Consider the following 72,089-nt stretch of genomic DNA (forward strand, 5'->3'; position numbering starts at 1 on the left):
CCAAAAAGAAAACTAGAGATTTCGGTATGGGTGTTTTTATATTGCCAGTTGCCACAAGAAAATTTTGCTTGGGAGCTTTTGATACTTTGATTGCACAAGAAAATTCGGCGTTAGAAATGCCACTATAGTGCATATATTTGTGATAATCTTAAGCGCCTAGGAAACTTTAACACCCTAAAGAACTTTGAAGGGAAAATATTTCTCCTCAGAATATTCAATATTGACTTAGGGCGGGACTCATGGAAAACTTCAAATGTTGATGATATTCTTCAAAATTTCCCAATGCATGCTTCATTTTTCCTGAAAAATTGCACTGAAAACTGGGATTTTATACTAACCATGTGCAATCAAGCGCAAGGAGCTTGGAAATTAAAGAAAACTGGAATATTTCTTAAAAATTGTTGAAAAAAAAGAAAAAAGGAAAAAATCGCAACAAATGACATTTTGTACTATGCATTTATGCCTTCGATAGTATTCAGGATGACGGTTTATGGCCTTCTGGGGAGATTGCTAAATGATAAATTTCCAATCAAAGAAAAATGAGTTCTCTCAGTGTCCAAAATCCAAATTCTTTGGACACAAAAACGTCGAGATGATTTGCATCATACCAACGGCATGGAATCAAGTTCTGAACTATGTCCCATGCTTTGCATAATTTTTACCATGCCAGATGCATCTTGCATTTTTGGGCCAACAATTCACATAAAATCTTGTTTCCGGCGAGGATAAAGTTGTGTTCACTTCTTATTTGTGTGCAATGATCAGTCGGTAATTCTCAAAGAAAAATACACGTGGGATTCTCCTAGATCCAGCCAATCTTAGCGTAAAACAAAGACATCAACATTCAGATAAAAACAATAAAACCAACTCTTCATTATTAAGACAAAACAAAGCTTCAACAGCGCAATCAATCATCTTCTTCTAATGATTGGTGATAGATGCTAGAGATATAACTTAGAAAGCATTAGCTTTTCTTTTATTAACGTCGTCCTGTAATTTGATAAATTAGATACACTAAAAATAAGAAGCTACTGCTGAAATTAAACAAAAAGGCCCATCTAAATTACAGAACTGGTAAGCTAATATAACAGTAATAACAATAAAATAACTAACTATTCATATTTAAGAACAGGAATAATCATCATCATAACAATATCTATACAGAAATCTGTAAAAAGAATTTACAGAATCATCACCTTGAAGAAACAGGATTCAAAGATCTAGCAAATCCATTCATGGCACCATAACCTTTTGAACTGAATCCTAAACATCCAAGAAGTCCTTGTCTGTAAGGCAAGTAAGTCTTCTTCTTCATTTCCTCTGCTTGTGCTCTCTTTGCAGTGTAATGAAGCTCATGAGGCGATGGTGGTATTCTTCGCTTCGAAACTCCATTAGCAGGCTTCCCTGCCACAGATTTCTTAGGGGCAGGAATCGTTTGCGTCTTCTTCGAAGAAGACGTGGGTGTTGGTGATTTATCTTTATCTTTCTTTTCTTTAATTGGTGAAAAAGATAACGAGTACCAGAATTTTTCCTTAACATTTCCACCTCTTCCTTCACTTTTACTTCTTAAAAAATCTTTCAAGAACTCCCACCTCTTGGAACTTCTTCCAGAAGAAGAAGATCTTGAAGAAGCAGCGGAAACGGACGGGGTAGTTCCCGTAGACACCGTTTCTGGTTTCTTTCCTTCTTCTCGATCTTCTTCTTCTTCCTCTCCATCACACCATTGAAATGGAAATGATGGAGAGTCTCTTAAGGGGGATAGAGATCTAGCTCTACGATGCAAAGATCTGCTACGTAGTCTCAGATCTCTACCTCTAACCATAGATTCTTCTCGTCTAACAAATTTATTCTCATCATCATCTTCATCTTCAATCTCAAGATCTAATAATGGAGCTAAAACTTGTGGTCTTTGTAAATGAGAAGATAGTTTCATGGGTCGGATCTGACCGTTTAAAAATAACTCATCAGCTGAAATCATAGACCCGTCACTTAAAACTGAATTATTATTACAACTATTACTGGAAGAAGAAAACCTTGCCGAGAAATCAAACTCAAAAGATCCAGTTCCTTCAGCTGAAGTTGAAGTTGAAGAAGAAGTTGACGAAGTGAGAATGAAGTGCATTGGACTAGCAGGTGCACTAAAAAAGTAACCATTATTATTGTGAGTGCTGTTATTACGCCCAGGGCTAGAAGGTGCACTAACGTAAGGAGTAGAGCAAGAACTATCAATATCTTCGGATAAACGGTGAGTATCGTTGAGAGTAAACAAGTTGACATTGTTGGGGTTTTGAAGCTCCATTATTATTTTTTTGCTGTTATGGGATGAGTGAAATGATGGGAAGATTTTAAGACTGGGTATAATGTGTTGGCTGCTTGTTCGAGACGTAAATTAAAATGTAACGTATGATGACGAAGGCGTTCTTTGTTATGTCTCTTAAAACAGATGAGCCGAAATGGAATTTTACAAGTCAGTTTGTTTTTTTTGGATAAATGACTCGGTCTATTTCACCGCCCACTGTAACGTTTTATAAAACGCAAGTGATTGTCAAATGTGCTGGGCTGGGCTGGACCGCTATGAGAGTCTGATTTACTGATTTTTCGATGGACCACATTTACTTTTTATTAGCAATGTGAAACTGTGACGAAATTATGTGCACTGCAATTTCTTGCTTTGAAATAAGAGGAGCAAATACATTTCATTGATCCCATAAAGCAGCGAATGTACGTATGGAGTTATGGACTATGGACCAAAGTTCAGAGAACATATGGAGATGAATAGAGCATGGAGATAGTGGAACTGGAAAGGAGTCGGCACTGTTTGCGGTGTTGTGTTGTGCATTCGTGACCGTGTGTGAGAGATACTGAGATGATAGCGGATTAATGGTGAAGGCATGGAGGTAGTGTGGTATCACGTGCAATGGTTCGATTCCCCGTACACTAACTGCTATCTTCTTTTGCGAATTACAACACCCACTTTACTAGTTTAAACGACATAAGATTCTGACTTTTTATCAGTTTTATTTTATGATTCTGACTTTATCATTATCTTGTACTTTCTCCCATGGTAATCTTAATTAATCATAGTAAATCTAGTGTTTCTGATTTCGAACGAAACTTTAGAATTCCGTTTAATATTTCAGTTTTTTAAAAATCCAGAATCCAGAATTCCGAATATAGAATTGAAATATCTAAAATTCTGAAAACATCTGAAATTCCAAAAATTCCGAACTATGAGTAAACCAAAGAGATTGCACATTGAAATTACATAGTTTATTATCCCAAAAGCCTGAATTACGACATGATGTCGTGTTCTGAAGTCTATGACTCTAATTCATCCATTGTACGGCATATCTGGATAGAACCATGGCCCAAAATATCACCTAAATATCCGATATCTTGCCGATATATCTCGGTAAATTGGTACACTGATATCGATATTTTCGATATATATCTACCGAATATTAAATCTTTTTTTTTTCGAGATATATTGAAATTTCTAATATAAAACTTTATATTGCTAATATAATCGATATTTCCGATATTTCCGATATATATCGATTGACTTTTTGACTATTTTTAAATATAAATCCAATATTTCTAATATATTTCCAATATTATATTTCTAATATATTTGATATTTCTAATATTTTAAATAATTTGGACTGGTCACCAAAAAAACCGAGATATATATATCTGATATATCTTAATTTTTGAGTACACCGATATATTAACCGATATCAATATTTTGGGCCTTAGATAAAACTAAAACGCCCAGCACAAAAAATACGTCCCAAATCGACTGTAATTGGTTGGTAGAAATAAAACAACAAGTCAAATTCTCTCTCTATCTCCTCTCTCCTGTTTTCTCTCTCTACACCAACCCAATCACAACTGATTTCGGATGGTTTTTTTTTGTGATGGACCATGTGGTGTAGTTGCCATCTTTTTTATTCTTTTTAGGAGGGATTACGGATCAAAGATCTAAAAACCAAGCACTAGGGGAATAGTGAAGTGACCATCTCGAGGAGTGAACGGTTAACAAGTTTGTTGATGGTTTGGGCCATATATTCATTAGCAATGCCAGCAAACAACTCACTAAAAATATTTTACCCAATAAAACCTTACTAATGTCTCTCGTATTGAGTTGGCTGGTATGCAACTCTCAAAGTGGGTTGTAAACTGCGAAAACTAGATAAACACAGTTTGCAAGTTTTGCCAAAATTTCACCAACAGTAGAACTGGCATCTACATGTTCAATCACATTGCTTGCCTATTTCTTTCGCAAGAGGCAGGACGCAAACATAGGCTTTCAATCAATTCAATGTGCTCGTGCAGTGTTTTTGACCAAACCCTGAACCAAACTTACCAGATGGTGTTTCTTCTTTGAATTGGTAGTTATCGAATTGGAAATTTGGAATTCAACCTATAGCTCACATGTTTCATGCATACAAAGTTACAAACTAATCGGTCATCTACATTCTAGAGCGACCTACTTGCGTTATAATTCCAAAAGTTTTGGACAGAATTGAGTTGTAATTTTTGAAGTATGAACAGCTTATAAGTCTCAATCTTCTCACATCAACCATCACGTGCATTGTCAATAGTGACGGTGGAAACTCGACTAAATTACATTAACAAAACATACATCATCACCCCATGTCCTGGACACTATTCTTCCTATCTTCTCCACCAAATAAGTGTCGGTGTATTATTTCCTATTGAAACATTACGTACACTGATGAAATGACAATGAAGGTAAAGTCCACTTGTTCGTGACTGAAAAGGTGGCAGGCGCTGTACCAAACAACCATCACCAACGAAGCAAATCAGCTCCACCATTTACTTGGGAAAGAAAAGGTTGATGGTTTGGGCCTATATGGTAAGAGATCTGCTTTTAGGTCCTTCTATCTTGATTCTGAATTCTGACATTGTTGTCTACTATACCGTGTTAATGAAGGAATGAACATTACTGTGTTTCGATCTCAAGTAAATAGTGTTGGAGCCTTGGAGGAGAACTATATTTACTTTCTTTCCTTCACTTTATTTAAAACTAACAGTCAAGTATTAATGTCCCATTGTCCCACAAAGTCTCAGGCATAGTGCTGAAGTCATTTTTCGTCCACAATATTTAGTTAATGATATAGTTACCAGTTACCACACATCTATTTGAATTCCATCGGAGAGTTTATATATGTACACCAAGCTAATGAAGCTAGCTACCATTGCTAGGCCATGCCAAAACAAATTCTGTTGGTACAGAAATTTTGATCAAGCAAAAGATAAAACTATATATTGACTGATTTTCTTGTTTTGCTCAGTAACAATATATGCCCTTATGTCTAGGTGAGCTCCGTACTGCCTTCAACAGTGTTAAGCAGAAATGGGGGTGAATACTGATCAGGGCTGGAGTTAAGATCTTATAGAAGCGCCTCTAAATGCATGCCAATTGTGAGTTTAACTCCACTCTGCCCTGAGTTTGTACGATCCCTAAGTTGACCCTCAATGTCCACACCCTACTGTTCTGGACCTCAAGTCAGCCTGACAATCCATGATGGATGAGCAGATTTTGGACTATGCTCCAGCCCTCAATTATTAAGATGCTGAACACTGAACCGACTCTAAAAACGTCTAAGACCCAAATCCAAGAGAAAAAATGAGAGTTATTTGGCCAATGAGATAATGTAAAATTGCATCCACTTCATCAATCAAATGAACTTAACATCCTCCAACTCCAACCAATCTCCTCTCCCCAATTGGATATCTTCAAATTCAAAGTCAAGCAATTTCCCATGCTTGGTTCTCGTGTACTTGTCGACAAGGCTATCCTGCAGCCAATCTCATCTACTAAATTACTACTGAGACGAGACATTTTAACGAATTTCATCAGCTAACCGTCCTTCCCGTTGCACCATTCCTGTTGACCATTTCCTGCAGCTGTCACCAACATAAGGTCCAAATGACTAAATCTAAAAAGTCAAATCTAACATTCACCTACATGATCGAACAAGATTGTTCTTGGAGTCGTTTGTTCTCCTCTGAATCAGCACTGCCCATTTAACAACTGATAAAAGAGGTAGAGTTACAGCATTTTACGGCGTCCTAGCCAATGCCAAATCCTTGAACATCACTCTGCGCTGGTTTCCTCTTCTGACATCTACAACGCTGAACCTTATGCCATAGTCCCTAGTCCCTACTGAAATTCCGAGAAGATCGAAGTGGAAGAAGCTGATTCAGAAAACTGACAGTCCAACAACTTGGATCGAACACTTGCTTGGAATAAACTAACAAACCTTGCATAATGTCTGTGAACAACGTAAATAAAAAAATTCGGTTTCCTAATAAGAACTTAATTATGATGCAAGGACCAAAGAGTCAAAGACCGTAATAAGCTTTCGTTTTACCATTGATATTGTTACTGTCTGCACTATCGGAAGAGTTGCACCTTTAGACCGGGCTGGGATGTTGAGAGTTGAATACCTTCCTGGCTTTGCTTTCCAGCCTCTACTTCCTGACAATTACTAATTGTAATAGGATAACCAACCATCATAATATCAGATCTCAAGTGTCAGTTTGTATTTATTTCTAAGGACCATAGTGAATATTTTCAAATTTGAAATTCTAGACAATCCAGCAATGGCGTTTGGTTAAAGTTGCATTCGCAATTTATCACGAGTTGATCCCAACATACAAGAAATTAAAAACAAATGTGATCACTACTTACAATAAAAAAATACTTTATACAAAAATGAATGAGAATTGCAAGAGCTTAAACATGCTGCCACACCCAAAAACAAAGAAGAAAAGCTACAAACAGCTAATAACATTCACAATATTTGCCAATATTGAAAAAGAGAAAGAACTATCAATTGATTATAAACCCCTACATTTTTCAAGTCAATCTAAATGCAAAGCTAGATTTTCAATTGAAGTTGCGCCGCCACCATGCAAGTGAAATGCAAGGTTTAAGTGCAGGAATGATTCATAAGACATTAAGACATACATGCAGTTGAACAGGAAGAATACCCCCGCGCGCTTTTTTCTCTTTTGATTATTACAACATATTCCCCCAAAGTCGTAAATCCCCCTTTCCCCTCTGAAGGTGGGGTTTGATTCCAAGGCTTGACCAGGAGGCCACTAAACACCTTCATCTCAGACAAGATTGAACAAGAGGAACAACTCACAGGTGTTTGGGGATTTAACATTAGCATTTTCAAGTCAATATCAATGGTTCTCACAATACAAGCACATTCCAATTGAAGTTCACCTTCTACACTTACTAAAACTGTACCTATACAAGCCTGGATGGTTTTGTACTCGGTAAATCCTATTCATATTGAAATGATAAAAAATTAAGTCGTTGCCACAGATTTTGGAGATTATACTGGCCTGGGGGTAAGGTCACTCAATATGAAAACAAAACCGGGAAAAATAATATAAAGTAAATATAGCTAGTATATGAACTAAAGTTTGCCACTAATTGAGTCGATTGACTGAGGCAAACTTTCTAGGCACTGTCTTTGCTTCGACTATCCAAAAGGTGTAAAACCTGGTAATGCCTCCACGGTTCCACATAATGTGTACATCAGCGGCACTTTAACTTGGGAAAAAATTCCGATCGCATGCCATTTCCATCATCAAACATGCTGGTACTGAAATTACAATAGGCATGGCATCATCATACAAGAGTAGAGGAAAATTCCCTATTAGTTTTTAACGAGGGGCAAATACGTCATCAACTAATTTCATTTAAAAAAAAATAAAGATCTTGTTGTTTTTTCCCTCAGGTTGAACTCGAGAATGACGGGAGAAGAGAAATGTTGTGTTGTAACTGGAGGAAGAGGTTTTGCTGCCCGACATCTAGTAGAGATGTTAATTCCTTGTAAAAAATGGTTAGTTAAAATTGCTGACTTGGGTCCATCTATTCAACTCGAACCATATGAGGAACAATCCATTCTTGCTCAAGCCCTTCGCTCCGGTGCTGCCAAATATGTTTCAGCTGATCTTCGTCACAAATCTCAACTAATTAAAGGTACTCTTTATTTCCTTACACTATTAATATAATAATAATGTTTGCTTTGGTTACATTTTTTTTTTTTTTTTTTTTTGCCAGCATTTGAAGGGGCAGATGTTGTATTTCATATGGCTGCACCTGATTCATCTATTAATAATCAACAACTACATTATTCAGTTAATGTTCAAGGTTAACCATTTTATTACAAATTATTTTATGTTATGTTATTTAATTTCATGTGATTGGTAAAATTGGTTCTGCTTGCCTTGATTTTATACAGGGACTAAGAATGTTATTGATGCTTGTGTTGAGTGCAAAGTGAAAAGACTTATTTATACTAGTTCTCCTAGTGTGGTCTTTGATGGGGTTCATGGAATATTTAATGGTGATGAATCACTGGCATATCCATCAAAGGTTAGTCTACATTGGTTCAGTCTTACCTAAGAAAATTAATTAATGATAACAAATAGGTTCGATCAACAGTGGATCAACTTCCTCACGAATCATTTTCCCCCCTACTTACATCCGACATCCAAGCTTGGACATTATGCACTAAATAACTTATATGTCGATTTGTAGATTGGAGCATATAAATGAATCTCTGCTCTAATCTTGTGGTTCTCTCTTAAGCTAAAGTTTATATGACCTGATGTATACCAACATCTGAGGAACATCTTATGCACCCCAGCGATATACCTGTTACAACCAAAAGTTATGGAGTCCTATCATCTAAAACAGTGAAACGGCACAAGGTATCGAGCCCTAAGTTGTGCTTTCAGTCCTATTGGTTGATGTGCAAAACAATGTGTACTTTTAATCATTTGTTTCCTTTTCCACTCCCCATTGGTAGAGATTCTTTTACACTAAAAGTAAAAGAATTGAGAAAGTAAATTTACACTAAAAGTAATTTACACATCCTCATTGGTGATGCTCTAAGTTTCAAGCTATTTCCAGGCTGTGTCTTCCATTCTTCCTTCTATGTTTAGACTCGGACAAGAAAAAATGTACAAGTAAATGATTTGATATGAATTGAGAAAGATATTGCTCTTCTTTCCCTATCCTTATATATTTATCATTTTGTTAATGGAAAAATTGTTTAAAACTTGAACTTTTCTCCCTCTGCATATGTTTGTATGTCTATGGCATCAACTCTCATTTTCTCTTCTTGTTTCCCGTTCTCTTTTCAACTGGTTTTCAGCATAATGATTCTTATTCTGCAACAAAAGCTGAAGGAGAGGCATTGGTGATAAAATCAAATGGTAGAAATGGACTTCTAACGTGCTGCATACGCCCTAGTAGTATTTTTGGTCCTGGCGATCGGCTGTTGGTTCCATCTCTAGTCACTGCTGCAAGGGCTGGAAAATCTAAGGTGAGCATACATTTTGACTGTTCAAATTTGTTTTGATAAACAACAAAAAAGTGCCCAGTATTTCTCTTAAAAGTAATATTTTTTTGAAACAAATGGTTGACATTGAACTCCCAAAAATTGACTTATAAATAGGAGGACCTTGTATCTTTGAGACTAACGCACCCAACTAGGTTGGCACTGCTTACACCTCTTACTATGTGGGCGACATCACTCACTCAATTAGATGAAAGAATTTTAAAGTGCAGCCCTATCTGCTCCTGAGATAAACACACTCAACAGGGTAATGCATAATGTAGCTTTAGCCTATCTGCAGATTTTATCAAATGCAGTAATTCATCCTTGAAGATAAAATTGATACGTGAGCCCCACAATTCAAATACAAGTTTCATAGGACACTTTGGGTCATAAGCAAGCACCAAGATAGTAAGAGTATGTTTAGGCTAAGCAGAAAAATATTCATGGGGAGAATGAAGAGACTAGGGCTGAGGATTGTTCAAACCCAAAGGGTTAAGCAACTGAGTCCTTATACTTTCTCAAATGTCAAATGAGATGAGAAGATGCAGTACATGCTCCTCTTTATTGGATAAATAAACACTAATCTTTTTAATCCTTACCCTAGTTATCCTCGGTTGTCAAGCTCTCAAAGACAGTCACCAAAGGAATTGGAATGTGTTGAAATAAACCAATTCCTTTGGCCAGAAAGAACGTGCTCAACACCCATTCAATCAACCCTTCACGTAAGGAGCTGAAAAAAACCTACTTGAACGCAATAATTTATTAATTGGAGTCTTCCCAAACAAGCTCTATATGAAGAAGAAAATAACTTCTTGAGCATGGGTGCTTGTTTATTCTTCGGGCTATTTGGAAAGAAAGTAATGATAGGACTCTTTAAAAAAAAAAAAAAAATCACTCAAGTTATTAATTATGTGAACTTTATCAAAATTTCCCCTAGAGGCTGCCTATTGTTCTTTATCTTCTTGTACTATGCACTTCATGATATTGGTGATACTCACTTATTTATTGGTTTGCTTCTGTCAGTTCATTATCGGTGATGGCAACAACTTGTATGATTTCACATACGTTGAAAATGTGGCTCATGCCCATGTATGTGCTGAACACGCTCTATCCTCAGAAGGCGAAGTTGCTCAGAGAGCTGCTGGGCAGGTACTTATTTTATGTCTTCCAGGTCTTCCACTACCAAGTTTTTTGTTGACTAGTTTTGGTTCGGGTTTAATAAGTAGCTATTGTTTAGGAGTTGTATGATTATGATGGCATGTATACATAATTATATAGAAGGTTTCATCCGTACCTTACACTCCTTTAATTTGCTCTGGGGCGTCTCCAATACAGCACATATGTCCTACTCGTAACTGAGTGTATACTTGAATCTAAATAGTAAGATGATTTGCATAATAGTTACTTTTAGATGTTAAGAGTGCATGTAACATGTGAGTTTGACCTGTCACCTGGACTCTAGATTGACAGAAAATGGTTCATTTCATTTCTATATTATAAAAATGTACTGAATGCTTATTGAACTGTACATAGTAATGGAGGAGTCACTGTTGCCATTATATGTGTTAAGTTTAATTGTATTTCATTCAATCACTTGCAACACTGCAAGAGTACGCAATCTCGGATCATCGTTATGCACCTCCTCTCTCTATTTCTCTAAAGCGATGGTTGCACTCTTGTGATCGTGTGACTGGATTTTGGTTTGCAGGGTGCTTGTACTTCTGAGTGATGTAATTTTTTTAGTACTAAATAGAATTATTTAATTACTCTATTTTCTAATCTTTGAACTTTTCGTTTATGAAATCCCTGCAACATAGTCTTACCGCAATCATGTCATTGACAATGACTTAATGGCATCAAACAAAGACAGAATGGGACTCCAAACTGACCAAGCAAATTCACACTGTGAAAATGTGGTTCATCGACCACCTGTTCTATGCATAAAATAAACAATGTAGGATTGTCGTCTATGGTGATTGAGGCAATCATATTTGGAAGGATCCAGCAGTTCACAAAGGAGAAATCCACTCATCTCTCTATCTCTTAAGATTCGAAAATTCGTTAGGAACCGCGACTTGTAGACTAAACTTTTGATCATCACTCTTAGCCTTGTCAGTCTACACCTAGGAAGCACGGATACGGACACGCGACACGAATACGACACGACACGGATACGCGGACACGGCATTTTTCAAAAATATAGGACACAGATACATCATGGATACGTTTGAGCATTTTTCACCAAATTCAAATTAAAATGGCAATTCTACTTCATATAATTGAACATTTATCCGTGGAGGTTTTAAAAAGAAGTTCCTTTTTTTTGCAGATTAAAATTAGTTAGTCAGGTATCACTTAATCACTACATCTTTCTTCTCTTGCATCTCTTCTTATCTTGGATTTTATTTCACTTGTTTTTTTTGTTGAAGTTCCAAAAAAAATTTGTGAGATTAATATTCTGGCGTGTCCCCCGCGTGTCGGAAATTAAAAAATTAATTAAAAAGTCGGATACTCCAAATCGCGTATCCGACACGTATCAGACACGGATACTTCACCCTTACAGGCGTATCCGTGCTTCATAGGTCTACACTACCCAGTCTCTTTGGCGTACACAACAAGTTATACATAATACATTATTTCATTACCCAGTCTCTATCTATATTAACTTTTTCTTTCAATCTTTTCCATCTAACAGACTTTGTTCATTTCTACTTAAACATTGACGTGAAAGTATTTTGAAGGCCTAGAAAGTATTCTGTTATTCTTTGTAACATTTATAATGTTAAAAGTAGTCCTGTAGGTGTATCTATCCAATTAGAAAGTTAGTTAGGAACTAAAGTTTAAACATGTAAATGCTAGTAAAATTGCAAATCAGAAGGGGCAGTCTTAAAGCACGACTTTCTAGGCATTGAACCTTAGTTTCTGCTGACTCTAGCTCATAACCAGTCTTAACCTCTTCTGTCCCCTGCGGATAAAGAAAAGAAAAAGAAAATATAGAGGTAACTGTGGATCTCCAATTGTTTGAAGAATAAATATTAGTCTGTAATTGTTTGTGATAATGGATAGTCCCAGAAGTTTCGGTGTCCAGTCCTGATGTCACGTTGGTAATTGAGGACACTAGGTACGTCCGACATAGATTTTGGATTCTCTTCTCCAAGCTAAATTAAGTTTTAAATGTATGTTTAGTCAAATTCATATTAAGACTTTTCTCGCTTATATTCTGAACACCATATTGCAGACCAATTATTTATATCGTAAGTGTAAACATGACGTTTTTGCAGGCCTACTTTATCACGAATATGGAACCAATTAAGTTCTGGGAGTTTGTATCTCGAATTCTCGAAGGGCTTGGCTATGAAAGGTATATACTTCACTTCGGGGTCCTTGTAAAATTCTTATTTTGGTTTATCTCTAGTTTTTTATTTTTCATTTTGGCTTTCTCTTATTAAATTATAGGGTTAGTTAGTGTTACCACCCCCACTAGATGAGCCAATTAGGATTTCCCCCCCACTAGATGGGCAATTAGGGTCTCCCCCCCAAATACATACAAAAAAAACACGGTCAATCCAAGTTGATTTTTTTTTTTTTGTGTACTTGGGGCGGGGGGGGAGGAGACCCTAATTTCCCCATCTAGTGGGGGGGAAATCCTAATTGGCTCTTCTAGTGGGGGGGGTACTAGTTAACCCTAAATTATATGTTCAAGGGAAAAAATCTGGTTTCAAATATCTCTACTAGTCAATCATCTCTGTTTCTAAATCTGATGAGTTTGCAGACCAAGTATCAAGATCCCAGTCCCTGTGATGATGCCAATCGCGCATGTGGTGGAGTGGACATATAAAGTGTTGGCACCTTATGGGATGCGTGTTCCGCAGCTGACACCATCAAGAATCAGACTCCTGTCACGCAGCAGAACTTTTAGTTGTTCCAAAGCAAGGGATCGTCTTGGCTATGAGCCTATTGTTTCACTTCAGGTAAGCTTCTATAAGGATTCTAGACTTGCTAGGATTAAGTGCTGTCACCAAACATTATGAAATGTGCATTTAGAGTTTGCTCAAAGAGGAAATATCACAAGGTCCCAGGGGACGTTTCATCGGTGGTACTTGCTAGAACCCTGTATTAGACCATTATGCATGCATGACTATTGATATGGATATATCTGGTCCAGTTTTAGAAGATTCCAAGCTGTCTAGTCGCACCTTAAGTGTTTAATTTTGGTAAGATCCCTAAATCAGTCCTACAACCCATGAAAATGATGAGCATACATGAATAAAGTTCTGAGAGTTGATCACTCCAACTTCATATGGAGCCTTAGAAGATCTTTGGAAGGCCTTGGTTGATGAATGCATCCCCCTTATTGGTGTGGTCATGATTTTTGGTTAATAGCATGTACTTTTCTTTCGTGATGCGGCCAGAATATAGGCGGAACATATCTAGGTGGGGGAGGAATAATATTCTTTACGCTTGCTCCAGCAGAAACATGCTGGAATTAACACCGGTGAGCACATTTTCTGCAGTCAACTACATTTAGAGTGGACCTACTATATCACAGTACTCCCTCTTGAGAAAATGCTGGGGTGACTTGTACCCTTGATCTCATGTGTGATGAAGCTCTGATGTTTATGTATATCAAGTGGTGGCCTGGGGATAGGATATACACAAGGCATACCTAGAAGCAAGGAGAAATATTATCAACAGACGATAATCATTATTTCACCATAGTTTGATTTCATTTTGTTGCACTTTAAAATGCAGGATGGACTAAAGAGGACAATTGAGTCGTACTCACACTTGCGAGCTGAACAGAAACAGAGGAGAGTAGGACCTTCTAAAGCTTCTATATATCTTGGGCGGGGAAAGAGTATGACACTATGACTCATTACATCAAATTGTCGTTATACAATTGCAAACCCATATTGCTGTCCTGTTTCTGGAACCAAATCCTGTTCACTAGAGTACCCATGAACTGCTCACCCGGTCCATTACTTAATATATGCCTATCCGTCACATAGTTAGTGTGGTCGGGTATAGTATTTCCATACCAGATTACCAAGTGGCTGTCATCTCACAATCAGTAACGTGGTGGGATATCTAGCAAGGCCCAAAATATCGCCAATATATCTAATATATTGCCGATATATATCGTTTTTTTGGTACACCGACATGGATATATTCGATATATCTCAACCGAATATTGAATCCTTTTTTTCTTGATATATATCGCAATTTCCGATATAACGATATATACGATATATATGATATAAATTGTTGATTTTGACCGATATTGTTGACCTTGACCAAATATTGTTGATTTTGACCAATATATTGATGATATTTCTGATATAATTGACGATATTTCAGATATAATCATCGATATTTCCAATATATCGACATACAAAACAAAATTTTGACTGGTCACCAAAAAAATAGATATCTCTGATATTTTCGATATATCCGATATATATCGGTTTTTGGGTACATCGAAATATTCACCGAATTCGATATTTTGGGCCTTGATATCTAGAGTGGAAGGATCACATATAATTGAAATTTATAACAGTTAGTAAATAAAGCCCGTCTCAACATAGGCTCACTTATCTATGTATATAAATATCAGTGCAGAACCAGTATATTATTTTTACTTTTTATATTTTTTTTGCAGTTGCCAACACACTTCTCTGGAAAGATAAAAAGCAAACACTCACTGCAGTTGTAGTCTTGATTGCTTTTTATTCTTACTTCATTGCATCTGGCTATACCATCATCACTGCTGTTTCACAGATTCTCTTGATGGCAACACTCTTCTTGTTCGTCCATGGCATTCTACCCGCAAAAGTGTAATCACTCTCTGCCATCACATCTTTATCACCATATTGTTACTATTTAGTCCGAGTAATCATTCAAGAGCAAGCTATCTCATTAATCTAGCTCATCCTTTCATTATTAAAGCATGCCCACTGGCAGATCTGATTTGACTTCATTCTTTTCTAGAGTCGATATAAATGTTTCGTGAAACCAAAAAATTCTGCTATCTAGCAATGATAGGCATTGCCAATAAATACGATAATTGAATGCCGACATGCTGTAATATAACTTTTTGAATGAGTGTCCATGGATGGTACTTGAACACTGAGGAACAATTAATTTCTGCATCTTGTGAGGTATAAACATAGTAACTGGTATATCAACTGGACTTTCTCAATCAATAAGATGGCTCTGGTTGCATGAAGCGAAGAGAGAGCTTCTTTTTCAAATATTAAAAATAAGTTTGACCTCTTCTTTGCTGAAAAAGGGAACCTTCTTTCCATGTAGGCTGGGTTACACAATTGAGAAAATCCCTGCATCAAATTTTCACTTTCCAGAGAAGACAAGTCACCAGGTTGCTTTGTCTGCGGGATCCACATGGAATTATGCTGTAAATGTTTTAAAATCTCTGTGCAAGGGGGAGGATTTTGTTCTATTCGTAAAGGTACGTACTGCTAAGCTTAGATGTTTCTAACATGTGATGTACTTTGCTCTTGGACTGCAACCTTCTAGTTGGGGTCCAATTTTTACTTTAAATCTAAGTTACATTGACACGTGTGTCCTATCCGGACACGGATACAAAGTGTTGGACACGGCGAATTATAAAAAACTGAGGGATATCACATACAATATGTGTCCGACATGGACATGTGGATACATATCCGACACGGATTATATATAAAATATAGCATGTCCATGTAACATAGCTTTAAATCTTGATTGGATGGTTCCATGGTTTCTCCTTCCCCAAACTTTGACATGCTATACTCGAAGTTACAAAAGAATGACAAATGACCCTATATTCCCAACCATGTGAAGAAACTTAATATTATTATGTCCTGCGCCATTCCTGACTTTCAATTGAGTACAAATGTATTATGTAGGGTGCCCACAGTTTTTCACTTCCTACTTTTAGGAAACAATATCTCTTAGCCTCTGTTATACCATATATTTATTTCTCGTTGAAGCTTTTGCAAAAGAAAATAAATATATAAAACAAAAATAAGAATGAAAATTATGTGATTGGAGCCATTTTGGGCAATAGAGATTCTCTTGAATTTCATCAGTAAATATTTCCACTTCTCTCGCTTTGCAAGTGCCCCATGAGGCTATTTTGTTGTAAATTGTGTCTGTCCATTTTGTCTAGGACAATGTCTTAAAGTTCTTCCATATCTATACATCTCAAAGATCTCTATATTATGAGTCTGAATCAAGTTAATATAAGATACTACAAAAATACAGGTCAAACCATAAAAAATAACTGGAAAGTAATGGTTTTTCTAATTGCAGGATTAGATTACTGAAATGATAGGTCTTGCATTCTAGTTATTATTCTAAATATCCTTGAGACTCTAAGAGTGTGTTTACGGTTGGATGGATGTAGCATCTGTGGGTGACATTGATTAACTTCTTTATTTTTTCTTTTCTTTTTTTATTGAAGTATATGAGGTTTTTAGGACTTTTCTCTCATGTATGGATCCCATCATTTTGTTTTTGTGAGGTATTGCATGCCGTGCTGAAGTACATGTTTATGCTTCTGATCTTACCATCAGAAACTTTCAAGTTAAAGCGTACTTTCCCAATGATATATATGTATTAAAGAAAACTGTTGTCTAACTTAGTATATCACCATATTATTTGATATTTACCTACTTTTTATTGGTCTATCTGTTAAACAGGTTGTCATCTCCCTATTAATTTGTAGCTTCCTTGGTGCTACATCAATTCGAAGCATATTTATGATAGGTTTGAATCTTATCTTCTATGTTTATTTATTTTTCCTTTGAACTGACTACTGAACTTAATGGCTGAGAAGCGTTTGCATTGGGAAGGGAATAGAGAAGAATACATATATACTTTCACTCAATGGCACCCAAAATAGGTTCTGCTTAAATGTCTACAAATATTTTTTTTATCGCTTGTTAAAGTGTTAAAAATTGTTTTGGGCCATGAACATGTTGGCCAGACCTAATTTCATCTGTTCTGCATTTAAAGCGAAGGAAGAAAGAGGGTACCTCTTCCCACCCCGACTTGATGCAAGTATTCCTTGGGACGTAACCCTATTTACGCTTGTAGTTTATAGGTTCTTCACATTAACAGGAACTATGCTTTAATTATGCAGGAATGCCCTTTGCCTTTGTAGCCTTCTTTTTGTATGAGAAAAAGGAGGAAGAAATCGACGGTCTAGTCCACCAAGCTCTTTTACTTGGATGTAAAGTGAAGTCTGATATCTCGAAGAAATTCTTATCATCCAAATGATCCATCATAGTGTAATGGTTCAACTAGTTGGGAGTAGCTTTTGTGTTTCAGGTATCAGCTAACTCAGTCATTGAAGTTGGGGGGGTTGTCAGACAGATCGGTTTGAAACCAGCCCCAAAGTTTCACAGTTACCTACAGATAGGCTGTTTCAGCACTTGTTTCGACTTAGGGTAGTTTGATGAAGTCTTTGATTGTATAAAATACTGGAGTTGGTGACTATCAATCCTATTCGAGATATGAGCAGATTGGCTGTTTCCGACACTTCAATCACCCATTCGACACCATTATTGAGTTAATTTTCTGTCAGTAGATGATCTGTTTGTACCTCCTTTCCATTGTACTGTGGACACCATTCTGCCATTTTTGGTTTTTTCAGTTTGTATTGCCAGTAGTGTAAACAGAGAGCCATTACTTTTTTTATCTGGTTGCAGTTGATGTACCTCATTCAAAATCCTAATGAGACTTGCTTGGATTAATTTACAACGCATTTGTTTGGAAGGAACGACTGCCTCAAGTTTCACTGGAAAGATGCCACATCCCTTATACTGGGGAGCAGCTGTGAGCATAAGTGTGAGTACCATTTGATGGAAGATGTGCCTCGACGGTGGAGGAGTATCTTATCCTAATTCAGCTCAGTAGATTGGCAAAAAAGTAGGCCAGTTGCAAAATACTGTCTTACAACTACAGGACTTTGAGCTTTATAGTTCCTGAAGATCTCTAGTTTCTACTGAATAACACGTTTGAATATTTTCTGTAAATTGAGATGTTTTTGGTTAGTACTGCGTATGCTGAACATCAACATTCATGCTGATATGAAGTCTATGCTTTACGCCGCATCCAGTTCAATATGTTCTTACAGTATCTTTAGCCTGGCCATAACTGCATAAAAATACTTTAAAGCTGAAAGTGTGTAAACAGACGAGCAAAATTTACAAATTCATTTACACAGGTGAAAGATGAATCTGAACGATATTAGTTTGGAATTTCACTTTTAAGCTGAAAGTGTGTAAACAGATGAGCAAAATTTACAAATTCATTTACACAGGTGAAAGATGAATCTGGACGATATTAGTTTGGCATTTCACTTTGTTTCAGAATGGAACTCCACTTGTTTTAGACGTCCCATTATGTTCTGGGTTCATTGTTTCAGAAAGTTAATATCAAACCTCATGGTAGGATCAAATCTTATTATCATTGGTTCCTGATTCTTATGTTTTGCAAATGGAATTCCAATTGTTTTGCCAAAACCCATTGGGACGCCCGACAGCAAAACAAGTAGAATCCAAAACTTTTAGGTAGAACAGAGTTCAGACAAGCTGATCGACTTTTCAATGACGCGCTGGGGGATGATGGGTGTCCAGACTCCAGAGTAAACATTCTTGGTCATTGATGCAAATAATTTAATGAAACAAAATTTCATCTTGTATTAATGATCATGCGCTGTTAAGCATGATACTTTCGGAGAAATATACGGAAAAGATAAGGGGTCAACGGGCAGGATGCAGGAGTATGGATGATTGAAGAGATATCCAAATGCATGTTGACCCAATGTCCATATTCCTACAGTTCTGGACCTCAAGTCTGCCCTGACACCTCATAATGAATGGGTAGGCAGGTTATAGATTGCTCCAACCCCTCAATAATAAAGATGATGGTGCACAATGAGACGAAGGTCACCCTCACTCACCTTCGAGAGAAAAAAATGAAAGTTACTTGGACAGACAATTACACATGGTAAAATTACAATACAAATGAATCAAGGGTGACAAAATCCTTGAAGTCTAAACCAACAGGATATCAGCTACAACTTCATCAACCAAAGAGCTTAGTATTCCCCTACTAATCTCCCCTCCCACTTCCAATTCTTCAAGTTCAAAGTCAAGCCATTTCCCATGCTTGGTGCTCATGTCCTTGTCCACAAGACTGTCCAACATCCAATCTCCCATGCTTCTGAAACTAGAAATCTCCTTGTAAATTTCTTCTGCTAGCCTTCCTTCTTGTTGCACCACTGCAACTCCTTTCGCCCATTTCCTGCAGCTTCCACCAACATATGGTTTACATCTCAAATCTAAACATTCGGCCACGCAATCAAACAACACCCTTCGCCGCAACCTCGAATTACTTTCCCCCTTTGAAGTACTTCTTGACCAGGACTTCTGATTTTCCAGCATCTCAAAGAGGTGGGGATTTACCATTTCATGCGCCCGACCTAATGCCAAATCTCTGAACATCAAATCTGCATTGTTTATCACTTCTCTCACATATCCAAGTTCCCTTTTTTCAGTTTTTCTGACATTTATCATACTGAACCTTGTTCCACACTCCCTACTGAAATTCCAAGTACACGTGGAAGAAGCCGAATCAGACAACTCACTATCAGCTTCCACTGATTGGAACTTCTTCGGACGACTTGAATCAACCACTGGCTGGGATTGAACTGACGAACATTGCGTGCTGTCTGTGAAGACAAGGCAAAAATTTAGGGATTCTAATCAGAACTTAATATTGTCACGAGTGTAAAAATGGCCATAAGAAGAATTATAAGACTTAAGTTTTTGTTTTACCAATCATACGGTTACTGTCCGCACTATCTGAAGAGTTGCAACTTTCATTCGAAAAACACGGTTCAAGTATTGAGACAGGGCTGGGTTGTCGACAGTTTGAATCCTTCCTGACTGTACTACTGCTGTCTATGCTATGCTCGTCCACCTCTTCCGCTTCCTGAAAAGTATTAATTATTAAGATTACCTTCACTTTAGATGTTTCTTACAAAAGAAAGAAAAAAAGACTTGCATAACATTGCATTACTGGAAATCAACGACACTCCATCTCTAAATCGGACCCACTCAAATACATGTATAAATGTAATAAAACTGGAAACAGGACAAACATTGTATACTTATTTGGCAGATCCAAGGAGGCAATTAATTCAAATGTTCCCCACATTATTACAACATTGTAATCCACTAAAAGTAGCTATGTAGCTTTGAAGTTTTAACCAATTTCTCCAAAAGATAGATAATACTAAGATAATGACTTTACATCACTAAAGACTCATCCTTTAGGGTGGGGTCCAATTCCCATCATTATGGCCTATTTTGAGGCTTATGCTTAAAACCGCCTCGAGGAATATGCACCATGAGAGAGGCGTCAGGCATAGGTCCTTAGAAACTTCAATCATGTTACCACAATCTAAAGCTAATGTAACTGCAAGACTTCCCAAGTTCCCAAGCTTCATAACACCCCTCCCCCCAGGTTTGCAACATAGGTATTGGGCACAATATCCATATTCACCAAAGATGTCGAAGAAAAATCTGTCCATTGTGCAAAGATCTCATAAAATTTAATATTGTGTATGCATGTGGTTTGAATTTCCCACGACTATAGACCACTGTTTTTCTTCTTTTTTGGTCCATACTACGACCATTGTTTCCCCAATGAAAATGGACAAATTTGCATCACTAAAGCAATAAACCAATAAAAACTAAGTCATGACAAATGCGGATGCAGAAGTCAGACATGTCAGGAACAACAACCGTTATACAAAGTATACTGCTAACATTATAGACATAAAACTAAACATACCTGAAACCTGTGGGCCTTGGTAGAAAAGCAGTTGGAATCATATACGATGCTGTCTCTGTGGACACCAAGCTTTGCCCTGTTGTCACAATCCTTTGGAGTAGTGCTTACTGCATTGAGATCAGAGACAAACTCTGGCCAAAAAGATGCAGAAGTAGCAACTTCCATGGGTTTGATCAAGTTGCGGGAAGAAGATTCAATTCCATAGGTTAGTTCCCTAAGTTTTTGTTCCAATAGTTTATTTAAAGCATCTCCTCCAATGACATTCAATCCCAGAGACGGTACCTTGGACCTATTTTCATTGGGATAAATATGTTCATCGCTATACTTAGAACCCACACCAAAGTTGGTATGTTTCTCTACTACCGGAACAGAGACCTGAGACCCAGTCACAGGTTTTTTCATAGGGGATGTAAAGGTAAAAGAAACAACATCCATGCCTTTCCTTCTGCTATCATCCATCCACCTTGAATGCCCTTCTATTGTTGCATTAGGCTGTACAGGCTTGTTGTCTTCATTTACCAAAAGAGCATCACCAAAGCCAGATCTCTCACGGTACGAATTGCCCTCTATAGCTCGCTTCTTTCGTGGGAAATTTTTCGTTCTTGACTGTGATGCTACTACCTTTTCAGTATCACTTGTATCTAAGCCAGATCTACGGACTCCAACTTTGGAGTTCCCAACAACCTTAATGGAGGGTTTATTATGGCCAAAAGATGCTTCCGATGACAAAGCCTTTCTTCCTTGTTGATTAGAAGCCACAGACTTTGTAGGTAACTTGTCTCTATTTGTTGAACAATTCTGCTTCTGGTTATTCTGCCTGAGCACACCAGATACACTCGGAGTAGTGGGTTTCCTGTGGATGTTTTTTTGGGAATTCTGTTGGCTCTTTAATGGCTGGTTCCCCTTGAGCTCTTTATGTTCCCTATGGCCCTGCAAACTTGAACTACCACTCGAGCTCAGGCCGCCTCTTTTCTGAACATTGACCTTCGCTTGAACTGCAAGTGAAACAGATTTTCCTTTAGTCTTCAAACCCGGAGAAGTACTTTCTTCTGACGGAAAGATCCTAAACTGTGGTGCATCGTCAACTCCATTCCAGCTCTTACTCAAGGACTGTCCTTTAAGTTGCTTATAAGCCTTGGATTCAACAGGCCTTTGAGATGGTTCTGCAATCCTGGGCGGTCTATGTGCAGCTTCGATTTTGTCTGTTAGCTCCTGAAATTTCAGGGGAGCTGAAGAAGAACCAACTAAAGGCATTTTGCCCTTGCTACTAGTATAAGGTCCTGGCTCAATTATCTTTGCAGCTTCCTCCATTATTTGAGCTGCATTCTTGGTTGGAATATAACCAGGACTCTTTATTGGAGAAAATAGCTTATGATGGGTAATCGAGATTGATTTTGCTGATTTCGGAGGTAACATTTCAGTTTGGAACCTCTCAATTGGCCTGTTTAACTTATGAGGCATAGGCTCTACAAGGTTCCTAGAAAATCCCTCAAGCTTAGGAGGTTGTTTACCAGAATGCATGAGCTGACGCTCATAAAGGAAATCTGGAGTTCTTCGATATGGAGCATCTCGAAGAGATCTGGTGTCAAAAAAGGGGGTAGAGTATGGCTCAGCAACAGTGGCTGTAGGCAAAGAATCCAACCCCATAAGCCTGGCTACAACCCCAGGAGCCTTTACTCCATTTCCTTCATCGTCGGTCACTGAAGAAGAACAACTGTAATCACTGCTTCCTTTTATACTTGATCTTCCAATATCATCTTCATCAATCTAAAACAGTAAAAAGTAACAAACTTAAGCATAATACAAAATTAATCAAGTGCAGAAACTCAATGATGCAAAAATGTCCACCTGATGGAACCCTCTCACCTGCAAATTAACACTGCTTCTCTTTCCTTGGTTTGATCCTTCTACATGAGAGTAACAAAAATCCATTAAAGTCAAGATATTTTCAATAGTTTCATGGGTTAAGAATCTTAAAGTCAACGAAGTATCCTGAAATAGTTTTTACACACAGAAAATCACTTTTAATTTAGTCTGAGTTCTAAGACATGCATATTATTTCTTTTGATTTTTGAAGGATCTGAGCGAATCCTACAAAGTACTTCATGGAGTTCGGAAAGCAATAACGTAAGGGGTTTTGGAGATCTTTTTCAGGCACCCATTATAAAAACATTTAATTTGATACTGTGTTCTACGTTAATAATTGTCAATTAAATCTTTTGCATGCTGATGAACACATGACAATTACATCAACGCATTCACTAGGTAAACAAATGAGAAGATATACTAAACATTAACTCGGAACTTCATACAACAAAGTTACCTGAAAAATCAGACTTATTGGAGAACAACTTCTTCCGCGACTTTCTATTCCAATCAAATAACTGAAGGAAACCTCCACTTCCACTTTTTGTACCTTGTTTCTCCATCCCAATTTATCATGCAGCGAAAACATATAACTTAACACATAAATAGTCTACACATATTCAACCTGCATTCCAAGGGTCAAAAGAAGGTTACTTCATATATTCAGACATCAGCCAACACAATATTTATGTACATTCATCTCTTTCTTCCCAAATCTAACAGTATATAAAGTTTAACTTCAATTAGCTTGAACCACATTAGAACAATGAAAAAACAAAAAAAAATTGCAAACATTGTCCACATTTCACAACATTCTAGTATCAGACACTATAGGGCAAACTAAAATTCCCAACATAAATACACGAACGGTACAATGTTTTTAAAGCTGAAAATAGGTTAATTCATCAATCCTTTTAAAAACCCCGTCTCGTTTTAGCCACAATACCAACAGTTTATAACACAAAGGGTAACTTCAACCAGCTGAAAAAACAGTACGAGACTTCAGTACTACCCACATTTCACAATATTCATCACAATTCACAAAAGACGAGCTATACATACAACTCAAGTCAACGGTAATATCTTTCATTTCCAAACTAAAAAAATCAAATTCCTTAACTTGAAAAACAAAATGCAGATCAAACAAACAACAATTGTGTAAACTAATCCAACACTTAGATCACATAACAGTCAAATCCAATCCAAACCTAAATAAAGATCTATAACAAACAAACACTTACAATATTTCGTTCCAAAGATCTCCAAATTTTCATCTCAACAATCTGGTTTATTAAAGGTGAAATATTTTTACAAAGATAGAAATGTAAGTTAAGTTATGGGGAATGCGTGTGTGAAAAGAGAAGGAATAAAAATCGAGTTTTGAGGAGAGAGAAACAAAAATGACAAGTGAAGAGAGGTGGTGTAGTTCGAGTCATTAAATATGGAGAGCTCGTTAAAATATTATTATATTATTATTATTTTTTTTTTTTTAAAAAAAAAGCTATAACGTCTCTTTTAAAGATACGAGTGAGTGTGTGTTGGAGAGATTTCAAATTCTACTAGTGATTCTGTGGTACTGGGACTTGAGTGGTTATTTAGCTTCCTTGTTTTGGAATTTGCCATGTGGAGTTTATTTTGTTTTTTAGTTGTGGGAAAGATGCGAAACTAGGATTCAAATTCTATGTGGATGGTGGGGGCTAAAATTCGTGATTTATATATTAAGTTTATTAAGTTTTTTTCTCTCCCTTTCTTTAGGAGATGTGGAATGAGACGATGGGTCAAACCCTGGTGGACTTGTGGACTAGAGAAGAGGCTGAGCTGTATGTATGGTCATAATCCATGATCGAAGTAATCAGTTGTTGAACGAACCTAATAATACTACATGAACATGTGCCATTGAAGTCAAATACCTAATTAATGCAACTGCTAGATCATGCTAATCATATAAAAAAACGGAAAGATCATGTTTGTCGCCTCATATTAGTCTCACTAATCTTTTCATCGTTTCTTGATTAATCCAGGTTCTTATTAATAGCGAAAGTACAAAAGACAAAATCTAACAAGACTTCAGGGAGGACTCTGCTCCAAACTAGAGGCTAAAGCAGTGGACAGCTCGCTTGGCACAATGGAACCCCCTAGTATAGGATATCTGCTGCTATACTGTTTGACATATATGCTGTAAGGGAGTCAGGTTTTCAGGCAGCATACTGTCTGCTATGGTCATGCATGGTGTTGGTGGTGTATTGGTGTTACTAGCTAGTTACACAGTCATAAGATTGATACTGTGTTAGAATAATACAGAATCTATTTCACAGGCTATCTGTGCAAAAGAAATAAAACTGAGGAATGAAAATCGCTGCTATGCCCTGCTGCGGCCGGTAATGAAACTATATCATTTTGTTTCAAGTTCAAAAACCTAACTTTTATTGTCACTTCCAATAATGGACGGGATTCAGGCTATACTACATATTGTCCATGGACTAATTTGAACTCAATGAGGTTAATTGCTTCTGCCTTGGCAGTGTCATGACTCATGCAGGAGGAGCCGGTGGTTTGCACACTTTGGCTATGATTTTGTCATGCAATTGATGTGTGGATTAAGTAAGAAGTTTGACTGCTTGTCCAGACAAAACTTACTATTTTATGCTATTAAAATCTACCTTGACCAGTATTTAGATGGAATACAAACCACATATACGTATTTCAGTTACGGGAAAAGCTTATTCATATAAAAAAGCAACTATTCAGCACAAAATATGTCCCATGCATAAGACGAAGCTCTAATTTCCTGGCTATGCTAAATGATATAAAGGAGGTCCTGGTCCAGCATATCTGTTCCCTGTGGTAACAGATGACAGAGAAGTACATAGCATTATATTCATGAACTGTTTAGATAAGGACATTAACATTATTTACAAGCTCTTTGTTGCATTCAATGGATCCAAGAGAGCTACCATGCATACTAGTCACCGGTCAATCTTGCCATGGCCGGCCCTTGGCTAATGTTGTCTAAGACTTTGCATAGGCCCCAATATAAACTAAGACAAAAGGCCTAATTAAGCTCGAAAAATCCCACTATAGTGTTAAAAACTCACACAAAAAACCCATTATCTGAAAAAGAAAAAGAAATAAAAGCTTCATTTTGCTTACTTTGCATTGGGCCCATTCAAACGTAGGGCCGGCCTTGAGTCTTGCCACCATGAAAAGAACCTCATTATTACATCTTATTGGGCTGATGTGGATTATTAATAGGGTTATTTAGCTTTTGGGCCCAATTATAATTGGATAATTTGCGTTTGATCACCAATTGATCGTTTATTAGATATTGGGCCAAAATTGACGGTGATCCGTCCATACTTTCTGAAATGGCTAATTTACCCTTACACGTGTGCTGCACTTGATTCAAATGAACGGGCAGAGATCAATGTTATTTTGAGATCAACGGCCAGCACGACTTTATATCTCGACCGTTTATTTCTAACACATGTCGTAATCTCTCACTACCAATCTCATCTGTTAAAGTTTTGATTTCCCACCTCTCGAGCAACTGAGCCACCACCACTCACCGGTAAACCAATAGTCCAATAACACCATCTTCCGACCCATTCTTCTTTTTCAATTTATCTCTGTTTTCATTCTCTCTCTCTTACTATTTCTTACTCTTGAAAGAATCAATCTCATTACATAGAGATTATCGACAACCAAAGCATAATTTCAATACAAATAATAGTGTAAAAAACCATTACTGCTTCTGAAATTCTAGATGAATGAACTCTAAAACTTGTTGAAATTTTGATGTTCAATACTCCAATTTAACAACCTACTTACCGACTACAACTTGTTTCTTTCTACCCCAATATAATATCAAATCTCTGTTTCTTTTTTTGCCACCCATGTATCGCTGTAAAACCCAAATTGTATATTATAATGTAAGAAAATAGAACCTAGCTTTGCAAGTCATTAATATTTCTATCTAACTATGTCTTTTGGGTGTTTCGTCGATTAGTCGTCTTAGTAGTCTGAGTTTTTCAATTTTTTCCACTTTTTAATTTGTCTTGTTCTTGAATACATTGAATACATCATGTTTATATTAGCCGACGTCACTACAAATATAGAGCAATGGGTTGAAATGATTTTGAGTTTTTTTCCCCCTTCTATTTTAGTTGGTAAGTTGTTGGTGGGGTGGTGGAAGCCATTGAAGAACTTAATGAAGAAGAAGAATACTGGAGTATGTTTTTTCAGATGGTGTAAAATCTGTTCGTTGGATACTTGGATCAAATCTAAGATTTGACTTTGTTGGTTTACATCATTTTTCAAAATTATGTGTTTCACATGTGGCAAGGATATTCTAGCCATATCGAAATAAATGTGGATTGAACAAACTCTGTACCAACGGTTAACTCACAGTCAATAAAGTCAACCGTCAATTTTAGCCCAATGTCTAATAAACGATCAATTGGTTGGGCCTAAAGGCTAAATCACCCTTATTAATAGTATAAGAGCATCTCTAGGTGGACGCATTCGTGGTCACATTCTTCAAATTTGAAGAAATGCGTCGGAATTTCCCGGAATTCCAACTCTAGGTGGTCGCATTCGTGGTCGCATCACCTGCTTGTTCGCATTCTTGTTCGCAAATTTGGCAATTTGGATGGATGGATCTTATTAATAGTAATGTCGCTACGCCCGATTAAATGTCGCCACTTTTTTGACTTTGACCACAACAAAGCCGCGCCATTACCACTGGCGCGCGCCACTCCTACTATCGCGTGCTCCAACGGGCAAAAAATGGTCGGATTTCTACCTCCTATATCTACACTCATCTCCTTCTTCATTTTCACACACAACACTCTCAACCATTTCACATACAACACTCTCAACCATTTCACACATAACACTTTCAATGTCACAACCAAAACAAGGAAGGGGTCTAAGTTGGACAAATGAAGAAAATATTGCTCTTACTAGAGCGTGGATTGAGATTGGAGAAGATCCTATAGTAGGGAATGATCAATCGGGTCAAGTTTATTGGGAACGAATTATGGCTAGAATGAATCAAATTCAAGGTTTTGACCGCAACCGTAAGTGGAAGGGAGTCTCACAACGTTGGTCGATTATTTTACCGTTCTTCAACAAATATCATGTTATACTAAGAAAGCTTGAAGAACAACCTCCAAGCGGGTGGGGACGTGAAGACATTGTAAGATTCGTTTATACTTCGTTTATTAATTTATACTTCGTTTTATATACTACTTGATATTGATTTTTTTTTAAAAAATAAACGTAGATTTCAGACGCAACAACAACTTATGCGGCTACTACTGGAAAACCATGGATATGACAAGATTGTTATAATCTAGTAAAAAATACGCCAAAGTGGCAAAGAACTCAGTTACGCAACGAAACGCTTGCTCCAAGACCAAAGAAGAAAGCAAGATCCGGAGATGTTGAAGGTTTCGATTCTTCACCCTTAACCCCAACCCTTCAACCCCTTTACTCTACCCCTTCACCTTCATCAGTACTTTCGAGATACGATCCTAGCAATACCGGGTTTTGGAGAGGTCAGTCGGTAGAAAGCAGAGCAAAGAAATTGAGGAGAACAAGAAAGTTGCTTCTACTGTTGAGGGTAATGTTGCATCCACTGCTAAAAATATGGATGATTTTCTTGAAGCTTTTAAAGAAAGTCGAAGAAATAAAGAAGAGATTCAAAATGAGCAATTTCAAAGTATGATGAAATTGAAGCAAGAGAAGACACAAAAAAAGTTATTTTTGAAGCAAGAAAAACTCTGTGTTAGAGAGGAGGAAAATGAGACTAGGTTGTTGGCAATGTCACTCGACAATGTCAATCCTCGTTTGCGAAGGGTTTTAGAGCTAAAACAAGATGCAATTATAACTAAATATGAAAAAAAGGCTGGAGCAAGTAGTACAAATGAAGCTTCCAACAACGAAAAAGCCAATGATGAAGAAAATGATGATTGGCTTGATAATTAGAGTAACTCTAGTAGTATGTAATAAGGGTGATATGTAATAGTTATCTTTTATTTATTTATTTTTATTTTATGTTTTTGCAATCATGTATTAGTTGTCGTTCTATTAATAAAAATTGTAATTCATTTGCTAAATCAAAGGAAGTAAATTCTAAATCATACAACATAATAATAATCACACAACATATCAAAATGATCAAATGAACAATTCTAAATCACACAACATAATAATAATCGCCATACAACAACCTCCTAGACTATCCTACATACCTCCTCTGCTGCGTGAACTCCTCCTCGACCGCCCTTGTCTTTGAACTCTCTCCGTCATTCCATGCCGTGATGAACTCACCCTTGTGCGCGATCAATTTGAGCCCTCAGAACTCATCAATCTGGCGTTGCAAATCGCCATAATCCACATGAGCCCGGGAAAGAAGTCTTTCTCTCAACAACATCAGTAGCGAATACCGAGGAGCGCAAGCCATCATTTACACGAATGCTTGTCTCATATCTCATCGTAGGTCATCCCGAAATAATTATTCATTAATAATTTATGACATTTTCATAATAAACCAAAATAATAAAACAAAACCAATAAAAATAATTACCGAGATAGATGTCCAAGGTCGCTCTAACCGCATCGACGCGAGTGGCATCAATAGAAGAAATGGGTCGGTAAATCGTCCGCCACTTTCGGATCGCTTCAAACTGAAAACCTAAGGCCACTCGACCGAGGGGATCCGGCTGGAACAAATGTGTGTACCGCAGTCCACTGAACGCCGTCGTGACGGTGGCCAATCTTGGAATTCACATCCGACACCCAAATTGCTAATCAGATGAATGTTGCCATGACGACCTACAGCTGGGAGCAAATGACCAATAGACACCCTAAACCAAGAATCTGGGTAGTAATCGCTAATAAGTCTGCAATGTAACTAGGTCAGAAGCCGGTAGCCAAGTCCAATGCACGTTACTCTCGATGACTTGGCTACATGGGTAGGCGGATCAGGAGGGATACCAAAGCATGGTGTGAGCTGTCTGTAACATCTATCCCCTAAATACCACTCCATATCACTCCCACAAGTGAATACCATCCTCCTATGAGAAATGAACAATGCATATCTACAGTCATTCGCGCCGATGTCCTCCAAGGCCTCCAAACAATAGAAGTCTGTGTGCTAAGCTCGATCTGGGTTCGGACAGAAGTTATGTTATGACTGATCTCACTGGTCAGACGAGCTCAACAAGGTCCGTGCCAAGCCCTGAGCCTAGGCCTCTCATCGGTATACTCTGTGAGGATAGGATTTGCAGCACGAAAATACTCATAAAACCATACCTCTAAGAGAATGACAAAACCTCCCATCTAGGGACTACTAACAATACCAGTCTGTCGAGAAGCCCTATCTAAACAACGCAACAAATGATAGTATATGGCTCCACCAAAATCAATACCGCCCAACTCATGCAAGTGCTCAAAGTTAGCTAGATATCCCAAGTTAATCGTGGAATGGCCAGAAGGAAAAAAGAAGACACCCATCAAATACATATAGAAAGCCCTTACATACTCATTAACATGTGCTTGACCATCATCGGAATCAAGTGACAAATAATCTATCAAAAACTGCAATCCTGAATCAGTAGTCAACGGTGTAATGTATGCAGCCTTGATACCAGAAATCCTAACACCAGCACTGTCATATGACTCCTCGGTCAGACAAGGGAAGAAAGTTATCATTTGGGCACATCTCAACGGATTACCTAATCCTATACTCAAACCAGATATCATGCAAAAATCTAATGGAGTGAAGCCCAACTCTCCCTGAGGGAAGTGAAAAGTATGTGTACTATCCCACCATCTCTCAACTAAACCATTAATAACTCCCTGAATGTCAGTTTTATTGTAAGGGATGTCAACTAGATGAGCAAAAAGAGTCGCTAAAATTGCATCTCTAACATGGTCAAGTGCACCGACTTTCTTAATATCATCCCACCACGTCTTAAGCGCACGTGGAGTGCACCGAACCCGATACATAACACATCTCTGATGTACGCAAAATGAAACTAAAATTAAAAAAATAAAAATAAAAATATACGTATTGAACTACTAAAATTAACTACTACTACTACTAATTTATGAAATTAAAAAACATACCTGTTGTTCAAGAACAACTCTTGAGACATGCCTATCATGAAACCTTTTAGACACCGGCCTAAGATGGCTGAAATCAATAGCCTCCACAGGAAATTCAAAATCGACTTGCTGATATTGAAGTAGCAATGGATCGTCAGCCTCAGCTCCTTGATTTCCAGCTCTGGAAGTGGTTGGTTCATCATCTAGATCACCACTGGGATTATTCCAAATGTATGCACTGTTTTCTTCTTCCTCACCGCCACCACTCCATCGTGTTTGGTTATTATAGACGGATTCGTCGTCGGAACTCATTTTTTCCTATTAACTAGAGTGACTGAGTTGAAAAAAAATTTGTAAAATGACAAAAGTCCGACTGTCGCGCGACATTATATAAAACATAGCACGCGACATTAGTACTGGCGCGCGCCAGTACTAATGTCGCGCATGGTGGGCCTACAATGAATTTTGCGACCACGAATTTGCAACCACATAGAGTTGGTCGAAATTTGCTACCAGATTCTATGGTCGCATTCTTCAAATTTGAAGAGTATGCTACCACCACCTAGAGATGCTCTAAGTTTTTTTTTATAGTATTAATAGTATAAGTAGTATCCAAAAAGACAATGATAAATTAGGCAATATAAGACAATGGTTTTATGGGCTATTGGGCTGAATTTTTATGGGCTGGAAAAATGAGTATGGACTCATTTTAAACAAAAATGGTCATGTGGGGGGTGTAGCGCCACAGACATGTCGAGGCCTCGCGGGCTGTAGGCATAGGCATACCCTAGTATCTAATAAAACAAGTCGGTGTGAAGACTGTAGACCCCATCCGGTAGCTTATATATTTTATTGGTTGTTTATGACATGGCGGATCCAAAGGATTGTGGGGTGTGTGCAGTTGGTTATTTGGGCACAAGAGTATTGGGTCCTTGATGATTTGGTCAACAGAGGATGTTAGGCTGGCCTTTTATTGTCTGAAAGGCTAGGCTTTGTCACATTGAGTGGGTTGGGTTTTGTCACATCTGGTGGGCTTTAATGTCTGGTGGGCGGCCTACTGTCAACAGCACGGGCAAATACTAGTGTTGAACAGGTGTCTAAATTAATAGCAATGTGGATTACAAACACTCTTTCCTATGATACTTAAAAATTTGTGATTTTATTACTTCATATACTCCCTTAAATCTAAAACTTAAAGACCGTATCCACCACAAAATGAGTTTTGACTGTGTTGCAATTTGCAAACATTCGTTGCAATTTGCAAGCATTCTGCAACACACAAACAATACGACCTAACCTAAAATTTAAAAACTTTTGTTTAATACAAATTTAACTATGTTGGAATTGATAAAATAACCCATGTAATTCCATGCAGCAAACAAAAATCATCCCAAGTCTAATGCGCAAAGCTTATTATATGTTTTTCTCAATGCTAAATTTTTGCTGTGTTTGAACTGCATGTTTTTTTTTTATTAACCAATATAACTAATTAATCGCTCTTTAGTTTGTGGGCGAAGGTGGAGTCCTAAAGATTGTGGGTGGCTCTTTAGTTATAATGAAGGGTCAAAGACATGGAATCTTGTATACTTTGACAGGTAGTACGGTGATAGGCGATGTAGCAATGGTTGCATGCAGTGATGATTCTGAGTGCACTAAGATGTGACATATGCGACTAGGGGATATGAGTGAAAAGGGTTTGTCTGAGTTGTGCAAGCGAGGGTTCTTAAAGGACTTGAAGAAGCCAAGTATGGGGTTCTGTGAGCATTGCGTCTATGGGAAGTAGTGCAGAGTCAAGTTCAAGTCAAAGCAAGCACACGACAACATGCATCCTTGACTATGTGCATACGGATGTTTGGGGACCCTCCAGAGTGGCTTCAAAATGAGGTAATCGCTATTATGTCTCATTCATTGATGATCATACCCGCTATGTGTGGGTGTATATGATGAAAACGAAAGATGAAGTGTTTGAGACATTTAAAAAGTGGAAGACAAGGGTTGAGAATCACACAAATAGAAAGGTAAAGACACTACGGTCTGACAATGGTACTGAGTATACCTATCTATAGGCCTTTCCAAGAGTTTTGTGCGCAATAGGGAATTGTCAGACATTGGACAGTTAGGGGCACACCTCAGCAGAATGGAATGGTAGAGAGGATGAATAGAACCTTGCTTGAAAGAGCGAGATGTTTGTTGTCTAATGTCAGTCTAGGCAAAGAGTATTGGGTAGATGCAGTGTCCATGGCGTGTTACCTGTATAATAGGTCACCAGTTCCAGCTATAGATTGCAAGACACCTTATGAGGTGTGGTCAGGTAACCCAGCTGATTATAGTATTTTGCAAGTGTTTGGATTGACAGCTTACTACCATGTGAGGGAAAGCAAGCTAGATCCTAGAGCTAAGAAAGTCATATTCTTAGGCTTCACAAATGGGGTAAAGGGATACATATTGTGGTGTCAAGAAGACCACAAGTTCCTGGTTAGCAGAGATGTTACCTTTGATAAAACTTCCATGTTATCTTTCAGTAAGCCGGAAGGAGCTGGGCAGAATGACGAGTCTATAGAAGTTCAAGCCACTAAGCTTGAGTTGTCTGATGCAGCAGATGACTGGTTGGTTCATGATGAGGTACCAAATCATGGAACCACACAGCAACAAGAAGAAGAGCATGAACATCCGTAACTTGTAGTGGCTGACCCTAGGCCAAAGAGATAAGTTAAAGAAGTGCACAAGTATGGGCATGAGAAGCTGGTGAAACACTATGGTCAAGTGGATTTAGTGGCATATGCACTGAATATCAAAGATGATGAGCCAGATAGCTTCAAAGAAGCTGTTAAAGATGCTCATTACAGAGATTGGTTGGTTGTTATGCAAGAAGAGATGGAGTCTTTTGATAAAAATTACACATGGGACCTAGTTTTATTGCCAAAGGGCAAAAGGACTATCGACAGTAAATGGGTGTTCAGAAAGAAAAAGGTCTTTCTTGAGTTCGACAGTACTGGGTACAAGGCAAGAGTAGTAGCAATGAGGTATTTTCCCCAGTGGTCAAACATACTTCTATTGGTGTGTTATTGAGTTTAGTTGCTCACTTCGACTTGGAGTTAGAGCAACTTGATGTTAAAACTACTTTTTTGCATGGGGACTTGGAGGAAGAGATCTATATGAGACAACTTGAGGGGTTTGTTGTTGCTGAGAAAGAAGATCATGTATGTAAATTGAATCGGTCACTATATGGGTTAAAGCAATCGCCCAGGCAATGGTACAAGCGCTTTGACACATTCATGATACAACATGAGTACACCCGAAGTAAGTATGACTGTTGTGTTTACTTTCGTAGACTTCGTGGTAATGCCTTAATCTATCTCCTTCTTTATGTGGATGACATGCTTATTGCTTCCAAAAGCACGGTGGAGATAGACAAGTTGAAATCTCAACTTAGCTCTAAGTTTGATATGAAATACTTAGGTGGAGCCAAGAAGATACTGGGCATGGAGATTGACAGAGGTAGGAAGAAGTGACGGATAGTTGTATCTTAGAAGAAATACCTTCAGAAAGTAATTTCTTGATTTGCTATGGAGAATGCAAAGTTGGTTTCTACTCCTTTAGCTGAGCATTTTAGGCTTTCAGCTAAGTTCTCTCCTAGTTCGGTGGAGGAACAAAAGTATATGACTAATGTTCCTTATGCAAGTGCCGTGGGTAGTTTGATGTATGCTATGGTGTGCACATGCCCAGATATTTCACAGGCAGTTAGTGTTGTAAGCAGGTATATGGCAAATCCTAGGAAGCAGCATTGGGAGGTAGTGAAATGGGTACTAAGGTACTTGAAGGGTACCTTAGATGTGGGATTAGTTTATGGTAGAGGCACTTGTTATGTTAATGGGTATGTGGATTCAGATTATACAGGTGATCTAGATAGACGACGATCGACTACTAGTTATGTGTTTATGATGCATGGTGCGCCGGTTAGTTAGAGGTTTATGCTACAGGCTACAGTTGCTATATCTACTACTGAGGCAGAGTATATGGCAGTGACAAAGGCAGTGAAAGACGCACTATGGCTTCGAGGTCTTCTGGATGATATGGGTATTGAGCAGAACAATGTTGCTTTGTATTGTGATAGTCAGAGTGATATTCATTTGGTGAAGAACCAGGTTCATCATGCTCGAACCAAGTATATTGATGTCCCTTATCACTTTATACTAGATGTCGTTGAGGATGGTGATGTAGCACTTGGGAAAGTGGACACCTATGACAATCCTACTGATATGTTGACAAAGGTTGTCACTGGAGTTAAGTTCCAACACTGTTTGGACTTGCTCCAAATCCTACATGCTTGAAAGAGCCCATTGTGGGCATGGCCCTTCGGGGCAGTTGACTGCGAGTCTTCCTTGCTGGATGTGTTCCTACTTGATGTGTTCGGCTCGGTTTTTATGTGTTAAAACCTCACAGAGGTGGAGAATGTAGAGAAAAAGACATTTTCTCTATTTGGTGTTAAGGGCGCGACCCGCGCTCGATTTATACCTGGATAAGGCGTGCCCTGCGCTCATGCCTTGGTCGACCTCCAGGCGATTAGGCGCGACCCGCGCTCCACCATATTTCAGCATGAAAAGACTGTTTCAGAAGTTTTTTCTGAAACAGTATAAATATAGGTTTTTTCTGTAAAAACCTAACTTAACCAAAACCAAGAAAGTGAGAGATTATAAGAGATCAATTCTTTGTAAGTTGAGTGTTCATTCTTTGTGAGTAAATTGAGAGACTTGTAATCTGTTACTCCATACATCTAGTAAAGCTTGAAACTCGCAGTGTGGACATAGGCAAATTGCCGAACCACGATATATCTCGTCTTGTGGTTTGTTCTTCTTTTACATTAATTGTTTTACTTTATATGCTTGTTATTTGATATTGAGAAGTGTTGGGATATTGCTTGGAAGGTGTTGAAGTCTTGTCTAGTGAGAAGGATCGATCCTTGTGTAGGATTGATCTATTTGTTGTGGGTAACATTGTTTTCGCATTGTCTTATTCACAATAGTTGATTTGCTAGCTAAGGTTTGCTTTGTTTAAATCCTAACAGATGCTTAAAATGCGAAATACAAAAACGAAAAAACTAAGATTTTTATCTTGTAATTTAAAGAGAAAGAAGGGTAGAGGATCATGATTTTCATGCAAGGACACGTTATAATCCCTAAAATTCATATTACTACCATCTCTAAGCCGTTTTGGGTTCATTATCAAACCCGAAATGGATAGAACGTCGATCCCTAGAGAGATGAACTCATCTCTAAGTCCATTTCCCTAGCATAAGGAGTTGAACTGGGATTTCATCTCTGAAATCCCATCTCAACTCTTGGACTCATACAACATATTCCTGTCAACTATAGAAATAAGAGGTTAAAGAAGACCACCGCATGCGGCTAGACCAGGCATGAAAAGGGAGGCGCACGCGAGTCCTTCTTAACTTCCAGGCCTCAAGTTTGGCCGGACACTACCATTTTGGGGTAGTGTGCTATATGTGTCCTTAAGTCTAGGCAGTGAATCCTACTTCTAAGAAATTTATACGAATCCTCACATGAGCATCATTAACCCTCCACCTTGGATGGTTTTAGCTCATGATCCTTGGATTGTTTGAAAGCTACAATATATATATGTTAAAAAGAGAAAGAAAGAAGAAAGGAATGCAAACAAACTGATTACCTAAAGAAAATAATGAACTTTTATTTAAGAACTCATCATGTTCTCCATTAACACTATTACAAGCTCTATAATAAAACTCAAAACTAAAAACTAAATAAGACAAGAAAAACAAGAAAAGGAATCCAACAAGGGAGAAGTTAATGCTCCAAAATCAGCCCCCTAATACATAAGAGAGCTTTCTCTCTTCTCCCACGTGAAACACCCCCCTCATTTACTTTCTTCTTATCCAGACACTAAACCCCCTTTTGATACCTTGCATTTTTATATAATTATCACTTAAATCCAACTAACTTCATTAATTGCATGCAAGGTGTCAACTTTTTGGGTCAATTATTTGCACCTTTGTCTTGACTTGCATGATGACTCATCAAATCTTGTAGGACCGCATAGTGGGTCCATGTGTAGTGTCCAGTGGCGGTCCGGTCTTTTGGCATTTCACAGCTTCCCGCCGATATGTAGAGTTTGTTGCACTGATCGTCTGAGCAACTCACTTCTCGCATTCGGAGTCTTGATTGGTTCAAGAGATATGAGCTTCGAAAGTATGATGATTCTGTGCACGTATTCCTATTTCTGACTTGATTATATACTATTTGAGTCTGTAGGCTTTAGTCCGGATTTGTTGAGCTTCACATGGGCTTAATCGGAAAGCTTATGTATACTCCCTATTCCGTGCTTAAATGGTGGCTTTATCATCATTTTTACGTTGGTTTCTCCAACCTGCAAAAGCACGAGAATATGATTATTTTATGATTATTAAGCACAAAATTAACTGAAATGTTACGTCTCTACGGGGTTTTATAGTACAGTTTTGGGTGCTTATCACACCACCCCCAAACAGCACTACGCTTGTCCTTAAACAAAGAAGAGACATTAAAACAGATAAATGGCTAGAACTGTGCAGTCTTAAGCTAATTCTCATTTCGTAGAGTGCAGTTGCATTGACCGTATGCAACAAGGCCGGCCTTAAACCACTAGGAATTTCCTAGTGGACAAGTTATAGTCTCGTGAGAGTTTTCCAAAGAAGATACTCACAAACTTCATCTATACTACAATGACTCAGTAACAAAAGCTTGCTTCCTAAATTAATCTCAGATATCTATACATCTCCTTAGCGGGGAACGAGGATTCATTCCTTTGAAACTCAAGTTAATATACATACAATAATTAGAACATCTACATATGAACATGCATACAGTGAACTTTTCATTGAAATGTACAAGCAGGGCTGTTTCTAGATCCTTTGGAGAGTGTCCCTAAATGGGTTATCACAGGTATGTGTCGAAACACAAATTCACTCATAATTTTTCTACTCAAGTTTTGCTAACTCCAATGTACAGTGGGCACACATTTCCTCACATACTCAATGACAGTCAGAGGAGCCGAGGCCGATTAATCATATCTACTACTTATTATCACACCATCCTACTCCTAATTGAGCTAGAGGTCTTTATTAGGTATTATGGGGATTAGGTGATGGTGTAAAAGAAAATTGAAGTGGAATATAAAAAATGACAAGTATGAGAGAATAAGGTATTCAAGATATTTACACTAGAGAAATCCTTGTTTTCTTTTCCTGCTTCTACCTGAGTTTTCCTACTTTGCTTTTAAGCCTTATTTCATAATAATTTTTTTTTTTCAAGGCTTAAGAAACATGATTCTATTTTTCTTTCCTTAAGCAGGTAACTAACTCTTATTTGGGACAAGTGTTTCTCTTTATTTTTCTACATTTCATCCTATTTCTCATACTCATCATTTAGGTAGGTTCTTTTATTTGGGGTTAATGGATGGGTAAAGAATTTTTGGTGAAAGTGAAAGGTTTAATGAAAGGTTCAGTGGAGTGACTAGCGGTAGAATTTGTAACAGGTAAGAATTTTTAGCTATGTCAATCCAGAGAAGACCTAAATTCTCGCCTAGGGTTCGGATGGTGATCAAGTAAGTATACGCGTAATTTTCTCTATTCGGAAAAACTACTCCTCTGTGTCATTACTCACAAATTACTCATATCAAGGCTTTTTGGTTAGATTAACCGTGGGTTCTAGAAACTTACTGCTATGTACAATCAATGATACTCAGTGCATGAATACTTATGAAAAGATGTAAAAACTACTGCTTACATATTATCTTAAGTTTCTTAAAAACGAATCCTAATTCGAGTGCTAATGTGAAACTTTTAGACAATTTTTCATCATTGAAAAGGAAACAAGACTTTGTCACTAAGTACATTTACTAACAAGAAAATAGAAACTATATACAGCCTACAGAAGTTGCCTAATTTTTGCGACAGGTTTAAAGCACCCCCAAACTGAATGATGCTTAGTCCTCAAAGTATCAATAGAAAAGAAATTACTTGAGAACCGTGAGCAAAATTAGGGTTGGATTGCTGGAACAGAAAGTTATTTTAACATAATATATTATACAGAATAAACAAAGAAAAACAATAGCACATGAAACACAACTATTTACAGTTAGATATTGTCGTAGCGATAGTAACGAACTAAGCGAGCGTAAAAGCGTTCAAACTTAGATTGATGAAGCTAAACGCGGTAACTTTGTCAGATTTTGTTGTAGCAATAGTAACAAACTAAGTGAGCGAAAAAGCATTCAAACTTAGACTGACGAAGCTAAACGCAGTAACTTCGTCAGATTTTGTCGTAAATATAATAGAACTAACTAAAAGCGTTCAAACTTAGACTGACGAAGCTAAACGCGGTAACTTCGTCAGATTTTGTCGTAGCGATAGTAATGAACTAAGCAAGCGTAAAAGTGTTCCAATTTAGACTGACGAAGCTAAACACGGTAATTTCGTCAGATTTTGTCATAGCGATAGTAACGAACTAAGCGAGCGTAAAAGCTTTCAAACTTAGACTAGCGAAGCTAAACACGGTAACTTCGTCAGATTTTGTTGTAGCGATAATAACGAACTAAGCGAGCGGAAAAACATTCAAACTTAGACTGACGAAGCTAAAAGCGATAACTTTGTCAGATTTTGTCGTAGCGATAGTAACGAACTAAGCGAGCGTAAAATAGTTTAAACTTAGACTGATGAAGCTAAACACAGTAATTTCGTCAGATTTTGTCATAGCGATAATAATGTTATGATGGAAACAAAATTATACCATTAGAACTTAAGTGAAAGAAAAACTTTATTGATCACCAAATCTTGAAAAGTACAAAGATAATAACAGAAAATAAACTATTGAACTGGAAACAGACTAACAAATTTTTTTTCGGTTTTTTGTTCAACTTGTCTATGTTGTCCGCTCACATAGTAAAATAATTTGTTACGCCGAGCAAGAAACGAACATTGCCGGGGCCGTCAGAAATAAACCAACAATGTCAAGGCCCCATTTTGCAGATGACCAAGGTTTATGGATTGGATGACGCTTCATCGTGGGAAGTTTGACCCATATCACATATCATGTTTTGGACAAGGCATACACTTCTCGGACAAACGCTTAACATCCTTTGGCATGTATGGTCACCAATACCATTGGGTCATTGCTATGTGAGCGAGACTTCGCCCCCGGGAGTGGTATTCACATAGTCCTGAATGAATTTCTTTGAGGCCTAGTAAATCGTCCGTTCTGCCCAAACAACGAAGGGTAGGATTGAGACTTGTGCCGCTGTGATAGAGTTTTTGGTCATCAGGAATTTCGGAGCATCGTCAGCTGCATGATCGTCGTCGATAGATACCGAGATATTATCAGTGTCAAGCTCGTTGGAATCATCTGACAGCATAAATGGTTAATCTAGTGTTGGCATGACAGCGACGACTTGATATTCCACCGATAACACGGATATTGTACAATATTGATATATGTAAAATTTCATGCAATTCGTTGAACTAAGTTCAAAGAAACGTCCATTTTATCATTGCGAGCCGCATATTATCATTCAAAGTGGCTAGCGACTAACTTAGAATTATTAATCATAACTTAGTCGCCCCCAGCAGAAGAGTTGTGTGTATATCACAAATGATAGTTTCGTACTCGGCCACATTATTTGAAACATCAAAACCCAAACGAAGAGACCTTACAATTATGTCTTCATTCAGCTTCCAGATGACAAAACCAAGACCAGAGCCAGACTTATTATGCGAACCTTCGGTGTAAAGCCAGCAATCAGTTGAAATATTCGATAAGTATTGTTAGTCATCGCCCCCAGGAGGTAAAGACAATTAGGTATCGACAGTTTTCTTATCGAGTAATGCGTTCGACATAGAAATATCATCAATAAGAAAATCAACCATTAACGAAACCAAAGTTTGTCTTTTTTTAACTGTACACTCGTACACTTTTGAAGAAGTGTTTCTCGAGACATATGACTGACATTATCCGCAACAGATGACGAAGAATCGTCAGAGGCAATAACTTCGTGTCGAATAATTTGGTGCATTGGTGGAACGGTAGCCGGGTCGCATGCAATCGGGTGTTGAAAAGGAATAAGAGGGAGTAGTCCGATACCGCCTATTCGCGATGATCGTCAGTAAGTGCATCAAGAACTTAGGCTCGTCGAGTATTCGTCATAACTTTTGTAGAATGTGATCGACGGTTTTGAATAAGAACCGCAGATGGCGCCAATTATGTTTCGACCAAATATGATCAAAACACTAGGTGGTGATGAAAGAAATGAATAACGTAGAAAAGTAGTAAGAAAAGTGATGGTGATTGAGTGAATGATGAGACTGTACCTTTCGGTTGCTTACGTACCCAAATTATCGATGGGATCAAGTCTCAAGAACGTAGTTCTGTATGAAAAATAGTTTGGTATTTAAATAAGTAGAGTAGAGATTCCTTGTAGCTCACGTATCCTTGTAGCTTAAGTAATTATAATTGAACATGACTCTTAATTGATGATTATATCTTTGATAAGAAACGAATCTAGACATAAATTGATGTACGTAAGTGGCAAGCCATGTGGCTAAGGTTCAGCCTTAGACACATGAGTTAATGAGCATGTACATTGATCTATGGTATTGCAAATTGGGCTTTAGCCCTGTCGATTAAACAAATAAAGTGGAGACTCCTACCAATTGACGTTTTCCACATAGGTGGGGGTCGAAACACTGGAACAGAAAGTTATTTTAACATAATATATTATACATAATAAACAAAGAAAAACAATAGCACACGAAACACAACTATTTACAGTTAGATATATGTACAATACCCTACTCAAATTTACCATCCAGGATGTGGTGATGGCCTGACATCTTCTTTAGTGAAATGCATTTCCTTAGCATCACGCCAAAAGATAATGGTTTGCCAAATGGTGGCCCATTCTTGTTCATCGGATTCGTACAAATGTTCCAACATTTTTTCATCGTTCGGATAACAACGAACATGGCTCAAGTACCGTGCAGGACGTCTCCATTGCCTAAACCTTAATGAACGAATGATTTTGTTTGCTGGGCACATAGTATCTACCTTGACCCAGTCATGAAAAGTAGCTGAAAAATGTGGGAAATGTGTCTTTATAATTCGGCAAGCGGTTACAGGTAGAAGTATATACTGATGCTGAACAGTGCAAGCTTTTTTCAGATTGGAGATAACACAGTTTAAGATATCAAAGAATATATGACCTTGAGCAAGTGCATTAAATACTACACATGTAGCATCATTGGCAGTTGAAAAATGCCAATCTCCCATGATGTTCAGAAGGACAAACAACATCGCATTCCCCACGTTCATTGTCATGCTGGCTAAGGGAATGGTGATGTCTGACCATCTGCCAAGTGCAGCTCCTTCTTCTTTAATTTCAAGACCATCACCGTATGCTGCGCGAAAAGCAGGCCATGAAAAGGAATGAGTAGAGTTGTGAAAGATGTATGGCCATGTTGCTGCCAGCTCGTGATATGGAAGATCCAAAGTTAGGGCAAGCGTTGGCTCAGAAAAGATATGGTGTATGCCACCAACTTGGATTGTGAACCTGTCTAAGAAGAAGTCGTGAGCAGCATTGAATGCTGGTGTTTCTCTCATATTATCATAAAAGTAGGTAGCCAAACTTGGAGAATAAGTTTGGTCAGGGCGAAGAACAAGTGAAGACCACCCAATGTTAGTGATGTAATCATGAAAATGAAGGCCATAAGCATTGGAATCCATCATAGCCTGGAAGGATTGCTCAGGAATGACTTTCGAAGCTGCCATGCTTGATGAAGATGCTACGTGTGATGAAGAAGCCATGTGTGATGGAGTAGAGCGATGGGTAATGCAAAGATTCCTGACAAACTATAAATCAGTGTACGTGAGGAAACGTCCAAAATGAAGTAGGCATTGCGTATAGCAACGTGAGAGTCCTATCGGAAGGAAATCAAGTATGTCGCCCACGCTTAATGGATAAGGATATGTATGAAGAAAAGTGTCCAATAAAGTTTGACTGGATGGATGACCCTCCTGTAATCAAATTTAAAATAACATGTTAAAATTTGATTATTTGATATAACAACGTGAATTATGACAATCCTAGTAGGTCTAGCTTACAAAAGAAGACACAAAGATAACAATAATATTAATTAAAGGAGCACACGATGAAAAACTTAATTAATAATAATAATTTTAACTTATTTTATTTTGGGAAAGTTGAGTTTTGTAAAAACTGAATGCAAACCACCCACACACACACACATCATTTTTTTTTTTTTGTTTTTTTTTTCTAGGAAGAAAATCATGATGATGAGGATGGTGATAGGAATGCAGATCGTGGACAACACTGTTCAGTTCATCAATTTGTTGGCTGAGGTGAAGTTGAATGACCCCTTGGTTGGCAGAGAGCGTAGTTTGATTATCTATTAGGAGAGTGTGATTTTCCAAGGACTGAGAGTGAGATTCCAAGATTGCCTCCTGTTCGACATCGTGCATTGCTTGACGTTCTTGGAAATCTATAAGACTTTTGATGATGATTTCCTGACGTGCGTGTAGTTCCCGCATGCCTTGATGAAGAAAATGAATGCCTTCCATGGGATTAAAAATGTTTTGTATGACATTTTTGTAAGACCCCTATTTTATTTTTACATTATTTTCGTAACAATATTGAGTATATTTCTGTATTTGATTTTATTTTTTCTGGTCAACGTGCTAGTATGTGGGTTTGACTTTTGATAGAAAGAAAAAAGAAGGAATACCAAATAGTAATTTCGAATAATGTTACTATAGGAAACTAGTATTTGAATTTTGAATGTTGGGTATATATTATTCTTAATATTCGGAAAGTTTTACATAAAAAGGAAACAAGATATTAACATAAGGAACTTAATAGATATAGTACTTTTAATAGAAAATAAGATTTCCATAGTTAGGAATAAGGATATTTAGTAAAATTGGAAGTTAAGCAAAATATATGGTGTCTCCGGAGAAAGTAGGTTTTTCTCAAAAACACAAACAGCACACTCAAGAAAAAAACGAAGAAGAACGGCGGATTTTGCGAGCTAGCTGGAATTGGTTCTCGCGTAGTTTTCTTCGATATTTCTTTCTCACGATAACAGAGAGGTGAGTAGTTTAGTTTTCATTTCTCATCTATACACAGAGATAACTTTACTGTAGTACCATGTTTCCGTTCACTTTCTGCTAATTTCTCTTCATCAATTATTCTTCTCATTAGTGTTTAAAACTTGTTAGATTGTAGGACTGTCGAAACTCTTAGGTGGTTGTTAATGGAGGCGCGAGCCTCAAACCTCCTCCTCTGTCCTGTAAATGTTTGAATGGTAATACTGTGATACTGTGGTGGTGTTGTTATTGTATTTTTTTGTATTTTTTTGAACTGCTATTTTGTATTGTGGGTTGGTTGATTTATGAAGGGTGGTAGTGGGGAGTTTGAGGGTGGTTGAAAGCTTCAAGGAAACATTAATGGCGGTCGGATCCATGATTGGAGAGTTGTTTTCGAAACTGAGAATTTGGGGTTTCTTAGTGAAGTAAAGTTGTGGGGTTTTTCACCCTAACCAATTTCGGTTGGTTAGTTTTGTAGGAACCGTTATTTCAGAACGAATATTTCTACAATCTCCGAGAACCCACGCGTAGCGGAATTAATGGGGTCTCACGATTTTGGATTAGAGAACATACCTTTTAGATCCGGTTTTGATATAATCTCTGAGAATCAAAGATTTATCAAATCCGAAATCAACCCCTTGATCTTCTGTTGTATTTCTTTAGAACAGATTGGACGTTATATGGGCAACGATATACCAATCCCCTTCTTTCTCACAAAGCTAAATCCAATTTTGGATCTATCTTTCCTTGCCTCTTTTTCTAATACAGTGAATAGTGAATTTCGGCCAGAGAGAGAGTATTCTATTTATAGGCTACAACAGGGACTATGAGGAGAAATTAGGGTTGGGCCTCCTGACGGGCTTGGGCTTCCCATGTTCTCCCAGAACACACGGCCCAAGTCCGTCAACAAATGGCTTATTCCACTAAAGGCCATTGTTGCACTACCGCCCTAATCCCAAATTATGTGTCAGCGTTTATGGGCTCCATATTATATGCTCGTTGATCTCCCCGTGTTTAAGATATCGAATGTCCGTTGATTAAGTCAAGTTACTGACAACTACATTAATCAACTTCTTATGTCCTTGAGTAGTACCACTCAACCTCATTGTCATGTCGGAATAAATCCACCTGCAGGGTTTACATGACAATCTTTTTGAGCTCCTCAAGGGGACATCATCAACCCGACTTCCTGTGGGTCACAAATTCCTTCTATAATCAACAACACACCTTACATACAATGTCATTACCCAATCCATCAAGTTTGTTGATTCACAAATGAATCTCACTCATTGATGATTTAAAGCAATGTGCAATGCATGTAAGTGCCTGTTATTATATCCGGATTAAGAGGACAAACATCCATAATAACAGAGGCGTTTGTTCTCTTATATAGTAAGTATAAGGAGAAACAACCTCACTTGGTCCTGTTCAATACACACAAAGTGTACTAGTGTAATCCTATAGTCAAGATAGACTAATACCATATTATACTACAACCATACCAATGGTTTGTCAAAATCCATCTAGGTTGTGAACGATTACTTATACTTATAAGGTACTAATGATATGATCTTCTGTGTGTTTATACCATATCATCTACAGCATAAAGTATTAGACACATGCATATAACTAATAACATATATAATATACATAACATTTGCCCATATGATTCTCATTCAAAATATAAAGAATTAGAGTTAATACAAAAGTAATGCTTTTAATATATAACCCTATCAAGTTTTGGGTAGTGTGTGAAGGTTTGGGGTGGCTGGAAATCAAGCTGCTGGTGTTGGGAGGGAGATGACCGTGAGAGAGATCCAGTGCTCCCGGTCGGTGGTTAAGAGATATTAGATCTGTTGGTGACTAGTTGGGCTTGGGTCGAATTTATCTTTTGTTTTGGGCCAATTTAAAATGTTTATGTGGGCTGGTCCCTAGAATTTAAGTGGATCACATAGGCCGGGTTAAATAAAGTTTAAGGTCTGTTTCGGTTAGATAATTTCAAGTTAGGCCAAATTAGTTTGTAGGCCGGGTTAAGTCTTAAGTTATTGAACCGGGTCAGTTTAGCCCAGTCGGTTAGGACCAAAGTTTTTATGGGTTTGGGTGAGGACCGGTTGGGATGACCACTGGTTAGGACTGTTGACTATTGGGTCTGACTGTTGACCCATTGACTGTTGACTTTTTTCCAAAATGTTATAGATTGAATTTTTTATGGACCAATCCGATGATAGGATGTTGGTGACACTTCTATAAACTTGCTTGTCAGTATCTAATATAGATTTGACGTTGATCTTGTGTGAATTTTGACACGTGAAAAGAGGGAAAATTTTCAGAGACAGACATGAATTTGAATAAATTACGTAACGAAAATCCTGGAACCTAGCTACCATAACTTATGAGATTTGGCCCTTGTGATGGGCGTATGTGATATGATTAGCCCTTGTATAGGGTGTATATATGAGATGTTGATTGCCCATGAATAGGGCAATCATAGCCGAATAGTGGCTTGATTTTCTCATTCGCAAAATTAGAACGAGATGAGCCATATTTTGTGCCGAATAGTGGTAGTATCCACATAATGACGTTCGTGTGAGGGTTACCTGGTATGCGATATCATACTTAGGGTAACTACGCACGGAGTGGTACATTATGTGAGGGGAGGCATGTGGATGTACATGTTCGGTGTTGGGTAGCGATTGTGGCAGCCAGGAAAACTAGGTAAAATATAGAGACGGCGTGTTATTAGGGACACTTGATAAATGTTACTGATATGACACTTTCCTCCGGTGTGGTTATTGATTTAAGACTTTCAAGTTAAGTTCCATTTTATGATATGATTATTACAAATTGCTTTGCAGGAGAGTGGGTTAAACTAATTATTCTTGCAGAGAGGACCCACTTTGCGATAGAGCATGCATAAAGGTAAGTACTAGGATACCATACGTTTTATTTACTCTTAGTTAGAAGCTAAAGTGCCTTTATGAAGGAACTGACTACCTTAAGCTAAGGCGCCTCGGTGGAGGAACTACCTACCATATAAAGAATGAAATATTATGTATATCTAAATTGTTTTTCTAAGGCTACTCATACCAGCATTATTTATAATGCTGACCCGATTTGCATATTTGCTAATTGGGTGTGTTCTTATATGAACATAGTCGATCAGCCTGGACAGGGTTAGCTGATGTTCTAGAAGGTGGCGTGATGCTCGTGATTGATGTTAACGTTTATTTTAAATAAGATGTCGTTTCATTTTTCCTTAGAGATGTAGTGAAATTTGTTAGGGACATATGTTTTAATTTATTTTCTGAATTCTTAAGTGAAGAAGTTTGTAACTTAATTTTGATCACAAGTTTTCATAATGATGAGTTATTGTTAACAATATTTTATTATTTAGATTTTTCCGCATGTGTTATTATTTTCTTAAGGGTTATGTAATAGATTGGGTTTTGAGGTTGTTGTCACATCTCGGATATCGAGGAGTCGGATATTATTTATATTATCTGTATTATCGAAATTCGGGGTGTGACAGCTTTCATAAAAGAAATGTTCAAAGTTTGAGCTTTGGCCATCTTGTTCCTCTGCCAGAGTATCTGGAGTCCAAAAACCAGGGGCGCAGTCTGTGTGAAGTACAGTAATGGCTACTCTATGAAGAGGTATTTATGGAGAAACTACTGGATAACCCCAACGCATCATAATTTTCGTGATTAAAGCAGGCAGAGGTGCTAACCTTTTTTTAGGTCTGGTGATCGTGTTCTAGAGGTGTTGGATTATGCAAAAATCATCCCTTTGATTATGCATAACCTAAAGTAGGTGGAGTTGAGGCTTTGTCACTTCAGATTGTTGTGATGTACCTACCACATTGTTTCCCAACCAGTGGAGCACAGCTCGTTGATTCTGTTTCAAAGAGCATTGAAGAACAACGTGATGTCTATTTCCGACTTCGCCACGAGATACGGTTTCCCGTAGTAAATTTTTGACTGAATCAAATGTTGACTCTGGAAGATGGAACTCCGGGTTAATCACTGGAATTTGAAGTATGTCGGAGATAATTTCCTTAGTCAATTCAAATATTTGTCCATAGGCATGGAAATAGAATTTGCCATTTTCAGGTCCGCTAAATTAGTAGAACATCAAAACCAAATCTCTAAAATAAGTAGCTTCTGAATGATATAGAAGAGGTATCCATCCTTGACGTACAATTTCTGTGTCAAAATAAGGAGAAAACCGGCCGTCATAAAAAAAAATCAGGTAGTTTTTCTCAGGCACTATCTTTCTTGATTGATCCATTTGAAAGTGTAAGTGAGGGAAGGATAATGAAGAATTCATGAAATGAAATGGCTGAAAAGAAGAGATTTATAGCCAATATATGAGTCTATACGAATCAAGAAACCAAGTGCAGTTGGATCCAGAATTAATATGTGAAAACACAAGTGAACCATGTGGTGTTGGTACACATAATTATGTAACAGCAACTATGGGTATCCATAGTATGTCTTTTCATGTCAGATTTCCAAAAACAATTAAGGAGGTATTAAAATGATAGAAAATACGGAGGAAGGTTTCACAGGGCAGTTAGACCTACACGTAATTTCTGAATTGATGATCATACCTCAATAATGGAAGATGGATAGAATAATCGAGCTGCGTGCGCGACAATTGTTTAGGTGTACCGTATAGCGTGCACGATCTTTTATGAACACAATGAGTTGAGATTGAATTATTTTTGTGAGTTATTGATTTTGCTTCTTTGTTATGGATTTGATAATTTTTTTTTTTATGTTTATGATAAAGTAAAAATACAATTAATACACACAAATATTAAATAGGGGACTTCTCCATTTAATACATAACCCGTACAAATATTTTGAGAATTATTTAACACACTATAGTTATATACAAAGCGACAAAGGGAAAGAGAGATGTAGGTTACATAGATTTAGATATTCTGAAGGATGTTATGCATGATTAACAGTATCACCACGATAAATACTGTTATCAGGATGACTATGAATGCCCCATCATGTTGCTCTTTGTTGAATTTCTCGATCGGATCTATTACGTTGAAGAAGATGAAAATATATGAAAATTAAGTTGTGGAGAGTGAGAGAAATGGATGAGTGATGAGGAGTGTCGAATTTTATAGACGAAAATTTGACCGTTTGTGGATATCTGACCGTTTCGATATCTGACCACTGTGATTTCTGACCATTGTGCCTAGTGAATCAATGTGATGGAGTTACTATTTGAATTAGTCCGTTGGGCCTAAAGAGTAGGCCCAATGTATAAAGGAACAAACTAATATATTAGGAAGATAATATCATAACATAAATAATTTCTCATTTAATCTATCTGGAGATACAAAATTATGAGAAATTAATTGATAAACCATTTACATTACTTAGAAAAATAAAATGCAATACATAAGTGAAAGAAATGACATAGTCATTTTCAAACGTAAAGAAAGAAGCTGCTACTATGAATCTTCAGGGTTAGCTGAAGATGAACCAGGGTTCCGACGACGACGGGCACTGCGAACTCCTGAGTGAGATAACTAGTCCTGAATGGTGGCTAAGGACTGAACCATTTTGGTCATGAAATTGTTGCTGATTAGGCAACATCATGCGCTGGAAATGGCCCTGACGATTACGCTTCTCTTGCTGAAATTCACCCATGGAAGTATGTATCTCTTCCTGAAATTCACCCATGGAAGTACGCATCTCTTACTGGCGAATAAACATGTTGCGCATGCCAATGTTCATTTGTCTCAAAGCTTCCATTGGAGTGCTGATTCGACTCATGGTATCCTCATTAAAACAATTGGGAGGTGAAAGAGGAGGATGAGGCACATTATCATGCTCAACATTATCTCTTGTTATAGGTTCCCAGTGATCCGAAGGACCTTGTTGGAATTAAAATTTTTTGAAGGACCTTGTTAGAATTAATGGAGTAGCAGACTGGAACCCTAAATTAATCATAATTTGTGTAACAAGTACAGCAAGAGGAACTGACATGTCGGAAGCAATCGTAAGTACATGGCTAAGGAAATGGACCATACAGAATGTATCCTTCTTCTCATGGAGGATCCACAGTAAATGGAAGAACGTCTTGTTGACGCCGGATGTCTTCGATGTACTAATCACATTATAGGCCAACCATTGAGTGACTGCCAGTTGGTTATATCTGAGGGAGTGTTGGTACACGCATCTCGAGCCATCGTTGTATTCTCCCTCGAGTATCATGTCGAGCATTAATTCCATAGTGTTCGGATACTCGGACATCAGTAGGGTTGCACTATCGGAGTTGATCGGAATATTTGTGATAATGGACAACAACTCCAACGTGAATTCACATTCCATCCCATCCGCCGTAATCCAAAACTCATTTCCCCAAAAACCACCATTGTTGTAAAACTTTAACACTAAATCTTCAGAGTAGTATTCCGGGATTAGATGCAACAGATATTCCCACTCCCTCTTTGCAATTTCCTCATCGAAAAAATGGATGAAACATGCCGGAATCATAGAGATTTTTTAAATTTCTCTCGGCTGTGATTCGTCGATTTTCGGCCATAGAGTGATCGAACTGATTTTCTGAGGGTTTATATGGGTTGAACGAAGTGAGAGGAAGAAGGTGTATGAAAAACTTTTGATCTGGTGGGTAATGGACCGCGTGCACGATTCAATTTCAAGTTTGTAGTGCCGCGTGCGCTGGGGGTTCTAGAGGGGAGCAAGATCCGGAATTGAAGGAAGAAGAAAAGTGAGGGGCTGACGCGTGGAGTGGCACGCGTGAAGGCTTTAGTGGCAGGACACGTGATTCGGATTGGGTTTGAATTTTTGGCCCAAGCCCATATGAAATCTGGAAATTCCCATTAAGTCCTAAAATGTTTGAAATTTCGAAATTGAAATCTCGATTCGTTTCAACTCCAAATGGAACAAATGAGATGCCAAAACGATCGGCATTAAAAATGCCATCCAATGGAATATGGAAAAGACACATTCAAACCCTTTTTTATTTTATTTTATTTTATTTTGGGGAATTTGAGTTTTGTAAAAACAGAACGCAATCCACCTTTTTTTTTTTTTTTTTGTACAAATGTACAAGGGGAGATAAACGTGTCAACAACACCGGAAGTCCAGAAGAATCACCACAAACAGTAAAATCAAGCAACTGTCATGTCGGCTCTGAAGCGAACCCAATCCAGCCAGACTGTGGCTTAACCTTTATGTTTTGGGGGCCTAGGGTTCAAGATGGTACCATCCCTGACCAATGTGCAATGGTCTAATAATAATATTGCCCTTAGTACATATGGTATAGCCTCAAACTGCCCCGAACTGCAATCAAATAGAAAACTGCTAGGGGTTGGCCTGGTGAAATCCTTTGCCGGTCCGAATAAGGGAACATCCGATGTTGCACATCATGACTCTCTTTGTGCACAATGCTTAGTGCAAAGGGAAAAATAAAAGACACGAGTATATACATGTTGAGTCTTTTAACGTCAGATCCTCAAGACAAATGTGAGTTTTTTAACGTCAGATCTTCAAGACGAATCCTAACCTGTGGGAGCAACGGGATGACGATGAAGTTTATCCTACTGAGCTAGTGTCAGAAAAAAAAAATATACCTTATACCGGCTCGTATCGGATAGGAATTCAAGACCTGGACAGAAAGGTGTTTGACAATTCATTGACCACCCCATCCTACGCACACGTCACTTACGAGCAAAAGTACTACGCCCATTACCTATTCGAGATGGGTGGGATTTACACCAAATGATGAGCTGGAGTTCGCGAGGAAGAGAATAGAAAAGGGAAGAGAAGGAAGGAGGGGAAATTTTTGATACCCATTGTTTACCAGAAAACATGTTTGCTCGAATATCAGAAGACATTTATACTCAGTTATGAAATAGAGTTTTTATGGACTAAGGTTCCAGCACTTGCAACCACACACTCTAGGAGATTTGAGAGAAGAAAATAGAAAAGGGCCTGGCTACCCTAATGGCGTACTTCCCCAGTTTTAAACACATAGAAGGAAGTACACCAGCGAATCTATTAGTCTATGTAGACTAGATCTTTAAGAAGAGTCTTTTCGACATCTGGAGAGCGCAACTTATGAGAATATTTAAGGCGTTGGCCATTTACTTGAAATTCGCTGTTATCGTTTAAAATTTTCAAAGAGATAGCCCCATAAGGGGTGACAGTAGAGACAATGAAAGGACCAGACCATCGAGTTTTTAATTTTGCTAGAAAAATGTATAATCTCGAGTTGTACAACAAAACTTTTTGACCAATTTTGAAATTTTTTCTTAATATGTGCTTGGCATGCACTTTTTTTATGTTAGCTTTATAGGATTTCGAGAGATCATAAGCATCACTCTGAATCTCCTCAAGCTCATTTAAATACAATTTTCACTTCTCGCCTGCCGCATTGGTATTATAATTTAGGCTTTTGATGGCCCATAGAGCACAATGCTCAAGTTCAACCGATAGATGACAAGGTTTTCCAAAAACGAGGTGGTAAGGGGACATGCCTATAGGTGTCTTAAAAGCCGTTCTATATGCCCACAAGGCATCAGATAATCAAAGAGACCAGTCTTTCCTAGATGGATTAACTATTTTCTCTAAAGTGGACTTAATTTCTCTATTTGAGACTTCTACCTGGCCACTGGTCTGAGGATGGTACGGAGTCGCCACCTTGTGAGTGGCTCCATATTTCTTTACTAACAATTCAAAATTTTTATTACAAAAATATTTTCCCCCATCACTAATGATAGTTTTGGGAAAACCAAATTGAGAGAAAATATGTTCTTTTACGAACAAAACGACATTTTTGTGATCATTAGCACGACATGCCATTGTCTCAATCTATTTTGACACGTAGTCAACAGCTACCAGTATGTAGAGAAAGTCACGAGAATTTGGAAAGGGACCCATGAAGTCGATGCCCCACACATCAAAAATTTAGACAATTAAGATTGGATTTAAGGATATCGATTATATTGTGTTGAGTAATGCGTCCTATAGTTGCTGGCAGTGGGTGCATGCTTTGCAATGCTCATGTGCATCTTTAAAAAGTGTTGGCCAATAAAATCCATACTGTAGAACCTTAGCCACAGTTTTCTTACCACTAAAATGACCACCGTAAGATTGTTCATGGCAAAAAGATAACACGTCATTGTGTTCCCAGTCAGGAATGCAACGGCAAATCAGTTGGTCAAAACAATACTTGAAGAGGTAGGGATTATCCCAGAAATAAAATTTCACAGTGGATAAGAACATTTCCGGTCTGTTCGAGTCCAAGATGAAGGGACCTCCTCGATAACTAGGTAGTTTACTATATCAGCGTACCAAGGAGACGAAAAAATGGAATACAAGTGTTCATCTGGAAATAAATCACAGATGGGTTCAACATCATTATCGATATCATTGACGAGTCGTGATAAATGGTCTGCAACCACGTTCTCAAAACTTTTTTTTATCTCTAATTTCTAGAGTAAACTCTTGCAAGAGGAAGATCCAGCGGATCAACCTCTGTTTTGCATATTTTTTCGCTAATAGGTAATGAAGCGCCGCATGGTCATTGTAGACTATTGTGGAAGAACCAACTAGGTAAGGACGAAACTTATCCAAGGCATATACAACTGTGAGAAATTCTTTCTCAGTGGTGGTATAGTTATGTTGAGCTTCATTAAGAGTTTTACTAACGTAGTAAATGACAATTGGCTTGTTCTCTCGGCGTTGCCCTAGGACAACTCCAATAGCGTAGTCACTCGCATCACACATTAATTCAAAAGGTTTAGACCAATTAGGTGGTTGAATTATAGGAGCCATAGTCAGGGCGGATTTTAAGGTTTCAAAAGCTTGTTTGCAATTGAAAGTGAAGTCAAATACGACATCTTTAAGCAGGAGATTTGTTAAAGGTCGAGCAACCTTTAAGAAATCTTGAATAAATCTTTTATAGAACCCTGCATGTCCTAAAAACGCACGTATGTTGCAAACTATTTTTTGTATAGGAAGGGAAGCAATTTTTTCAATCTTAGCTTTACCGACTTCGATTCCGTCCTTTGAAACAATATGACCTAGAACTATTCCTTTTGTAACCATAAAATGACATTTTTTCCAATTAAGAACGAGATTTTTCTCTTCACAACATACTAAAACCTTTTCAAGATTTGATAGACAGCTATCGAAAGAATTACCATATATTGAGAAATCATCCATGAAGACTTTCATAAAATGTTCAACCATATCACTGAAAATGTGAAGCATACAACGTTGGAATGTACCAGGTGCATTGCAAAGGCCAAAAGGCATTCGTTTATATGCAAATGTACCAAAAGGACAGGTGAATGTTGTTTTTTCTTGATCAGCAGGATCTATGAATATTTGAAAATATCCTGAATAACCATCAAGAAAATAGTAATATGCATGACCCGCTAACCGTTCAAGCATCAAGTCGATGAAAGGAAGTGGGAAATGATCCTTACGAGTGATCGCATTCAATTTGTGATAGTCAATGCATATTCGCCACTTCACTGAAATACGAGCAGAGATGCATTCATCTTTATCATTTCGCATAACTGTAAAGGCCAGACTTCTTGGGAACAATGTGTACTAGACTTACCCAAACACTATCCGAGATAGGGTAAATAATACCTGCATTGAGTAACCTTAAAACTTCTTCCCGTACCATATCCTTCATGGTGGGATTTAGACGACGTTGTAGTTCACGCAACGTCTTGGCATTCTCTTCAAGATGTATGTGATGGGTTCACACATTAGGATCAATGCCTTTAATGTCATCGAGAGACCATCCAATAGCAGAACGGTGTTTTTGAATGACATTAATTAAATGTGATTCCTGATCGGTAGTCAATTGTGATGATATGATAATTGGGTGACTACCATCTGGATCCAGATGTACGTATTTTAAGTCCGAAGGAATAGGCTTTAAGTCAGGGGTGGGAGGAGTGGGTATTAAAGATTTTTGAGGAAAGTCGTCTTCCATGGAGAAAACATATTGATGTTCGTCCAAGTCGCTTGATAGGACGGTAGTATGGTCGAATTATGGTATTGACTCTAATAACTCATTTACATCCTGTGAATAATCATCAACATCAATTGCAGAATCACCAAAGGAAAGAAATTGGTGTACTTCATCGTAAGGAAAAAAATGTGTTAAATATTCTTGTAGAAGGGTGTCAACTAGGTTAACTTCACCATCATTGTCGTCCTCTGGAATTTGTTTCATCAATTTGAACACATTAACCTCGACCGAAAGATTTCTGTTAGACATGGTCATGGAACCATCCCTACAATTTATGAGAGTATTAGCAGTTTCTAGGAACGGACGCCCTAATATGATAGGAATGGAGTCACAGGCAACTTCTGTATCCAAAATGACAAAATCGATGGGATAGAAAAAATCTTGGACTTTTACAAGGACGTTTTCCACAATGCCTTTTGGATACTTAATGGAACGATCGGCTAACTATAGAGTCATCGTGGTAGGTTTAAGCTCATGAAGACATAGTTGTTTGAATAAGTAATAAGGAAGTAAGTTCACACTAGCTCCTAGATATAGTAGTGCAGTAGTCGTATATTTGTCACCTAATGTGCATGGAACTGTTGGTCTACCAGGGTCCTTGTATTTGACTATACCATTGTATTCGGTGATGGACGGAAACTGTTCGGTAAGGAATGCTTGTTGAGGAACATTTGTTCTCCTTTTTGTGGTGCACATATCTTTCAGAAATTTTGCATGTTTTGGCAATTGTTTTAGGGCATCGAGAAAGGGTAAGTTGATTGTCAAATTCTTAAAAGTTTCTTGAATTTCATCAAAAATTTTGCCAGGTTTATTCTTTGCCAAACGGGCAGGAAACGGTGCCTTAGGGCGGAATTTGGCATACGGATCCACTCGCTCGTTTTCCAATTTTTGAGTGGGTGACTTTGATGAACTCGGTGTTTCCACTGTAGGTTCATTATTGATTCATTGGAACCTCCGGTTACTTTTGTTTGATCATCTGGCATATGTATTTGATTGTCAACGGTTTTGCCAGAACGAAGAGTAGTTATTGCATTCACCTCACCTTGGTTTGGAGCATTTGTATTAGGTGCATTGGTGAGTTCACAGGCAGTGTTCGCTGGCTTAGGGTTCGAAACTGCTTGGCCAGGAAACACGCCTTTCTGACTCTTTTCTTGCGCTAATTGTTGAAGTGATTGTTGGATAGACGTTATGATTTGGGATTGTTGCTTCAGGTAAGCAAAAAAAGTTTCACTTATCCTATCAGTAGCGAGAGGCATAGGTTGTGCAACAGGGACTAGTTCACAATTATTGCTGAGAAGTTGTTAATTATAGCCAGAATTTGGATTGGCTGGAACAAGGCTGCGGTTGTTTTGATAGTTAGCATTGGAATTACTTTGAAAGTGATTTTGACTTTGTTGGTATTACTGATTATTTCCTTGGCGGTATGGAATAAAGTTGTTGGGTGGTCAAACAGGTGGATTAGCGAAACCTGGAGGAGTCATCTGTTGCTTATTCGGGCGTCAAGCGAAATTTGGATGTTGCCTCCAAGGTGCATTAGGAATGTTGAATGCACATGCCTCCTCCGATGGTTGAGTAAGGTGCATATAGCAAGGGACAATACACATCAGGATGGTCTGGATTGAGACAAAGAACACATGGGGAAGTGTTAACGTTCATGACCTGTTGTGGGAGTTGATCGTTTACTTGAACTGCAAGAGCATCTACTTTTTTAGTGAGGGATTCTATTAGATTTTTTAATTCAGGATCAGGTTTTACCTTAAAAATAGATGTAGCTTTTGTAACAGTATCCTTAGATGACCTAGAAGAATCAGTGTTACCCCAATGTGTACCTCTTGTTGCTTGTTTTTCGAGAAAAGTATATGCTTTAGTAGCTCCTTTGTCCATGAAGCAACCGCCGTTCATTATATCAAGAGTTTCTTTTTTATGATCGGAAAGTCCATTAAAGAATGAACGAACAAGGACAGCGGTGTCGAGCTGATGATGAGGACATTCTAAAAGAAGGTTAGTAAATCGACTCCATGCTTCCGTAAAGGATTCATGAGGATTTTGACGAAAGAATTGGACTTTCTGAAGCATTTCAGTAGTTTTCTTTTGAGTGTAAAATTGTAGCATGAAAACTTGGACAAGTTTATTCCATGTTTCTATGGATTGTGGTTGTTGTCCTGCTAGCCAAACTGACGCTTTATCTGCTAAAGTGAAAGGAAACAACCGAAGCAAGATTTGTTTGGTAGAGACGGCTGGATGGTAAAATGTCGTGGCTACTTGCTGAATCCTACAGAGGTGATTGTATGGTTTTTTATGGTCTAGACCATGATAAATAGGTAACAAACCAAAAATGCTAGGCGGGATTCGGAAATCGCCGGCAATATCCTCGAGTTTGATGCAGGAAGAAGGTCCTTCCTGTAATGCAGTACAGAAGTCCGGAAGGGGCTTCTCAGCTGGTAGAGCTTCGTTAGCCATAACGAAATAATGTAATGGTAGCAAGGGATCTTGATGATTTTTATTAATAGAAGAAGAACTAAGTTGCAGTGAGAACTTACGCAATTGCTTATCGTATTTTCTCCTACGATAAGTATGTTCAAATTCCTTATTATTACCAGACCTTAATCTCATGTAAGCATAAAATTAGATCTTATGCACACAAGGAACTTATTAGTACTTGAATTATATTATTTTTTGAAGCATTCAAAGTGAACAACGTAGGCCTAAGCTGCTGCTAACGTAGTAGTAAAGCTAGGAATACGTGCGCATAAACCAACAGCCAGGCCACAAGAGAGATGAGGGAGGATTTCCGTGTAAGCACAGTTCTAATTAAGTAACCTCAATCTTTCAAGTTTCCTAGACACCGTTGGAATATATTTAAGATTTATGAAATTTTATTTTTATTTTATTTTTTATTTTTTATTTTTTTTAATTAATGAAAATTTATGCAAGGGATTAAGGTACATTATTATTATTATTGTTAATATTAATTAAGATTTATGCAAGAGATAAAGTAAAATCATGTAATCATGGAAATACAACTCTTACGTATAGAATTGAAGTCTAATCATGCAAATATAACTTACTCATACATTACTAGATATAGTAGCATGTGACGATATTCTACTCATACGTATAGAAATACTAATAGGCAAAGTTGTATCATCAATAAATACTTCGATACATACAGGCAAATACACATCAGTAATACGTATATGTAGGCTAATAGGTAGATAGATATTATATATACGTATATCTACATTAACAGGCAAATTGTAATTACTCATATGTATCTAGATACGGTAACATGCGAAGATACTATACGTACGCGTATATATACTAATAGGCAAAGATGGAACAAATACATAAAACTAAACATGCAATGTATTATATATAGAGTAATATACTATTCGTGTTTTGCATAATAATTCGATTTCGTCAATACTTATTGAGATTGCGAATGTCATATAGAGAGCAGTTTCACCCCGCAAGGTTTAGAAACAACTTTTCTAACTCATATTTTAACCCTCGTTGGAATGTTCTCCTCTTTCATGACAAAATCGAGTTATTAAAGAAGACAGGTCACTCATACTTATATAGATACGAAACATGCACAAAAGTCACTTATACGTATAGATAGATATAACCATGCAAAACAGTACCACAGGCATGTATGTATACATTAATATGCAATTCATAATCACTTAACCGCATATATATATTAATCAGCGTATTCACATGATTCATACAAATTTCTAACCTAATACGTAAATAATAGTCCAATACCTACAACATCATATAGCTATAGGCATGTGAAACATGCAAACGTATTATAAATTTTGGAACCTGTAGCGTCCCGCAAATCTGCCAAGAAATGAAACTGTTGTTTCAACCCGCGGACGTTCTGAATCTAGCAGATAGTTGAAGTATCTTTAACAGGTGCAGAGAGTTAGGCCTAGTACAAGAACCAGATAGAACAGGAGATAGATGCTTCCATGGAAAAATGATAAAAAACAAAGACAGATCACCAGCGCACGCGGGGTAGGGCTTACGGACGCGCGTCGGGTATCGCACACACGTAGTAATCGGGTACAATTGGCTCAAATTTTTACAGCAGTGTATAGATGAGGCTCCAGGTCCTAACTTTTTGGTCCTGTAAGTGCAACCAAAAATCCGATCTGTGATCAGTACCAAAACGCGGGAAAAATTTAAAACAAAAAAAAAGACGAAAACACAACAAATGAAAGGAATGAAGTTGGGGGTTTTCCCCTTGGAGCAATTCCAGTATGTAAACAAAGGTCCTTGGGTCTTTAGAATGGTAGCGCGCCATTTGATCTTCACACTTTGCGGGTCTTAGAGATTTGATTTCTCTACTCCGTTTGGTGTAAAGTCAAGTCCTTACTCACGGTTCTTCGTGTATTTAGTCCGAGTAGAAATTCGAACCAACCTAAAGTCTAGGACATCTTACAACTTTATTATACTCCTTAGGAAACTAGTGAGTCAATTTTTAATTGTTGATTTCCTAGCTAAGGTTTGCTTTGTTTAAATCCTAACGGATGCTTAAAATGCAAATTACAAAAATGGAAAAACTAAGATTTTTAACTTGTAATTTAAAGAGAAAGAAAGAGTAGAGGATCATGATTTTCATGCAAGGACTCATTATACTCCCTAAAATTCAGATTACTACCATCTCTAAGCCGTTTTGTTATCAAACCCAAAACGGATAGAACGTCGATCCATAGAGAGATGAACTCATCTCTAAGTCCATTTCCCTAGCATAAGGAGTTAAACTGGGATTTCATCTCTGAAATCCCATCTCAACTCCTGAACTCATACAACATATTCTTGTCAACTATGGAAATAAGAGGTTAAAAAAAACCCGCGTGCGCGGCTTGCCCAGGCATGAAAATGGAGGCGCACACGAGTCCTTCTTAACTTCCAGGCCTCAAGTTTGGCCGGACACTACCATTTTGGGGTAGTGTGCTATATGTGTCCTTAAGTCTAGGCAGTGAATCCTACTTTTAAGAAATTTATATGAATCCTCACATGAGCATCATTAACCCTCCACCTTGGAGGGTTTTAGCTTATGATCCTTGGATTGTTTGAAAGCTACAATATATATATATATATGTTAAAGAGAGAAAGAAATAAGAAAGGAATGTAAACAAACTGATTACCTAAAGAAAATAATGAACTTTTATTTAAGAACTCATCATGTTCTCCATTAACACTATTACAAGCTTTATAATAAAACTAAAAACTAAAAACTAAACAAGACAAGAAAAACAAGAAAAGGAATTCAACAAGGGAGAAGTTAATGCTCCAAAATCAGCCCCCTAATACATAAGAGAGCTTTCTCTCTTCTCCCACGTGAAACACCCCCTTATTTACTTTCTTCTTATCCAGACACTAAACCCCCTTTCGACACCTTGCATTTTTACATAATTATCACCTAAATCCAACTAACTTCATTAATTGCATTCAAGGTGTCAACTTTGTGCCAATTATTTGCACCGTTGTCTTAACTTGCATGATGACTCATCAAATCTTGTAGGCCTGCATAGTGGGTCCATGTGCAGTGTCCAGTGGTAGTCCAGTCTTTTGGCATTTTTACAAGTTCCTGCCTATGCGTAGAGTTCGTCGCACTGATCGTCTGAGCAGCTCACTTCTCGCATTTGGAGTCCTGGTTCAAGAGATATGAGCTTCGTAAGTTTGATGCTTCTATACACGTATTCCTATTTCTGACTTGATTCTGTATTGTTTGAGTCTTTGGGATTTAGTTTGGATTTGTTGGGCTTCACATGGCTTAATCAGAAAGCTTATGTATACTTCCTATTCCGTGCTTAAATGCTGGATTTATCATCATTTTTACGTTGGTTGCTCCAACCTGCAAAAGCACGAGTATACGATTATTTCATGATTATTAAGCACAAAATTAACCAAAATGTTACGTCTCTACAGGATTTTATAGTACAATTTTGAGTGCTTATCAATATCCACAAAAAACTATGTTATAATTCATGTTGTAGGTAAAGTTGTGGGGCATGGTATAAACTATGGTATAAAAAGTGTGGTAATATATATATATATATATAATCATTGTAATTTCTATTTTGTTAACTCAATTCAAATGGTGTTAGTGAGAATGTTGCAATCTAGTACCTAGCTACTCCGACTATACTAGAGCCACTGATCATATGACTAAATTGTAGTTGCAATGTTTGATGATTTATTTCTATAATAATATTATGTGATTTATGACTATTTTGTTTCTCTACAGTCCAGTACCATCACAAATTAAACTTCTGTTGCCAGAGCCTTCTCAGGCACCATTAGGAATAAAACTTGACTGTGAGACGGATAAATCTACTTGACTCCACCGAACTAACTTCTGTTCATATCGATCTTTTGTTCCTTTCCAACATCTTAACTAATTTTAACATGTACAGAAACAGAAGATGATTTTGGTTTTAAAGCATCTTTTAATATTTATAATAATCAATCGATTTTTTGTCATTGCTTCAACTTTGATCTTTAATTATGGTTTTGTTATATTTATATTTTTATGCTCATTTACCTTTAATGCATATGCACTTTGTGTACACTTTGGTCGTGAACGCAATGACTAAAGCCGACAGTTTACTCTGAGAGCACATAGTAAAGTCAATTTCAGGACTTCAAACATTTTAAGTTGTTCAGGTGTCTGTATCTTATCCATGTAGCATTTACGTTCGACTTTTGTTATGCATGAGGGACATAACAACTTTATGTGTAAAAAAACTAGCTGTAAACTGAGTTAAACTGAAATCAGAACCTTTTAAAGATCCTATTCTTCTGCATTTCGCTACCTTAATCTATAAATCTCATTATCACGTGCATTGCACGTGCATGATGCCTATATATATATATATATAATGAAGAAACACAGAAAAGAGGAAAAGGAAAAATGTGCTAGTGAAGGAGGAGTTGACCCCGATGATGTACAAAACCAAAAAAGATGTGAAGGTTAGAGCTATGAGCCTACGACACCCATGATTCCCAAAATAAGCTCAGCCTACAGTATAGGCAAGCGGTCTGATGAGCTCATTCGAATTACAAGAGAAGCTCTAAGGAACAGTTTTAAGACTATCTTAGTTTCGATCATTGCTCTGGAGGTAGTGGGTTTTGTTTGTGTGTTGTTGACCTCGTAATATTAGTCATTTTTCCTAAGCTCCTAGAATAAGAAATGTTTTACTGGTATAAGAAGTGTGAATGTTGAATAATAAGAGCCCAAAATTGTAGTTCTAAACCCTTAACAATAATACTTTTAGACCAATTATGTGAGTAATAAATAAGAGTTAATGTTGATTACGTGTTTTTATGTATTTCAGGCATTGGAGTCATTTATGTGCAGAAATGCGTCCCTTTTGCAAGATAAAGAAGCAAATGTTGGTTGCTAAGAAGTTCTATGATTAAAGGCCAAGATTCAAGGAGAAAACGCATTTTTAAAGCTGAAAAGTCAAAGTCAACGCGGACAGAAATAGCGCATAAAAGTCAGCTGAACTTTCGAAGGTCGTATCTTTGGACTTAGACCTCGAAATTGGTCCTACCTTACGTCAAAACGACCGGCTCGGAAAGAGCTTTGTAATGGTCAAGCCTTGACTCGATCAGAGGAGCAGAAGTTAACGAAAAGGCTGTTGAAGTCATTTTCAACTGAAAACCCCTTTGTGGACTGAAGTAATGAGGTTTTGGTCTCGATTTTCCGGCCCAAAACATGGCTCCTCAGCCCATGCACGAATTTGTGGATCTTGTCTCCTCCATATCAAGAGACAAAAGCTTAGCTCTTAAGTTAGTTTTTACTTAGTTTTACTTAGTCTAGATCCAATAGTTAGTTTTAGATCTAGTTAATTAGCATCAAATTAGTGTTTAGAACAAGATTTAGTTTTTAGAATCAATAATTAGTTTGTATTTCAAGTTTTAGTTTTTAATTCAATTCAATATTGAATTCATAGATTTAGTTTGTCTTCATTTATAATTAGTTATTCATAATCTTAGTTCTACATTAGTTGTAATTTCACTTTTAATTCATGTTGATTCTTAGACTATTTGTTCTATTTGTTTAATCAAGTTTATTTTAATCAAGTTTAGTTTAATTTAATTATGTCTTTCTATTATTGTTTATTGTCAATGAATCCAATAAAACTAGGCTAAAAACTCCATTAGAGGAGATTAAAGAAGCCATGTGAGGATGATTACTTGTTAGAATAGTTGTTATTTAGATTATCGTATGATGATAGTTTTACCTACGAATGCAATTACGCATAGGTAAGTAAAACTAGAACTTTTTTGTGTGCTAATTATCAAAGTTTTCTACTATCGATTCTATAGCAATATAGTGGGAATAGAAGATTCATTCCACTCATAGTTCTTTAGAATTAGCGTTTTCTAAGGTTATCAGTCTATCCAAAGTTAATGAGAGTAATGATGGAATTTATACTACGATGGAAATTATACTAACAAGATATGATAATTCGACTACGGAATACTAAACTGACTATATGATAAGAAATTAAGGGGGATTGATTCCACCTTAACTCAACTTAATTAACTAGTGAAGATTCGTCGTGATCCAAATTTCAATGCTTTCACATAACAAAATGGTATTACTAATCCCTAATTATTCATGGCAATCTCTACCAAATAATACCTAGCATGTGAAGCAATCAAACTCATTCTCATGGTGAACTAATTACTTTCTAGAATTGAATAGATTATCACGACGATTTCTAAGCTAACAATATCAAGTTTTCATCAAGGCTTCCTCAAACCCCTCTAATGGAGGTTTAGCCTTGAGTCATTAAACTATCATTTCTATACGAATTTAAGCAAGACATGATATAAAGATTGTAAATTTACTATCTTGATCTAATCAAGAATTCAAAACTAAACTAATAACTATGAAGTGATTAATAACTAAACGATTGAAATTAGATCCAATGAATAATAATCTAATGATTCCAATTGAACTAAAACAAGATTTAAAACTAGTTTGGAAATATAATTATGATTTAACTAATTATCAAATGAAGACAACCTAATTTATGAATTTAAAACAACTAAAACTAAATAAGAATTTAATCAATAACTAAATTGAGATAAAAACTAATACTTTATTGTAAAACTAAATTTGATTCTCAATTGATAATCTACCTTGTTCTAACTAATCTATTGCAAAGTAAAAACTAGATCTAAAACAAGCTATTGAAACTAATTAATGGAGTCTAAAACTAGATCTAAAATTATTTGCTAATGGCTAACTAAAAACTAGTATGCTTAAGAGCTAAGTCTTGTGTCTTGAAATGGAGGAGACAAGATCCACTTTTTCGTGCATGGGCTGAGGAGCCATGTTTTGGGCCTGAAAATCGAGCCCAAAATCCAATTTCTTTAGTCAACAGAGGCCTTTTCAGCTGGATTGACTTCAACAGATTTTTCATCTACTTCTACTCCTCTAATTGGGTCAAGGCTTAGATCATTGGAAAGCTCTTTCCGAGCTGGTCGTTTTTACATAGGGTAGGGCCAATTCCGAGGTCTGAGTCCAAAGATACGGTCTTCGGAAGTTCTGTTGATTTTTGTGCGCTGTTTCTGCCTGCGTTAACTTTGACTTTTCAGCCTTGACCGGGCTTTTTAAAGGCTTTTTCTCTTTGAATCTTGACCTTTAATCGCAGAACTCCTTAGCAACCAACCCTTGCTCCTTTATCTCGCAAAAGTGACTCATTTCTACACATAATCGACTCTAATGCCTGAAATATATAAAAGCACGTAATCAACATTAACTCTTATTTATTACTCGCATAATTGGTCTAAAAATATTATTGTTAAGGGGTTAAAACTACAGTTTTGGGCTCTTATCAAACCACCCCTAAACAGCATTTTGCTTGTCCTTAAGCAATTATGAGAAATTAGCATAAGTGACCAAAAATGGAGTTCTAACTACTCTTGTTTCGCCGAGTGCGATTGCATTGACCATATGCAACAATGCCTTAAACCACTAGGAATTCCCTAGTGGACGAGTTATAGCCTCGTGAGAGTTTTCCAGTGAAGGTACTCACAAACTTCATCTATACTACAACGACTAATAAATAAAACTATTATTTCCTTATTTATGCCTCAATTATCTATACATCTCACTAGCAATGAATACAGAATAATCAAGTCGAAACCTAAACTAATATACGTATAATAATCAATCATCTACGAATAAACATATATACAATGAGTAATACTATGAAATGCACTAGTAGGTCCGTTTCTGAAAACTCGGAATAGCGTCCTTAAGTAGGTCCTCACATAAATGTCAAGACGAAAACCACTCTGATTTTTCCGCTAAAGTTTCGCTACTCCAGTGCACAGTGGGCACACTTTACCTTATAATTTCAATGACACACAAGGAAGCCGGAGTCGATCAAACACATCTGTCACTTATTATCACACTAACCTATTCCTAATTGAGCTAGAGGTCTTTATTAGGTGTTGCGGGGATTAGGAGACGGTTTAAGAAGGAAGGAAATGGATATTCAAAAAGGACAAGTCTGAGATAATAGGGTATTCATATTACGTAACTAGAGAAACCTTTGTTATTTTGCTTCTACACTTTGTTTCAATCCTTAGCCTTTTTTATTTTGGCTTTTTGACTTTTTTTATTCTATTTTTGGAGTTTTTATTTTATTTTGTTTCTATTTTTATTTTTCTTTTCTTTTCTTTGGATGGAAACTTATTTTCTTTTTCTTTTCTGAAGAAACTAACTAATTTTTGTTTACACATGTTTTTCCTTTCTCTTTTCTTCACTCATCCTATTCTCAGACTCATTCTATAATAGGTAGGTTGTTTTTTTTTTTTTTTTTTTTTTTTTTTTTTTTTTTTGTAAAGGGTTAAGGATTTGCGGTTTATGAAAGACTAAAGAAAGGCTCAGAGGGGCGACTAGCGGAAAATAATTTCATAAGGTTTGAATTTCTAGCTATATCGATCCAAAGAGGGCCTAAATTCTCGCTTAGGATATGGTATAGTGATCAAACAAGTGGACGTGTGATTTCTCTATCCGGATTTTACTTCTCCCTTGTGTCATTTCTAAAATATTTCACTCATATAAGGTCTTAGGCTATATTCTCACAGGATTTGTAGAATAAGTATTCTAGTCTAGATTTCAAAAACTTACTGCCAAACAATCATAGATACTCATGTAATATATTTATAGATAGATGCAAAGATTATTACCTACATATTAACCTAAGTTTCTAAAAATTATTCTAGTGCAAAAGCTAACGTGAGACTTCTAGATTATTAAGGGCATAGAGAAAGAAAACAATACCAATATTCCTAAGTGTATAGCATAAACTTTTTATTTATATTTTTGAAAATTTTGAATTTTTTACTAGAAAACAAGTGCATATTATACATATCTATATCCTAATAGATGCATTAATTACACGTGTTTCTATGCCACCCCCAAACAAGAAGCATGCTTTGTCCTCAAAGTATTGAAATAAAAAGGGTAGAAAAATACCATAGAAACGCGTGAAATTCTGGAACATCTGCAAAACAAGGTTAAAACATACTAATATAGAAAAAGAAAAAACATACGCAACTCTATATGAGTTCCACCCGTTATGGGGTTAACAAGAATCAACTTGTTTGGGACATAAGCAGACACTAACTGAAACTAAAAACTTACCTTAACTCCAGTGTTTAAGCGTCGTCCTCATCCTCTTCAAAGAAATGAGGTTCCTTCGCGTCCTGCCATGCCATGGTGATTTGCCAAGCTTCACGCCATTTATCATCTACAATCGCTAACCTGTTTAGCGCCACTTGATCGGATGGGGTGTAGGGGACAACCCAATGAGGTTGCACCTACCATCCCGGCCAAGTCATAGCATGGAAAGATCGAATAATATAATTGGTGGGTCTCACAACGTCTACCCCAACCCAATCTATGAAACGGGCACAAAAACAAGGGAAGAAACATAGCATAATACGACAAACTAAATTAGGCATAAGAAGGTACTTATGCCTCGTACTCTGGGCTTGTGCTAAACTAGACATTAATGTCTTGGGAATGGCATATAGCAGGCGTCCCTCAGCTAGAGCAAGGAAAACGTCGCAAGTGGCGTCATTCGCAGAAGAAAAATGCCACTCCCCTAATATTTTTAGCATGATAAAGAACATGACCGTGCCCACATTAAGGGACAAGCTACTAAGGACTACGTTATATCTCCCTTGGTCTTATACACGAAAAATGCCGACCCCATAATTCGCATGCAAAAGCTCATAGTTGTAGGCAGAGAAATTATCAACTATGTAGCCCCATGGGTCTTGAATCTCAGCAGGCATAGGAAGCTCAACAACAAAAGCGAACAAGAACTTGGTTATTTCCATTGTTTCGTCATCAATGTTGATGGAGAATACGCGTTCTCTATCCATCCGATAAAAGAATTTACAATGGTCATAAAAATACGAGGTAAGTGCAGGAGAGTAAAGTTCATCAGAACTTACCATTAAAAATTGTCATCCTGCTTGTATGATTACTTCACGAAACCACGCACCATAGGTGTCACTTTGGAACAAGTCTTCAAAAGACTGTTCCTGTATGATACGAGGGGATGTCATCACCAGACTACTCTCTAGAATAGCTGCAAGCAATCCTGGAACAACCCACAAAAAATTGGAATTTTTCGTGCCTACGGATGTCAGAGCATGGGGGGCGCTCAGATTTGGTCTGGGTAGGGGGCATGTCGCGCTTAGGTGAATTTCGAGTTACAGTGTTTTGGGCACGGGGCACGCTCAGAGTTGGTCTAGGTAGGGCGCAGGTCGCGCTCCTCACTGAATTGAGTTACAAGTGGTTTAAGCACAGGTGGCGGTCAACTGAGGCGCAGGCGTGCTTCGTGCAACTTAAGTGCTGAAGTGAAGAAGAAAAGAGGAAAAATTGGGAGTGAAAGGTGAGAGATGAAAGTGAGATATGTGGGTTTGTGTGGAGAATGAAGGAAGTTTATATAGGGTTTGAGTTTCCAAAATAAATCGGCAAGTTGCCAAAAAGCTTTAAGGCAATTGCCGAAAACAAAATATTTCAAAAACCGAAAACAGAAACAACCCATATTCTTTATTCCAAAACAAACCTAATATCTTTTAGGTTAAATTTAGGATAGTAACTGCCTAACTCATTGAGATTTCATCCTACCACAATATCTACTCATAGCCATGCCAATATCGGCAACATTCCCAACAATCATCGCAAAATTACATAATAAATTGTGGATCATATAAAAACCATGCTAAAAGAAATAAGACCACCCCTAAACAATTCGGGAAGGTGGGATTAACACAAAAATCAACGCATAATTTGAAAAGAACCACATTAAATTAAAATCGAAATTAAAATTAAAATTAACTACCGAATTCAAATTTAGCTATCGAATTCAACCACTTAACATCCAAACTAATAAAAACAATAAAACAACTAAATAACATCAAAACAACAAATTTTTCTAAACAACTAGCCACGTGATGAAGATGGACCCTGAGATGAAGATTGGGCCTGGGATGAAAATGGGGCCTAAGATGAAGAAGGGCCCGAACCATCCGTCCTTTGGCGACGACGCTCATGCCTCTCAGACTCATCTGAAACAGAAACCCCCAGGGGTGGCATACGTCCTAGAATCTCTACTCAGAACATGTGTTGTGCTTCCATCTCTGCCTTCATCTCTGTATAATGCACATTCTGATGCTGAACGAGTGTCTCCATGTTACACAAGAGATCCTCCTGACCCTTGTCGAGCATTTCAAAACTCGTCTGAAGGTTCTTTTGTTTATTTCGAATTATAATCTGCCTATCCTGTACATCTTCACAAATACCATAAACGCTTGTATAAGCCGATTATCGATCGACATGCATTCTAAATCAGAAGTACACCTCTCCAAGGTATCTTCATCCAAATATGTCATATCCTCCATTTTTTCATCCAAATCAACCACCCTATCCTCTGGCAACTTCCAAGTCTTTTGGATACACTCTGTATAAATAATTGCATTAGAATGCAATTTTAGCATAATACGAACAGATTTTGTATTAGCTCTAAAAGATAGCATGATCTTAGTGATCAATACCGGAAAGGGCGCGACACTCTTTCCAACGCCTCTAATCATAGTTAAAATAAACTCGAGGTACTCCTGCAATATCCAAAGAATGTGAAGACAGTTCAGACTGATGTCAGTGACCTTCTCTTTTCCTGTGACATTCCTACCAATCCACTGAGCTATAGCTAGTAGGTTGGTTCACAGAGATGACTGTCGAACATAATGAATATTCGAATTATACTGACTCTCCATGATAGTGTCTTTCATCAATGTAAGAACTCCCGCATTGGGATTCTTGCAAAGTGGCTTCGAGGTGGCGTTCAGGCGTAATGCCTGAAATCTCAGCCAACAACTCTTTTAATACTTCTCTCCTAGTCCCAGCCACCTTCATGAAAATTTTCTGACCCTCCAACTCTCTCTTCTTATAGAATTGTTCAATCAAATTGGAGTGGTAGAAATCATCTCGAGTACCACACCTATTCCAATTCCTCCTAATCATCTCGTCACGAAAAAACGGCGTAAAGCGGGCGGCAGTATAAGCTTGTTCCGCCAAAAAATTTCGTCTGAGAGCCATTGAAGTTTTGAAATGATTTGTGGGTTTGAATAAGGTGGAGGAGTAGAGTTTGAAGCAAACTCACTAAATAGTTGGGAGGAGGCGCGGTGGTGGTTCAAATTTTTGTGAATTTTGTTATGTTTTGGTGGTGCAAAATGATGGAAATGGTGGGGAGAAGATTTGGAGTGGGTTTAACTTTTTTTTGGCGTGGTGGAGTTTAGGATTTTTATTATTATTTTTTTTTGGCTAGGGTTTAAACTTTGGTAATGGAGGAAGTGAGAAGAAAACTCGCGATCTGTTTTTGTCTTGAGGAAGGAGGCGCACGTGCGTGCGGTATTTGGGCCCAAGCCCAATTCGTTTTATGAATTTTTCCGATTTTTCACGCAACTTCAAACTAAAATTTCCGATTCGTTACCAGTCCAATTTTTGCGAATGAGATATAGAAACGATCAGGAGAGAATTTCCAATCCAATGATCCATAAAACACTCTATTCTAACCATGGGTGACATATAAAAAGTGGAAAATACCTCAAAATACGTGCGTGACGTAAGTTATGTGAACGAATGAAATCTAAATTCATAGATAATGTCAACCCGAATCGAAAAACGGCATAAGCAACACAAATGGAAAGTTTAGCAATTACGGATGGAAAACCAACACCCCACCCCCAAACAAATTTTTGGCAACGAAGATTAGGAAATTTGTTTTAAACGTGGGTCTTTTAAAGTCAGATTCCCGAGACTTCCTAGATTACTATTTTTATGGTTTTGATATTTTTTACTTTTTATGAATAAGATTTAATATAAGAAAAACAATAAAGCAATAAATACATAATTCACACCATAGAGAAACATGACTTAAAAACTGAGAAAACATGAAAGAGTGGAAAACGTGAATTATGTTAACCGTGGACTTAAGATCCAGTACTTACAGCTACACACTCCCTAGGGAGGGCCTGGTTACCTGAATGATGCACTTACCAATATATGGAAGTGAAAGGAAGTACACCAAATATCAAAATGAGTTTTTTATACTCAAATACTGAAAACTATATTTAAAACATATGTATATAATGAACATGCAGTTTACCATATATCAACAACCTAAAAAGTTGTGGGTTTTTCCATAAATAAATAACATGGAATACACTTCTAAATAGAATCAAGCACCAATAGTTTCTACGACGCAACTTAGTGAAATGAAAACGAAGTCTGATAGATCTAGAATACACATTCGTCTTCATCTTTGAACGAGAGGGTGTCCAAATGAATAATCGTGAGAAAATAGATGTTTGTGGAAAATATGTTGGATATGGATAAGTTTTAGAAGTAAGGAATTGAAGAAATGAGAATGTGGGTTTAGCACAAAACTCATTCATGGTGTAGGTGGGAACTGTCTCAATTCTGAAAATGACGGTGTTAAGTGCCTTTCCTTTGGAAATTATTTCTGTATTAGGAGGATTTAAAAAATCATTAAGCATAGAAAAACAAACTCAAGGTTCCTTTGAAAAGGTGGAGGGTGGGGAACATTGATGGAAGGTGAATGAGTGACTGGATGATATGAAGTAGGTAATGGTGTTCACCTAATGCTCTCAGTTCTAGATCATCAGAATTTTTAAGATATGAAAAACATTCCTCAATAGGTGGGCTAGAAGAATCACTGGGATAGAGGGTGAAATATTCTTCTTCTGTCATGGCGTCGAGGGATGAATGGATGTTGATAAGTGGGGACTCGCGAGGTGGCAAAGAAGAGTTGTAAAAGAGTTGAAGGAAATCTTCCTTAATTTCATCTACGTCCAGGGAGTCCTTGTCGAAATTAGAACTTTCGAAGGAAATGAATTGGTGCATATGATTCTCAGGAAATGTGTTGTTAAAATACTCTTGAGCTAAGCTCTCTATCATGCTAACTTCTCCATCGATATTCATATTAGAAAATTGTTTCATCGTTTTAAAAACATTGACCTCAACAGAAAGATGGATAAAGGACAAGGACATCGAACCATC

The 72,089-nt window shown here is 37.4% G+C and overlaps 3 protein-coding genes across 10 annotated transcripts; 1 reads left to right on the forward strand and 2 right to left on the reverse strand.

The window, feature by feature from the left end:
* Positions 1–1,021: 1,021 nt before the first annotated feature.
* LOC147498581 (stress response NST1-like protein (DUF1645)) lies at positions 1,022–2,531 on the reverse strand. Its single transcript, XM_086560537.1, has one exon. It carries the CDS (start codon positions 2,297–2,299, stop codon positions 1,193–1,195), a length of 1,107 nt encoding a protein of 368 aa, XP_086416663.1. The 5' UTR covers positions 2,300–2,531; the 3' UTR covers positions 1,022–1,192.
* Positions 2,532–7,484: 4,953 nt separating this feature from the next.
* LOC147498582 (3beta-hydroxysteroid-dehydrogenase/decarboxylase-like) lies at positions 7,485–18,536 on the forward strand. 7 transcript variants are annotated; one of them, XR_015195519.1, is made up of 15 exons: positions 7,515–7,646; positions 7,785–8,029; positions 8,111–8,200; positions 8,292–8,425; positions 9,210–9,380; positions 10,419–10,544; positions 12,677–12,756; positions 13,168–13,366; positions 14,148–14,253; positions 15,055–15,229; positions 15,705–15,861; positions 17,096–17,162; positions 17,412–17,456; positions 17,539–17,726; positions 18,107–18,536. XR_015195519.1 is itself a non-coding variant. In XM_086560540.1 (14 exons), exons 2-14 carry the CDS (start codon positions 7,798–7,800, stop codon positions 17,673–17,675), a joined length of 1,719 nt encoding a protein of 572 aa, XP_086416666.1. In that variant the 5' UTR covers positions 7,515–7,646; positions 7,785–7,797; the 3' UTR covers positions 17,676–18,536. The 7 variants fall into 7 exon arrangements, 4 of the variants coding, with proteins under 4 accessions (XP_086416669.1, XP_086416666.1, XP_086416668.1 ...); XR_015195521.1 differs by having other exon boundaries at positions 17,412–17,452; XR_015195520.1 differs by lacking the exon at positions 17,412–17,456.
* Positions 18,537–19,337: 801 nt separating this feature from the next.
* LOC147498583 (uncharacterized) lies at positions 19,338–24,535 on the reverse strand. Of its 2 annotated transcripts, none has more exons than XM_086560539.1 (6): positions 24,368–24,535; positions 23,584–23,751; positions 23,127–23,167; positions 21,261–23,027; positions 20,240–20,396; positions 19,338–20,133 (listed from the first exon to the last, which is right to left on the reverse strand). In XM_086560539.1, the coding sequence occupies exons 2-6, from the start codon at positions 23,687–23,689 to the stop codon at positions 19,457–19,459; spliced, it is 2,748 nt and encodes a 915-aa protein (XP_086416665.1). In that variant the 5' UTR covers positions 23,690–23,751; positions 24,368–24,535; the 3' UTR covers positions 19,338–19,456. The 2 variants fall into 2 exon arrangements, with proteins under 2 accessions (XP_086416665.1, XP_086416664.1); XM_086560538.1 differs by having other exon boundaries at positions 23,109–23,167; positions 24,368–24,505.
* Positions 24,536–72,089: the final 47,554 nt, after the last annotated feature.

The sequence above is a fragment of the Coptis chinensis genome, chromosome 5 (assembly GCF_015680905.1).
Source record: "Coptis chinensis isolate HL-2020 chromosome 5, ASM1568090v1, whole genome shotgun sequence".
In the NCBI taxonomy this organism is placed as follows: domain Eukaryota; kingdom Viridiplantae; phylum Streptophyta; class Magnoliopsida; order Ranunculales; family Ranunculaceae; genus Coptis; species Coptis chinensis.

What these genes read in the sequence shown, in the direction of transcription:
- LOC147498582 (XM_086560540.1), top strand. Translation starts at nt 7,798, where the DNA reads ATGACGGGAGAAGAGAAATGTTGTGTTGTAACTGGAGGAAGAGGTTTT. An exon ending in AGCCTATTGTTTCACTTCAG is followed by an intron (nt 13,367 to 14,147) that starts GTAAGCTTCTAT and finishes TTTAAAATGCAG; the next exon opens with GATGGACTAAAGAGGACAAT. An exon ending in CCCACCCCGACTTGATGCAA is followed by an intron (nt 17,457 to 17,538) that starts GTATTCCTTGGG and finishes TTAATTATGCAG; the next exon opens with GAATGCCCTTTGCCTTTGTA.
- LOC147498583 (XM_086560538.1), bottom strand. Translation starts at nt 23,689, where the DNA reads ATGGAGAAACAAGGTACAAAAAGTGGAAGTGGAGGTTTCCTTCAGTTA. An exon ending in CAATAAGTCTGATTTTTCAG is followed by an intron (nt 23,168 to 23,583) that starts GTAACTTTGTTG and finishes ACTCTCATGTAG; the next exon opens with AAGGATCAAACCAAGGAAAG. An exon ending in CCAAGGCCCACAGGTTTCAG is followed by an intron (nt 20,397 to 21,260) that starts GTATGTTTAGTT and finishes AATACTTTTCAG; the next exon opens with GAAGCGGAAGAGGTGGACGA.
- LOC147498581 (XM_086560537.1), bottom strand. Translation starts at nt 2,299, where the DNA reads ATGGAGCTTCAAAACCCCAACAATGTCAACTTGTTTACTCTCAACGAT.